This window comes from Zingiber officinale, chromosome 4A (assembly GCF_018446385.1).
Source record: "Zingiber officinale cultivar Zhangliang chromosome 4A, Zo_v1.1, whole genome shotgun sequence".
Classification (NCBI taxonomy): Eukaryota; Viridiplantae; Streptophyta; class Magnoliopsida; order Zingiberales; family Zingiberaceae; genus Zingiber; species Zingiber officinale.
Window position 1 is genome coordinate 84144961 of NC_055992.1, and position 72089 is coordinate 84217049.

Genomic DNA, 72089 nt, shown 5'->3' on the forward strand with positions numbered 1-72089 from the left:
AGAAGAAGCTTCTATCTCCGAAAGGGATGAAGGAGAAAGCTCATATCCACCCTCAACACTAGGTAACTCAAGCAATTTAATTTCTTGTAAATTACATATAATGTACTTTGAGTGTAGGGAATATGGACATTACAAAAGTAAGTGTCCAAGGAGGATTAGGAAGACTCCACCGGCGCCAAAGGTCAAGAAAGCCGGAGTCCCGATACGCAAGGGTAAGGAGCATGTGGTGTGCTTCCAATACAAGCAAAGGGGACACTATAGGAGTCAATGTCCGAGGGGGAGGCAATCTCACAAGGACAAGAGACCGAGCACGTCTATAGGGGGAGCTAAGGCAAACCCTAAGGTACCCTTTGAGGCACATTATTGCAATTCTAATAAGAAACATGTTAATAGTAGTTTTGTTGCAATTGTCAATAAAGATAGGCATGATAACTTTAGGAACCAATACATGAGCTTAGGAGCCAAACATGTTAACCTAGATAAGGATAATACTAGAAATGTCAACCCTAGAATTAACCCATCTAAGGCTAAGGAAAATCTAGGTAGAAATCCCAAATCATCTAGACATATGCCTAGGAATACCTCAAAGAAAAATGATAAATTAAAGCTTGAGGTATTAGAGAAAGAAAATCAAGTCTTGAGGTCAAGACTTGACTCTCTAGAAAAGGCTCTTGAGGATTTGACTCTAGAGTCTAGGGGTCAAAAACCCAAGTCCAAGGACAAGGAAGGTTTGGGTCACAAACCTAAGTCCCAAGTGGTCAAGCCCACTTACCATGATGTTCCATTCGATTATGGAACAAAACCTAGAACTAGGAAGACCATCACCAAGGTCACAAGGGGAGTTACCCCTAGAGTTGATCTTGATGAGTCCCAAATGACCAAGGCTTCAAAGCCTAGGAGGGTCATTAGGAGTGTTGCTAGGGAAGTCATTCCTAGTGAATATTTAGTGAACCCAATGAGCTCAAATAGGTATTGGATTCCTAGGAGCATGATTTCATCACGCTAGATGAGTTAGGGTGTGCCAACTTTACTTGAATAGGTAGTTAACCTAATCATGACAAAAGGTGGCACTTTAGGAATTTTCAAGGTGTAATCAAGCCTTGAAAATGAAATTAAAAGTTATTCCTAAGGTGATTAGGATGTGCCAATCATATTTGAGGAATTCTCTAGGGTCAATCTAATTGGTACATAGTGATCTAAAAATCTTTAGTATATGATTTTAGGTCTATTACACTTAGGAATATGGAATTTATGGCAAAATAATCAAAACTATCAAAAATGGCAACTAAGGCTAGAATTAGGTATTTTCTATACCTTTATATATTATTTGCCATGTATTGTTTGCCATATGGCATGTCATGACATCATATTTAACTTATTATCATTTGAAATGACATGATAATACTTAGGTTAGCTATATGTCATGCCTTATTTAAGTTTCATACTTTATGACATGACATCATGACATTGGCACATGTTTTCACTTATGATATTATTGTATGCCATGTCATCATCTCTTGCATTAATGATCAATTAAATTGATTTAAGGATAAAAACTCAATTTGATATGGAGATCAAATTGTTGTTTAGAAAATGCATGAGAACTTAGATTAAGATGACCTAAACCATATCTCACATCAAAATTGACTTGGATGTGTTTGATACACCTTAGATGTGTGTGAGATATTAGGATCATGAGTTAGGATCAAGGTGCATGGTTCTTGTACCTAGATGAGCCTAATTCAAAATGGAGGATCATAGGGAAAGCTTGTGTACAAGTCATGTACACTTAGCCATAAGATTGTGGTCCTAAATTAAATGGTTTAAAATCATTTCAAAGTTGATTTGAAAAACCTTGATGAAGCTTTTCTAGTGATAGCATTCATCATTGAGTAAGTTGATACAAAGATTGATTAACTTTGAGTTATTTCAAAATCTTTTGAACTTTGTATCAAGATTTGAAAATGGAAGTTATTTTCATAGAAAACTATTTTTTCTTGATAGTATATGTTATGATGAATGTATCCTCAAAGTTTTACAATTTTTTGAATTTTATGTAATTTTTGAGAGGTTTCTGAATTTCGGAAGTAGAAAAATCAGAAACTTCTGATATCAGAGTTGGGGACCGATCAGAGGGGATTCTGATCGGTCCAGGGCACTCTGGATTGGTCACTGATCGGTCAGGTGACCAATCAGCGCGTGCCAACTTGCTGATTTTCGACTGTTTTGTCTGAAATTTCAGCTGGGAGTTGGTGATTTGGATTTCTAAAGGCTTGAAACTCTCCAAGACATTGTTGGTGCAATGGTCAAGGGGGAGTTGACTTTTAGGGGAGTTGACTTTTAGGGGGAGTTTTTACTCCTAAAGACTTGAGTGATATAGGATTATCATTAAGTTAATTGTTGACCTTAGTATCAAGGAGGAAATTAAGGGTTTCAATGAAAGGTATGGGACCTTCATTAGGAAGAAACTCTTGACCTTGATTCATTCTGTTTGATGTGTGTCAAAAAAGGGGGAGAGTGTAGGTTTGGGGAGAATGTTCAAGGAAGAACATTAGAAAACCTAAGTTAGGTTATGGTTTTGTCAAACATCAAAAAGGGGGAGATTGTTGGTGAAACCTTGGTCAAGGTTGACCTGGTTGACCCTACTCGAGTTGACCTGACTCGAGTTGTATTTTGATGTTTGACGAGAACAGAAGAGTTGTATTTTGATGGGAGATTGTTGGTACAACCTTAGGTCAAGGTTGACTTGGTTGACCTGACTCGAGTTGACCTGACTCAAGTTGTATCTTGATGTTTGACAAGAATAGAAACTTGGGAGGTTGTGGGTGCAACCCTTGGTCAAGGTTGACCTGGTTGACCCGAGGTGAGTTGACTTGGCACGGAAAAGTCCAAGCAGGGAGCTTGGCACGGGAGAAAGTCCAAGTATGGAGACTTGGCACGGAGAAGTCCAAGTATGGAAGCTTGGCACATGGGAAGTCGGAGAGGGCTCGGTCGCTGGTTCTCCGGACTGTGGTCAGAGAGGGCTCGGGAGCTCGTTCTCTGGACTGGATGGAAGTCGGAGAGGGCTCGGTAGCTCGTTCCCGGCCGTGGTCGGTCGAGGGGCTCGGTGCTCATTCTGGATGTGGAAAGTCCCGGTGAGTGAAGTCGGGGGCCCTAGTGAGTGAAGCTAGGCGGATAAAACCTAGTGAGTGAAGCTAGGTGAAAGTCCCGTGAGTGAAGCCCGGTGGGAAAGTCCGGTGAGTGAAGCTTGGAAAGTCTGAGTGGGGTTTGAAGTCAGGTGTGAAAATCCTAGTGAGTGAAGCTAGGTGAAAGTCTTGGTGAGTGAAGCGGGGCAGGAAAATCCAGATGGATCAAGGGTGATCGGACATCCGGTGTTGAGAAGGTCAAGTAGGTCAAGGGAGTGACCGGACTTGACACGAAGAGAAAAGTCCAAGTGGGTCAAAGGATTGACCGGACACTTGGTGGGGAGTCTTAGCAAAGGGAGTGACCGGATGCTAAGCATGATGTACCAAGAGGTCAAGGTTGACCGGATATTGGTTTGAACTTGGTTTGGGCAAAACCAAGACCGGATCGATGCGGTGACCGATCCATCGATCTATGGTTTCTGATCGAGACCGATCGAAAACGATCGTGTGCCTCAGCTTATTGATCGTGCGGGCCGATCGTGATCGGTCCCGGGACCGATCGGAGGTATCAGAGAGTTGGGCAACTCTGCAGAAGATTCTGATCGGCCGGACCGATCAGTAAAGCCCGATCGGTCTCCATGACCGATCGGAAGAACTGACCGATCGGTGGGGCGATCGGTCGACTAGTCGTTGTGACTCAACGGCTGGGTTATTCGGTGTTCGCCTTTTTGCCTTGGGGTTCGCAGTTGACTCGGGATATCGAGGTTATAAAAGGATCGAGAGGCACTATAACCTCTCCTCCTTCTTCCACTTCTTCCTACTGACTGCTTTGTTGAGCTCTTCCGAAGCTTCGCGTGAGCTTCCTATACTTTTTCGACTGATTTCAGCTGCTGCTGTGATTCCGTGAAGTTGCTGCTTCATCCACGACAAGAAGGCAAGCTAGGGTTATTACATTTTGTATTGTACTTAGTTTCTTGCTGTATTCTTGTACTCTTGCTGTTGCAAGACATTGTGGCAAGGTTTCTCCACCCAGAAGGAGTGATTATTAGCCGGGTTTCCGGGGTCTCATCCACCGACGGATTGATAGGCTTCGTCCACCTTACGGACACGCCGAGGAGTAGGAGTTTCATCTCCGAACCTCGTTACATCGTCGAGTTCGAGTTTGAGGTTTGATCTTTCCTTTTTGCATTTCTATTTAGTTATTTCCGTTGCGCTAACCCTAATCGTAGGAAGAAACGTGAAGAATTTGGGGCGGCTATTCACACCCCCCCTCTCTAGCCGCGACCGTCGATCCTAACAGATCACACCAAAACTATCTTCGGGTTCCAACAAACATAACCCTACTTAAAGCCTCTAGGACAATAATAAATGAGTATAACCTACAAAAATACTTTTGGGTAGAAGCTGTTAGCACAACCTGCTATGTACAAAATCGAACCACAATAAATAAAACTAATAATATAATTTTATTTGAAATATATTATGACAAACAACCTAATATTAAATACTTTAAAGTATTTGGATGCCCAGCCTACATACTAAATACAAGAGAAGACTTAGGAAAATTTGCATCAAAAATAGAAAAAGGGATCTTTGTAGGATACTCATTAAACAGTAGAGGTTATAGAATCTATAATAAAATTACACTAAGAATTGAAGAAACCTCAAATGTAAAATTTGAAGAGTCCAACCAAAACTTAGAATAAACCTAGATTTAATCAATTGATTTTGTTTAAAGTAACACTAGTAAAGGGGGAGCCAATAAAAATCTAAGTCAAGAAGAAGAAGATCAACTTCAAATGAATGAACCTACTAAAATCATAAGAGTCAACCCAAATCATCCAATTGACCAAATAATTGGTGACCTAGACCTAAGAGTTTAGACTAGGTCATCCTTCAGAAACTTAAGTCAGATATCCCTAATCTCAAAAATTGAACTCAAAATAATAGATGAATCTTTACTTGACCCTGACTAGATCATAGCTATGCAAGAAGAGTTAGCCCAATTTGAAAGAAATGAAGTCTGGGACTTAATACCACCACCTAAAAATAAAAAGATAATAGAAACAAAATGGACATTCAGAAATAAATTAAGTGAAAATGGAGAGATTATTAGAAACAAGGCTAGATTAGTTGCTAAAGGGTTTAGTCAAGTAGAGGAACTTGACTATGATGAAACATATGCCCAATAACCAGACTAGAGTCTATTAGAATGCTACTTAGATATGCAACCCATAAAAGATTTAAACTTTATCAAATGGATGTAAAATCTACCTTTTTAAATGGGCTAATAAAAGAGAAAGTTTATGTAGGTTAACCACCTAGGTTTGAGAGTTTAGATCATCCTGACCATGTATTTAAACTTAAAAAAGCCTTATATGATCTTAAACAAGCACCTAGGGTATGATATAAAAGGTTAACCTTTTACCTAATTTCCAAAGGGTTCCATCAAGGACAAATTGACCCAACTCTATTTGTCAAATCAACCAACCAAGATATTTTTATACCTCAAGTATATATAGATGATATAATCTTTGGGTCAACCAATTTAGAATTTTTCCAAGAATTTATAACCCTAATGGAACAAGAATTTGAAATGAGCTTAGTAGGTAAACTAACTTACTTTTTAGGGTTACAAATTAAGCAAACAAATGAAGGTAATTTTGGAATGAAAAATACTAAAGAAATAAAGACACTTATGGCAACTAACACAACCTTAGATGATGACTCAAATGGAAAACCAATTGACCTAAAATACTATAGGAGTGTCATAGGTAGCCTTCTATACTTAACTGAAAGTTGACCTGATATTTTATTTATAGTTATTATATGTGTTAGATACCAAACTTGTGCTACAGAATCACATTTGACTAATGTCAAAAGAATTTTTAGATATCTCAAAGGAACATCAAATGTAGGAATCTAGTATCCTAGAACACCAAATTTTGAACTCATAGGCTACTCTGACTCAGACTATGCTGGCTGTAAATTGGACCGTAAAAGTACCAAGTGGTGGGTGTTAGCTGCTTGGCCCATCACTTGTCAGCTGGTTTAGTAGGAAGCAACATTTTGTTGCCTTATCTACTATTGAGGCAGAATATATAGCTATAGGAGAATGTGTTGACCAATTATTATGAATGCTGCACACTTTAAAAGACTTCAATTTAAACTTTACAAATATAAAAGTACTAATTGATCATGTCAATTCAATTAATTTAACCAAAAATCCTATGCATCATTCAAGAACTAAACACATCAAAATTAGACATCACTTTATCAGGGATCATGTCACTAACGGTGACATTGAACTCAAAAACATTGAGTCCAAGTCAATCCTAGCTGACATATTCACTAAACCCCTCCCTGAAAGTGAATTTAGTAACTTGCCTCGACAATTAGGAATGTACTTAATAGACTAGGACTCTTAATTTCAAAATTTCTTTCAAAAATTATTCTTTAAAATTCTAGGGTAAAATTCTTTATTGATTTTTCTCAAAACTTCCCTTATTTTTAGTATTTTCAAAATTATTTTTAGCCTTAGTTTAGATCAAACCCTTAGAAAGTATGCTCCTATAGATCTAGGACTCGAGCATCTCACCAACACACTAGGACAACCTTGTTTGTGTCTGCTAAACTTAGAAAGGAGTGAGATGCATAGGCAGATTGCCTGGACTTAAGATACTTATATCAGTGCATCAATACAAGTCTGGACGTTAAATACCAAACTAACAGTAATCAGGTTAAGTTTTTCAACTTAGTCTAATACTAACGGGATAAATTAACTTAACCTGACTAACCAAGTGAAAACTGCTATCTTCTGATAGTTAGTAAGTAACTAATGGTTAGACAGTTAAGGACATTTTTTAGTTGTCTATTTTGAAATAATGTCAGGTTCAGGGGGAGGATTAATAAGTATTTTTAAATGATAGCTTTGTAAATTAGTTTGACCACTAATTAAGTTTTTGAAATATTATTTTAAAAGATATTTCTAAAAAAAAATCAAATGTTTTCATAAGTTATCTTAAAAAACCTAGCTATTTTCAAAATATTTATTGTTTTTATTTTTGAAATCACTACAAGAAAAAAGACAAACAACAACGGTTTTAAACCGTTGTCGTAGGCCATTTTGAACTGTTGTTAAAGGCTGTGTTGTTAAAAGGGGTGGCCAACGACAACAGTTTTTAACCGTTGTCTTTGAAGGCAAAGACAACATTTTTACAACGGTGAAAAACTGTTGTCTTTTCCTACAAAGACAACAGTTTTTCACCGTTGTCTTTGAGCGTATGCCTAGGCTTTTCAACAATAGTTTTGAACTGTCTACGACAACGGCTAAAAAGCGTTGTCTTTTTTGCCAATGACATCGGTTTGATAACGGTTAAAAACCGTTGTCTTTTTAGGCAACGATGTTAAATAACATCAGTTTGTCACTATTGTCTTTTAACGCCATTGACAACAGTTTGACATATTTAAACTGATGTCTTTGGGTACAATATACAACATTTTGACAATAAATAAAAAACTTATTAATCTTTTCCTACTCAATGGTTTATAAAAAACATCCAGTGCAAATTTCATTGATAAAAAACCTACATAATCAATATTTACAATGCAAATTTCATTAAAGTACTAAACATCATCATCCAAACATCATTAAAGTACCAAACATCAACATTCAAACATCACAAAAGTTTACACAGCCAAAAGTTTATATATATCACACATATAGTCCAAAATATCATGTTTTGTTGGAGCACGTCTTCTCTACCTGTGCATCTTCTAAACAGCCTGTGCATCTTCTAAACTGCAGCCTTTTCTAGTTTCTCCTCCATCCTAGCTTCTCTTTTCTTCTCCTTTTACAGAAACGGGTCATTATCTTTTCCCTGAGGTAAATAGCATATGATTGCAAGTTAATTCATTTCCCAGGAGTAAATAGCATAAAAAATGGATCTCTTGGAAATTTCACACCTGACCTTATTACAGTTTTACAAAAACTCAGAGTAGTATGTCTTAAAAGACTAGCTATATGGCTTTACAAGTAACTCTTAAGTATCGTAAACCAAACCTATCAACTTTACATATACCAAAAAAAATTCTATCCAATTTGAAGTCTAGCGAAACTCCATCTACTATGGGTTCAACTGCTTTGTTAGCGAGATAATCCGCCAGCAATTTCTTTAGTAAATCAGCATAATTATTTAAATTAATCTAAAAATCGAAGACTTGCAAATCTACATATAACATTTGCTTAATTAATAGCAAATTCAGGAAAATCTACTTGCAGAAATGGCTTAGAGCAACAACCAGATTCTGGTTCTATCATCGAGCATCAAAAAAGCATTATAGAATCTAGCTAAATTAGACATGAAAAATCAAGTTCCAACTTATTTCCGGAGCATACAAAATCACAAATACAAACAAGGGCTGAAGCAACAAAGCAGCACACAGAGAATTAAGCAAACAAGCTTTACTAATTTAAATTCACAGAGCAAGCAAATTGATCAACCCACAATTATCATAAGGATCTACTCTCTTGATACTCAAATAGACTCAGTAAACGGCCTAACTTCTAGTAGGAATCAAAATTCCTAACTATATTAGCATTTTCCCCAATTCATATTCGAATAAAATTCTCCGACAATCATGCAAAAGCATAGAGATGGTTTATTTAGTTTTTACACGGAATAGAGAGTAGAAAAGAGCAATCCAAACTTCCAACAACATCATAGAGGATACCGCTAATTAGATCATGGAAATCACACAGATAGAACTAGTAAAGAACATAAAAGCCCAAGATTTAACGATGAGACTGAGGGATTTAACAAAGGACCTGCATCTAACCATGTATCAAACAAGAAATTAATATGATCTTCACCTAAACGCCATCTAATCTGCTCTTCTGCTACATTTCTCATCTGTAACGTCCTTTTCCAACAATGTGAAGCTTTGTTTTTGAGTAAAACCACCACAGGAGAGACTGACCCACAGTACATGCTAGACAGAAATTTCGACAAGTGTGTTCTCTACTCCCAATCCTCCTTCTAGCTTAGGTTTACAAATATCTTTCCAAGAGATCCAGTGAATCTTCCTATTGGAACTGATAGAACCCCAGAAAAAATTGACCATAATCATCTCAATTTGATGTAAAATACCCCCTTCGTCACTATTAATAATGGAGTCATCTAAAAAATGAAGATGCTGCAGTAACAAGATTATTACCCTTCTAAACAAAGACATCTACATTATAAAATTGAGAACCCCAAAAAGTTTGTTATGTAAACCAAAATACAGTATACATATTTGACAAAGGATTAAGGTTAATCAATTTTTATATTTGACAAAGGATTAAGTTATCGGTTTGTATTTGATGTTGGCACATCAAGTATGCAATTTAGTCATGCCGATTGGATTTGGTAAATGGACTCAGAGACAGATATCTCCAAATCAAGTGCAATCAAGTATAAGCAGCATGTATTCAATTTAACTGAATATTATTATTGTCAAATGCAATAAGATGAACTCATGTATATACCTATTCATAAATATGATCTTGTATGCATTCTGCTATCTCAGAGCGCACTTCATCAATTTCTTCTTGAGAGTACTTCGCTTTTGTGAACTGTGAATGAAAAAAATAATAACTAAATAACAATTCGTGAAGTGATACCAAAGATCATTTTGAGAAATTCGTCCTAGTTGATCTACTAAGATTACCCCAAAGAAGTCATCTGATATGATTCCCATGCTGTGAGCATAAGGTATTTTAGAATTGGTATCGACTTTTCCACCCGTGGATGGATTGCCAATCAAGTAACCCTGAAAGCCAAGGCTTTTTCTTTCATATAAACTATGACATAATTTAAAGATCAAAATTAGATTCTTTCCCTTTATTGCCAGTGGCCCATCAATTCAAGCAATTTACCTGGAGGTTAAGTAATGGTTCTTTCCCTTCATCAATACCTGAATTACAGTAAATGAAAATGGCATGTAAATTAACACCCTCATCAATAGTTTACATTAAAAGTAGAGTTACCATCCAATATTCTTTTGGCCACCATAGGTACAATTTTTCCAGCATATGAATCCCCAGCAATGTAGAGGGGATTGGAGATGAACTGTGGGTGCTCAACAAGCCACTGCAAAAGTGAAAGATTACATATTTAAGGCACTTACAGTAATTACATCAGGAATATATATGATCTTTCCCACCTGTAAAAGAAACTTAGAAGCCTGTTCGGACCAAATAGTATCGTTGGCATCATACCCTTCATATTTTCTTGAGTATGAGAATCCAGAACCCAACGGGGAATCTACAAAGATAATGTTGGCTACCTGCACGAATGTTTTCACGCAGACAGGACAAAAGCATGTATCATATTGCTTCCTCAATTACTGATCAAGAAGAAGAAGTTACCTTGGTCCAGGAATAAGGATGGTAGACCAAGCTTCCCTTATATGGTCCAGGAAACTTAAAGATATGGTCCAGGACTATTACATCTCATCATCTCAAGCAAACTTAGCATAGTCAGATATGAACCAGACTGAGTTAGGAGAACATCTTTCAAACTTGTATGACAGCAAGCTAACCAAGGAAACTTCAAAAAGACCGATATGCATCTTGCAATCTTCTACAATTTCCGCCCTACAAAGGTGGACTAAGACATGAGTCACAATCTTTATTAGTCTACATGATGAAATCTAATTGCTTGTAACTTCACCCAGATAGTATTTGTAACCAAGTCCAACTGGATATAACTTGCAAATTCAAATTCTCAGTCCTCATCCAGTTCTAAGCGCATTTCTTCGTCAAGATGAATAACTAAGTTGTAGGTTTGCATACTCACTTTGCCTTTTGAGATCACTTGCCTACTAGAAAAGTCTGCACAGGTCAAGATCGTCCCATCAGGATCAATGATAGTGCCAGAACCTATACCCATTATAGGCATAGGACCATATACATCTGAAAAGAAGTATTGGAAAAAACTCATCGTTCAAACGAATACACCTAAAAAATATCCACATATTGAGGAAATATGAAGACACAATAAAGTCCTTTCACCTTCAGTAAGACATATATTCACCACGGTAGAACCAGCTGCCGCGGCCGCTTTGACAATAGAGTTCCTTTTGAGGCATCCACTGCAGCATGCCACGTCCTTACTTGAATCTGGAGGTGGAAGAGGGCACGCGGTTGGAAAATGCCGTGCAAAAAACTCTACGAATCAGATTAAAAGATTATGCAACTCCAAATCGATGAAAGAAAACTTTAAGGATGATAGGTTAGGTTTAAACCTGGAGAAAAGACTGAGAATGGAAGCGTGAAATCTTGCGAGAAAATCGACGAAGTCGAAGACAGAAATTGCCGAAACGGATCGCATATCGAAATGGCGACATCTTTTACGAAGGGGAGCACATGCGTGAGAAAGAAGAGAAAATATTGAGAAAGGAGGTGAAGGGAAAAGGAAGAAAGGAGGGTTACTTGTGGGGAGGGAGGGGCTGTCGGAGGAACCGAGAGTGAAGGCGGTGAGAGCGAGGAAGCCAGTGGTGACGCCACGGCGGGGATGCTGCAACAGGAGACGCCGAAACATGATTCACCGTCGCCGATCGTAGACCAAGCTTCCCTTGGTCATGTAGGGAAGGGGGCCTTGGAATCCAGGTAAATAGGTGACCACAGAAGATGAGAGAGCAGAGGAAAAGAAGCAGAGAAAGATCAGTGAGACAATCAGGAGAGGGATTTCCATCTTCCTCCTCCTCCTTCCTTCTTCTTCCTTCTTGTGTTGGAACTGGCTGAAAGTCGAGGCGACGAGGAGGAGGCGGTGAAGATGGCTGAAAGTAGAGGTCGCGAGGAGGAGGTGGCGAGGCCGAAAGTTGAGGCGACGAAGAGGGCGGCGAGGAAGGAGGCAGCGAAGAGGGTGGTGAGGAGGGAGGCGGCGAAGAGGGCGGTGAGGAGGGAGGCGGCGAAGAAGGCGGTGAAGAGGGTGGTGAGGAGGGAGGCGACGAAGAGGGCGGTGAGGAGGAGACGGCGAAGAGTAGGGTTTTGGGAAAGAGACAGAAAAAAAACAAAGCGTAAAACAGACAAATGACGAAGGAGAAAAAGTGGCGAAAGAAAAAACAATCGCATTCAACAACACTTAATAGACAACGGTTTTTAAAAACTGTTGTCGTAATCCAAAAAAAGTGCACATAGACAACAGTTTTAAAAAACTGTTGTCGTTCCCTTTAAAAATCGTTGTCGTATCCTCAAAAAAACATAAATTGACAACAGTTTTTAAAAACCGTTGTCATAGGCCAAAAAAATTACTAAAAGACAACAGTTTTTGTTAAAACCGTTGTTAAAAGATAAAAAGACAACGGTTTGGTATAAAACCGTTGTCGTTTGAGTGTTGTTGAATGACATTTTTCTTGTAGTGAATTTCTAACCTTAAAGTTATTTTTGTAAAAACTTTTCTTTTGAACACCTTATGAACAATTAGTAGATTTTGAAAATAATTTCAAATTTTCTAATTTTTAAAGTTATTTTTTACAAAAACTTAGAATTATAAAATTTTTGTATCTTTCGGAAATCTTATATTTTGAAAACTGTGTAAATTTGGAAAATAATTTCACAATCACCTTATTTCTAAAAATCCTGACATAAAGTTTTTACTTTTGAAAATCACTTTAGAAGATATCTTTAAAATTTTTCTTCAAGTTAATTAACTTATTTGATAAGTTAACTCCCCAAGTAATCCTGAACATTTTCTATTGTCAAGATTTTTTGGTTAGTTTACTTAGTAAATTTTTCCATGAATTGTCTATTTCTATTTTTTTTATGAATGTGAAAGGGGGAGGGTTAGGTGAATTAAGTTAGCAAAATACCAAAGCATAACATTAAAATAAGACTAACTTAAAAACCATATCATTTTTGCATATTGTTTTTTTTCCTAACTTAACTCAAGTTGTCATTGCATAAAAAAAGGGGATATTGTTAGTGCATATTGCACTAACGGTCTAACTCAGGTTTTGATGAATGAGAAAGCAAATTAAGTTAGGTTTATTGTGATTTAACAAGTTAACTAAGTGTGCGGGAGAAGTTCAGATACGTCGACAGGTTGACCAGATATCTGGCAAGAAATCCAGCTAGGTCGACGGGCTGATCGGATAACTGGTAGGAAGTCCAGATAGGTCGACGGCCTGATAGGATATCTGGCACGAAGTCCAGCTAGGTTAATGAGTCGACCAGATAGATGGCAAGAAGTCCAGACAGGTCGACAGACTGACTGAATGTCTGGCAAAGTGATAAGTTAAGGTAAGTCACTAAAGGGGAGTGATTTGGTGAGGACGCGTTCCCCATTTGAGGGAACAGTAGGCATCGATCCAACTTAGATCCATTTTAGAAATCTAAGTTAAGATCTTGACTAGATTCTGGTCTCGAGAAGACAGAATCTAATTATTACTCTATTTGTTATATATTGTGCTAACTTTATTTTGCAGGCTAGTATAATTTTTATTTGCCTCGGATTAACTTTTTCTTACAGGAAAAGGTTTGCTGGAAAAGGTGGTTCAGGCTCCCGGAAGGGGTTCGGGCACCCGGAATTGGTCCAGGTACCCAGAATGACCAAGGATTATCTGCTTACCAGCTTGGAGCGCGCTGATTGGTTGGCCGACGTCACAGTCTAAGCGTCCAAAAGGGATCCAAGTGCCTGAAACTGCCTGTATAAGCAGCCTTCCACCAGGAGCACAAGAAGCAACTTTCTTCTACAATTGCCTTCTTCCGCGCTGTTCCAAAGATGCTCCTGCGACGCTGTGAAACTGCTTCGACAACCTGCGACTCTGATTTTTATTTCTCTTATTGTTGGTAACTTTATATTATAGTTCTTGTACTTATCGTGTAACCCTTTTTGCGAACTATTAGTTGATTGTCCAACGAAAGTACTCGACGAGTGTAGGCCTTGGAGTAGGAGTCGACAAAGACTCTGAACCAAGTAAAACTTAGTTTGTTAGCGTTGTTCTTATTTTTTTTTCTGCTGCGTACTCAATTTAATTCTCTATTTTCGACGATCGCTATTGACCCCCCTCTAGAGTTCTTTACGATCCAACAGATTAATTCTATATTTATATTATAATTTTAATTCTCAATCAATTAGTTTTTGTAAATATGAGGATGTGTTGATTTTCAGATCAATTATTGATAATCAAAATATGACAACACATATAAAGAAGATTTTCCATCTATAGCCGGTACTATCAAAGTTTTTATTTATGAAAATATAATGGTTGATTAAGAAAGTTACGTTAGTAATTGTCATTATTATTGTAGGGTTTAACAACATGCCTTAGGATGAATGAAAGTTTAACATCTTTCTTCTATCTATATTCTTCATTTTGATATTGCAATATCATCTTTGTTATTTTTATTCTTCAATGTGCTTACCAGTAAAAGGTTTCATTAACTAAATTATAGCTTGAGAATGGTGAATTAACTACTTTAAAATTTTCTCTAGATGAATTGGAGTTAATTGTTGGTGCAATTGCACTAATAATCAAGCTTAGATTTTAATATATGACAAAAGGTTAAAGTTAGGCTAAAAGCCTAGTTAGGTCTGAGGATCTAATAACTAGCACGAAGTCTAGATAGGTCAAGGTGTGACATGATATTTGGTAGGAAGTCTAGTTGGGTCTACTGGACCTGACAACTGACTAAAGTTCAATTGGGTCTGCAAACCTGACAACTAGCAGAAAGATCTAGTGGGTCAAGAGGCAAGTCAAGTGACTACAAATGGAAAGTGAAGGTAAGTCATTGGAGAAGAGTTATCGAGTGAGGATGAGTCCCAGTGGGACTATAGGTGTTGGTCCATCTTTGAGCCATTTTGGAAGTCTAAGCTAAAATTATAACTAGATCTTGGTCTTGGTAAGATAGAATCTAATTAATAATATCATTTAATATTATGATAACTTTTTTTTACAGGTTATACATGGTTGTGCTAACCTTGTGATGTAGGAAATCAATTGGCTGGAAAGGGTCTCTAGGTGCCTAGGTATGGTCTAGGCTCCTGGATTGGCCCAAACTCAGTTGCTTGCATAGTTGAAGTGGCATACTTTGATTGACTGGCATACGCTAGCTCTAGGTGCTCAGTGGTGGTCAAGGTGCCCGAGAGTGGATAGAGGGTACCGGATAGATCTTCACCAAGGTATGACCATGTCAGCAGTCCAGACGCCTGGACTGGGTCCAAGTGTCCGGAAGTAGATAATTTAGTGATAAAGAAGGATTGGATAGGTCTCGATCTAGGCACCTGGGGATAGTCCAGGCGCTTGGAAATATCTATTAAAGGAGCCTCAACCAGTAGCCTTCAATACAACACTTCTACATGATTCTTTCATCAGTCGACTGCTCCGACTATGTGCATATTGTTGTGTTGCTACTGTGCAACTACTTTTCTACATCCAACCGCTGCTGGCATACTAACACCAACACACGGGCACTTCAAATTCTACATCATCATGTTGGGTAACATTAATTTCAGTTATTTACTTTATTGCTTAAAGGAAGTGCAGGTTGTTACACTTACCTTATATTCTCTTTGTATTTGATTACTCTACTAGGAGTTTATCGATAGAGAATTTAGTGGATTGACCATCAATAGGTCCAAGGGACCTGAGTCTTAGAGTAGGAGTTGCTGAAGGCTCCGAACCAAGTAACCGACCGTGTTCATGTGTTTTTTTTTTTTTTTTCATTTCTGTTTTGTTTTATTCCATTGTGCACTCGCATTTGTTTTAAAAGTCAAAAATGAAACAAATTTTAATATCACATGATCCCCCTCTCTCATGTGCCAACGGTCCTACAAATGGTATAAGAGCAGAGTCACTCTGAATTGGTGAAACCATCATGCCTTTTTTTTATTTTACATTTTTATTTTTTTGCTATTAGTTAGAATTGATGCAATTACCTCTTCTGACAAATTTCTCATTATTTATTTTTTATTTTAAAATTTCTCAAAGTTGGTGCAACACCACTTGAGCTTTCTCTCCTTTCTTTTTTCTCTCCTCCTATACTACTTACCCCAAGACCTAGTCTTGAATTTCTTTTTTAAAAAAAATTTTGTTGTGCAAGAATAATGATGCACAAAGAGATATTGGGATGAAGCATCCATGAACCTCCACTATACAAATTAGACTACTTCAGAATATGGAAGCTTCAAATGTAAAGTTTCATTATGATGGATGACTTTGACTATGGTATAACATTGAAGAGATCTATCCAAAATTTGGAATCAAATAAAATGTTAATCAGGTTAATTTCAAATTTATTGCCTGACAAAATTGTTTACAAAATAGGAGAACACTAAAATGCCTATGAGCTCTGGACCAAATTAACCAAAGCTTCACAAGGAGCTATTGAAGCTGGAGAAATAAGTTAAAAGCAAATTCATACTCGAATCTAAATCAACAGAAAAGTCTACTAAATTTGGGGCTGCGATACTGGCAAGTCAAGTTATAGTTTACAAAAACACCCCTAGAATACATGATCACTTAGATAATTACGCTTGCAATAATTTAGATTTACATGTTAAGTTAGATATAAGAAATTCAAAGATAAATATAGATTTTGATCAAGTCAATCAAAACCTTGATTAAATCAACATTAACCTTGATTTCGTCAAACAAAATATTGACCAAATCAATCTAAAAGACTTAATTAATTCTGAAAATATGAATATCTACTCAAGTAATAAAAAAATCAAATTTAAATAATTCTAAAAATTCAAATAATTATGAAATTAATAAAACTCTAATTAATTCTAAAAATTCAAACTTAACTAAATAAGATAAATCTCAATTAACTAATTCATATCTTAATCATTTAATTGATAATAATAGTTTAAACAATTCAAACATTAAGATAAAATCGAATTCAAAACTTCAAAATGACGAAGTCAATATAAATCAAGATAAAATTAATAAATTTTTTGATAAAATATTTGATAATGTAACGATCCGACCCTTTGGCCTCTTGGGCGGCCCTTGCAGCGGCCCACTGGGGTCCCTTATGTCGTCGGCCCATTTGACGACCTCTAATGTCGTCGACGTAACGACCCGGCCCTTTGGATTCTTGGGCGGCCCTTGCGGCTGCCCACTGGCGGCCCTTATGTCGTCGGCCCATTTGGCGACCTCTAATGTCGTCGACCGATGACCCTTTGGCCGTGCTGTTACTCACTAGGACTTTCCACCCATGGCAGTGGATTTTTGCCTCCCCCAAGATTCGAACTCTAAACCTCCAGGCTTAAGTATTAGAGTTTATGAATCCTGGTAGCCAAGTGAGTAAAAAGGCGCCTTTTTATTGTAACGACCCGGCCCTTTTGCCAATCGTCGACTACTTCTATCTTAGCAGGATCCACTCAGATACCTTCTTTAGAAACGATGTGACCTAGAAACGCCACCTGATTTAACCAGAATTCACACATTGAGAATTTAGCATAAAGTTGTTTCTGCTGTAGGGTCTGCAGTACTATTCTCAAGTGCGTGTCATGCTCCTCTGGGGTCCTTGAATAGACTAGAATGTCATCGATGAATACGATGACAAATTTGTCAAGGTATTCTCTGAACACTCTGTTCATTAAGTCCATGAAGACCGCTGGTGCATTAGTCACACCAAAAGGCATGACTACCGTATCTGGTCCTGAAAGTCATTCTGGGTATATCCCTTTCTTTCACTTTCAGCTGATGGTACCCAGAGCACAGGTCTATCTTTGAGAATACTGTTGCCCCTCTCAACTGATCAAATAAGTCGTCGATCCTGGGAAGGGGGTACTTGTTCTTGATTGTCACTTGATTCAGAGCTCTATAATCTATGCACATCCGCATAGATCCGTCCTTCTTCTTGACAAACAACACAGGAGATCCCCAAGGTGAGTGACTAGGGCGGATGAAGCCTTTGTCATGTAGCTCCTGAAGTTTCTCTTGCAACTCTTTCAGCTTTGCTGGAGACATGCGATACGGAGCTTTTGAAATTGGACCGGTACCAGGAACCAATTCAATCTCATCTCCTGCTTGGGTCTTTCTTGTTCTTCTGTACTCACAATGTGCGCAAGAAAACCAGCACACCCTTTAGCTAACATCTGGTGAGCTACTAGAGAAGAGAGAAGTTTCTGGGTCTTCTTCCTTGGCACTCCCTTGAATTCAAAAGGTGGTTCACCCTCTGGACTGAAGATTACTTTCCTTCTGCGGCAGTCTACTGAAGCACTATACTTGCTGAGGAAATCCATACCCAAAATGATATCGAAATCTTGCATGGCGAGGACTACCAGGCTAACATATAGTTCTCGGTCTGCAATTCTGACCGGTACAGCTGGAAGCCACTGATTGGACTCCATGACTTCCCTAGAAGGTAGGGTCATCAAGAACTTGGAGTTCATACTCTCTGTAGGCACCTGTAGTTTACTGGCAAAGGGTACTGATACGAAAGAATGGGTCACCCCAGTATCAAATAGTACAGTAGCTAAATGTTGAAAAATAACTACTTGACCTGTTACAACCGTGGAGGCACTAGCAGCTTCCTCTTTAGTGAGGGAGAATACTCTGGCACTATCAAAGCTGCTTCCATGTGATATAACTGTGCAGGCTTGCCTCCATATTGCACTGGCTGTGGCTGAGGTGCTTTGAGCTTGTTAGGACATTCTTTAGCCATGTGTCCTTCCTAACCACAGGAATAACATCCAGTCTTACCCAAAAGATAGGCTCCTGGATGTGTTCTCCTACATTTGGGACAGGGAGGGAACTTGGTCTGCTTGTTTGCTGGTCCTCCCTTCTGGTTACTTCTTGAGTTCCACTGCTTTCTTTTACTACCCTTGCCTTTCCAGTTTTGTTTACTTGACTGGGATTTCTGGCTCCCCATTGTCTTGTCCTCTATCTTCACTAGCTTGTGCTGCACTCGTTGTGCTTTGATGTCGTTCAGGTAGTGCTCAGCAATTAATGCCCTACTGATCAACTCTTCACCAGTTTGGGGCTGGTGAGCTCCACTGCTCACATTCAGTGCTATCTGTGGTCTCAGCATTCTGAGCATCAGTCTGACTCGCTCCTTCTTTGTACTTACCAGCTCTAGGCAGAGACGAGCTAGTCTGTTGAACTTCTTGGCTGCTTCTTCCACTGACAGGTCACCTTGTTTGAACTCTATAAATTCCTCATAGTGCTTGTTGGTGATCTGTAGGTGGAAGAACTCTTCATAAAACTCTGTCTGAAAATCAGCCCAGCTCATCTGATTGGTTGCCCTCTTGGTCTTTATCCTCTCCCACCACATACGAGCATCTCCTGACAGGCAGAAAGAGGCGCACTTGACCTTCTCGACTTTTGACCAGTCAAGAAGCTCCATTGTGCTCTCCAGTGTTTTGAACCAAGCCCGGGCATCGAGGCTTAGTCGTGAAGCTCTCGTTTCACCTCATGAGGTAAGCTTCTTGTCTTTGAGGTACGTCTTCCAGGCGGCTGGTGGAACCTCGGTTACCATTGGAGTCTCCGCAGTGAAGGGAGGGGCAGGCTGTCGATTTACCATCAGATTGACAATTATTTGCTGCTGCTCTGCTACTTGTTTCTGGAGTTGAGCAACAACTTCAGAGAGATTGGGCTCAGTTGAGCCTGGGCCTTTGTTCTCCTGATCCTAGTCCTCAGTACGTGCGGTACGAGGGCACCCTCTTCTTGCCATCTAATTATGCAAAGAAAAAGGCTTGATATCTTCTCTATCCTTTCTAAACAAACATATGTATGAATAAAGAAAAACAAAACTTCTATCTTACTAAAGCGCATATAAGCAATTACTCTCTACTGCAAATAATAAAGAAAGCATAAAAGGAAAAACTTAAATACTTTCTTACTTGAAGACGGCAAGGTTGATGCTAATGTGTGTGTAATGCTGGAGAATGGGAACTGCTCTGATATCAACTGTAACGCCCACCCTTCTTACTACTCTCTAAAAGGGTGACCGTTACTTAACTATAACCTCTACTTAACTGGTTTTACTTATGCTAACAACATAAATTTTTAAAATTTCAGAAAAGAATTTAGAATATGCACTCTGGTAGCAGCTACTAAAGGAAATTTCAGATCTGATGCAAATCTCTCTTACTGACTTGGTTCTCAAGGTAAGCAACAACAGAACGTGTAGTTTAAACCTTTCTAACTGTAATCACATGCTATAGTTCATCATGAATGCTAAGAATAATCACATACCATGGTTTTCATAAATATCTGAATTTAGAGCAACTGAGGTAGATCCATTCACAAACACAGGCTATAATTCATCAAAGACTTCTCCAGTAAAAGAATTAATTCCAATACCGGAACTAGCATGCATGGCATACGTATTAGAGGAAGTTCTAGGAATGATTAAAAATCCCAGCTTATAGCAATTGTAATAACAGAACTCATCTTAGCATGCAATTAAAGCCACATGACACCAGTTATGGTAAGTGTATGTCCTACAAGGGCAGAGGAAAGCAGAATTCTGATAGAAACATTTCCAGGAATAACTAGAAGAAACCATTCAAGAAGAAATCTATATAAGAAATTCCAGCATCACCGAGATTATGTCAGCAACATCAAAAAGCAACAATTCATGTAACATAAGGTAAACCAAATCCAGCAACACAAGAAGGAATCTATTAACTATATCTCTACTAACAAGGAAAGGATCTAAATAACTTCTTAGCAAGCCCCAAGGCTTCCATGAATCCGACATCACACACCATCACTACCATCTTGTCGCCTTCCTCCTTATACTTTAACTTTTCCTTTATCTGCAGTAGGAGGAGAATAAATCTATAAGTGAAAATGCTTAGTAAGCACTAAACTATCTCACAAAAACTCGAAGGTGCATAAGATACAAAGGATGCTAAAACTGAAATGCTAAAAAGAAAAGCTACTCATGCTCCTCTAATAGTAAAGCACTAAAATAATCTGCATACTCATGATATACAAGAATAAATCTGCATGCTAGAAATAAAGCTAATCATGCTCGATAAACTCATAAGGAAAGCAAATGAAAACTAATACGGTATGCATAGAATTAAAAGAGCTAAACTTTGCTGGTTCTAAACATAGGTGATACTTGTCTCATTTACTTATAGCCTCATAGTTGAAATTAATATTTAACTTTCTTCTTCTCTTTCTTGGGCCCAGGCTTAGTACCAAATGCGCGCTCTCTAATAGAGACTGAGATAGCGAGCCTCCAGTCCTATGAGGGTAAAGACCTTGGTCTTACCAGGGTCAAGACCTTGGAATTGGCCACCTGGATTTGTTTAACGACAACCTTGGAAGTTGGGTACTAGCCTCTTACTTTAAATTACTTGTTATTTTTTCTAACTAGACCTTGGTCTTTTCTCTACTCATAACTTCTCATAATCCCCTAATAGAGCTTACTAGAACACTGTAAGTATATCTAACAAGTAGAGAATTGCAACTAACTGAGCATGTTATAAAAATAAAGCAAAGCCAATCAAACTACAAGATAAGCTTAATAGCTATTCATGTTCAAGAAAACCAAGAAACTAACACTACATACTTTAAATAAAGGCTGTTCTTGCCCTTTATGAGTAGCAAGGAAAATGCTAAACCCATTTTAACTAAATAACGGGTTGTTCTTGCCCTTTGAGTAGCAAGGAAAATGCTATTCATGCTTACGGTAGTGCAGGAAGATTACAAAACTGCAAGGAACTAAATACTGGGATGCTTGATAAGGTAGCAAGACAAACAAATCCCGAATCCTGGTAATATGGCTGTTCATGCTAACCAAAATAAGCAAAGAATTCAGAATTGTAATGCTGGAAAAATAGGGCTGTTCGTACTTGTTAAAATAGCAAGTAAAGGTCTAAAATCTGAGATGCTAAAATGAAAGCTTTTATGTTCAGTGGGAAACACTGCATGCTACGGTTTAACTAAACTTATATACAACTGAAACATGTTTTAAGCAATAGCAGGCTACGGATTCATATAATCAAGAATGAATTCTGCTATAAAGGAAACTAACCACAAATAGAAACTACGGTTTCATCATGGAACTTTCCAGCATAAAGAATCTAACATCACTAACAGGCAATTCATACAAATGGAATGGAAAGGAAAACCCTAGCACAACAATTCAGCATAGCAAACCTAACCTTAGCAATTCGGCTAGATAAACAAAGCATGGAAAGAAAAGCTCTAGCATATAATTCTACTCGGCACAGCAAAATCCGAAAGCAAGGAAACAAAAACCCTAAGTTCGGAGCAACTCCTACCACAGGTGAGTAGTACTTATAGCGGTTTGCTTGGACTTACAACTGAGAGAGAGATCTAGGGTTCGGATGAGTTCCCAACCTCGGCGTTTCCTCTGTGTTCGCGTGCCCTCCTCGACGGGATGACCTTGCTTCTTCGCTGCCGTCGCCCGAGAGGAGGAACCCTAGCCTTGGCTGCACTTTCACCCGAGAAGAATCGCTCGAAGAAGGGGAACAACGCCGTCGCGGGAGGAACAGCTCTACTTCCATTTCTTTCCTCTCACCTGCTTCTTGCCAGCAAATAGGTGATCTGCACTTCTTGCCATACAATGCCTCATATGGTGCCATCTTGATGGTGGCCTGATAGCTGTTGTTGTAGGCAAATTCAGCTAAGCACAGATACTTGCACCAACTTCCCTTGAAATCCAGTGCACCAGCCCTGAGCATATCTTCTAAGATCTGATTTACTCGCTTTGTCTGTCCGTCAGTCTGAGGATGGAAGGCTGTGCTGAACTTAAGTTTGGTGCCTAGTACAGTCTAAACACACTCCCAAAAGTGAGAGGTGAAGCACCCATCTCTATCAGAAACAATAGATTTAGGAACTCCATGAAGTTTGATCATTTCCTTGACGTACAGTTGTGCCAACTGCTCTATAGAATAGGACACCTTGATGGCTAGGAAATGGGCAGACTTGGTCATTTGTCCACTATTACCCATATTGCATCATATCCATTTGTAGTTCTTGGAAAACCTATTATAAAGTCCATGGATATGTCTTCCCACTTCCACTCTGGTATCGGAAGAGGTTGTAACATTCCTCCTGGTCTCTGGTGTTCTGCTTTGACTCTCTGGCATGTCGGGCAGGTACTGACATATCTAGCAATGTTTTTCTTGAGTCCAGACCACCAGAACCTCTGCTTCAAGTCTTGATACATCTTGGTGGAACCAGGATGCATGGAGTAAGGAGTACTATGAGCTTCCTCTAGGATTTTCTTTCTCAGTTCCTCATCATTGGGGACACAAAGGCGGTTCCCCTGCCTTTTTATTGTAATGACCCGACCCTATGGCCTCTTGGGCGGCCCTTGTGGTGGTCCAACTGGCGACCCTTATGTCATCGGCCCATTTGACGACCTCTAATGTCGTCGACCGACGACCCTTGGCCGTGCCGTTACTCACTAGGACTTTCCACCCCTGGCAACAAGTGAGCGCCGCTCACTTGGCTACCAGGATTCATAAACTCTATTACATAAGCCTGGAGGTCTAGAGTTCGAATCCTGGGGGAGGTAAAAATCCACTGCCAAGGGTGGAAAGTCCTAGTGAGTAACGACACGACCAAAGGGTCATCAGTCGACGACATGAGAGGTTGCCAAATGGGCCGACGACATAAGGGCCACCCAAGAGGCCAAAGGGCCGGGTCGTTACAATAAAATTTAAATATCATCTATTGAGCTCTGATATCACTTGTAGGATCATAAGAGTTTAGATATCTCCATATTTACATGATATTGTCGACTTTGGGCCTAGACCCTCATAACTTTGTTCTTGGGCTCTCCCCAAAAGGTCTCATAACTTTGTTCTTGGGCACTCACTTAGCTACCAGGATTCATAAACTCTAGTACTTAAGCCTGGAGGTCTAGAGTTCGAATCCTGGGGAAGGCAAAAATCCACTGCCAGGGGTGGAAAGTCCTAGTGAGTAACGGCACAGCCAAAGGGTCGTCGGTCGACGACATGAGAGGTCGCCAAATGGGCCGACGACATAAGGCCACTAGTTGGGCCGCCACAAGGGCCGCCCAAGAGGCCAAAGGGTCAGGTCGTTACAGATAATCTAGAAACTTCTATCAAGACAAAGATAATCTAATAAATTCAACTAAATCAAGTGATAATGTAAACTTAAAAGATAAAAAAAATATAAGGATAAAATTAAAACAAAATTTAACAAATTTAAAATTAAAAATTGCTAAAAATTTAAATATTAAAAATAATCTTTCAAATAAAGATAATTTAACAAATTCAACCGATTTAAAATTAAAGGAAAATATAAATCTTAAGTACACATTTTTAAATAAAGACAAATTAACTAACTTAATTAATTTAAAATTAAAAACTTAAATTGAACTTAAACTATAATAAATTAAATATAAATTAAACCTTAATTAAAACTTAATTAAGCTTAACAAAACAAAAATATATGATTCAGGGGAGACTCCAAATTAGTTGACATCTCACAATCAAAACTTACCCGCTTGGGTAATTAGGGCTAGATAAGAAACATAGTACTAGGGTAGGATGAGATGATAGTACATTAGAAAACTTAGTCTAGGAAGTCAAGTAAGGTAAGGCGTACCCAACTTGGTCTACTTAGCTAAGTGAAACTAACCGAAAGTACCTCGCCATATTCTAGACTAGTTAAACCAATATTTTTCAATAGGAAGGTTAAATATACAATTTCTTAAAAAGACTTTATTTAGAAGTGATCGTAGCTTGGAAGTCAATTTTTGGAATGAATATTTAATTAACTGACGATTAAGCCTGAATCTAACATAAGGTCAAACTATCTTCAAAATAAAAATATAACTTAACTCATCTCACAAATCTATAGGATTATCTTGGTTGAATAATCTAGATCGGATAAGATGAATAAAGAAAACTTAATTTAAATTTTTGATTGAATCTTTAATTAAAACATTAACCTTAACTAAGTCTGAATCAAACTCTAATTAAATCCTAATGTTTTAACGCTAAAACTTAAAATAAATGACTTCAATTAAGAATTTAATCAATTTTAATTAAAAACTTAATCAACTTTAATTAAAAATTTAATCAAATTTAATTGAAAATTTAATCAGCTTTAATTAAAATTTTAATAAACTCTAATTTAAAAAAATAATTGAAAATGTAATCAAATTTAATAGAAAATTTAATCAACTTTAATTGAAAATTTAATTAAGGGGAGGGAGTGTTGAACATTTTGAAAATGTTTTAAAAATTCTTTAAAAGAAGTGTTTTAAAATATCTTTGGTCCTTGAAAAATATTATTTTTCATTTCTTTAAAAATATTTATTATTTTTATTTGAATTAACCCCTAAGACATCTAAGAAGTTTTTCTTAGCTAACAAGGATTTCTTAAGAAAGTGTCAAGTTTAGGGGAGATTCCACTAAAAGACATATTTTGAAAATTCAAAAATTAAATTATTTTGAAAATATTATCTTCAAAAAGAGTTAACCCTTTAGCTTATGTTTCTCACAATCATACATTCAAAGATGTTTTTTAATACAAACACTTTTTGAAAAATTCCTTGAAATTATTTCAAAAACATCTTGAAAAACATTTGAAATTTCTTCACTGAAAAATCTTTAAAAATTAATTGAAAATATTTTGAAAAAATCTTTGAAAATGATTTAAGAAGTTTAACTTAGTTTCTCTTTTAATTTGGATCTATCCCTAAGATACATAGGAAGTTTACCTTGTAGTTAGCAAGGATTCAAAAGGGTGTGTCAGATTAAGGGAGAGTCCTAATTGAAAGATAAAAAATCCTTTGAAAACTTACTTTGAAACATACTTTGACAATATTCTTGAATTATTTTTTATATCTCTGAATATTACTATTGCTTTGAAAAATCCTTGAAGAATATGCTTGGAAAATTCTTGAAAATCTTTTGAAATACTTTAAAAAATTTACTTGGGTATATCTACTTTCAAAAATTCCTTTGGAATATTTTTATACAGATTCCTTCAAAAATGACTTTGGAAAATTCTTTGATTTACCTTTTCAATATATATATATATATATACTTGGAAAGTTTTTTGAATTTTTTTAGTCTTTTGATAAATCCTTGGAAATTTTCCCTAAAATATATAGATCCTAAACCAAACTTGTATTCACCATCTTTCTATCTAAAAATATTAAGTATAAGTTTGCTGTTATGAATGTTTGTTATTTGCTTATGTAATACATATTTTTTATCGATGACAAAGGGGGAGAGTAAAAGGGGTAAACTTATAAATTTTTAAAAACCCCAAAAATCAAACAAATGCTTTAGAGAATTATATCATTGCTACTAACTTTTCTCTTAATCATGCTATTACTGTTTTGCATATTTATTTTCTAACTTTATCCCAAGTTGTCTTTGTTGGTGCAGGAAGCATCCGATGATCGAACCTGAGTTTTGATATTGACAAAGGGTTCAAAATTAAGACTATTAATTTGTGGTCTAATAAGTTTGAATGAGATTGCAGGAAAGTCCTAAGGGTTCTTAGGCAAAAGCCCTAACTATGGTTAGGCAGGTGGGAAATCCTAGGGGGTGTAAAAACTCACCATTCTATCCTTACCTTACAAGGCAGACGCTACTCTTTTCATATCTAAATTTTGACATTCTTACTTATTATATACTGCTCAGTCCAGAGATCTACTCTAAACATGTTTCGACTGATAGGACGTGACTTGGAGCCAAGCAGAGCTGGAAAGGAGTCTAGAGCTTCGAGTGGGTCTGGGTCGTGTGGCCCTGACCGACCGTGTAGCCTTGCCCAAGAAAGAGCAAGACCTGGCCGTGTGGCGATGATCGGCCGTGTCACCTTGGCAGTGCATGACCGTGTGAGGATCACATGGTCGTGCCACCTTGGCCGAGAGGGATAGGTGCACGACCGTGTGAATCCACACGACCGTGTCACCTTGGCCAAGAGGAAGAGGTGCATAACCGTGTGAATCCACACGGTCGTGTCACCTTGGCCGGGAGGGAGAGGTGCACGACCGTGTGAATCCACATGGGTGTGTCACCTCGGCCTAGAGAGAGAGGTGCATGGCCGTGTGAATCCACACAGTCGTGTCACCTCGGCCGAGAGGGAGAGGTGCACGACCGTGTGAATCCACACGGTCGTGTCATGTAACACCCGAAAATTCTCAAATAAATATTAAAAATATTCTATTATTTTTTTGGAATTTTAGAATATTTTATGGAATTTTTGGAATAGCGGAAGTAGCAAAATTAAATAAAAACGTAAAATAACCTAAGCGGGAATTGATTCTGCGACCTATTAGACCCTACAACTTATAGCATGACTTTAGTAACCAGGTGGCCCCAGCAGGGGTGTGCTGAAAGAAGATGAGAGAAATTATATTTATGATTTAGTTGGGTCGTATTAATCACTTAATATAAATAGAGAATTTAAGTGGGATTTATTATTTTGATCGGCAACTATTCCTCACCCTCACCCACAATCGCCGCCCTCTCCCTCTTCCTCACCCTCTCGGCACACCAAGCCCCAAGAGACCTAGGCTTCCATCCCTAGGGTCGTAGGAGCACCTTCTGGCGACAACTCCGAAACGAGGACGCTCCTCTCCGCGAGGAGAATGCGTAGACGCAAGAAGATCGCCGAAGAGATCTTCTTCTCCGGAAATCTAGCGATCAGAATTGTAAGAAACCTAGCGCAGCAAGTAAGTAACCCCTCACCTGCAGTATAAGTCGTTAATCACACATTTTATGTTAGTTGTGCTATATGCAGATTTTTCGGTGCGTAGGGTGTGAATTAAAGCACACCAAGTGTTCGATAAAATGTATAGGACAGTTAAATGTTACAGTAGACATTTTAATAGCTCAGTTAAATGCCATAGAAGCATTTAGATAATATGCTTAGTCTTGCTTCGGCTTATATGGGACTACGGTCCAATGGGTGGGCTCCCATAGTCGCCTCTAGGTTCAGATAACCTAGCTCTAGATTCAGATAACCTAGTAAGAGCAAGATAAGATAAATTAGCTTATGAATCAGTATTTTACTTTATCAGTGGCACTGTACTGGACTCTTAGTTGTCCTTGGGTTGGGCTCCCATAGTCGTCCCTAAGTTTAGATAACCTAGTAAACCCTACTAGATTCGGGACTAGCTACCTCGGGTCTAGTTAGGGATGCGCGCATAGCAAGTATAGTTGCCAGACCCATCAACAACATGATTACTATTTTTATCTATTATAAAAATAGATTTCAAAGCTTCACAAATCAGTTATGTGAATACAGTTTAGATTCAACATTAGTTTAGCATCAATTTAGCTCAGTTTATGTATTAGTTCAGTATTTCAGTTTGATACAACTAGATAGTTTTATGATCAGTATGCGATTGCCATGATTTCATATTGGTATGCCATATATTTGCATTTTTAGCATAAATATCAGCATGTGTTTTAAATAGCATCTTTAAAAGCATGATTTTATCGTATGCATTTTTTGTGAGGTAGATGGTTCTTACTAAGCTCTCAAGCTTATAGATTCCTTTTTCCTTATGCTGCAGATAAAGGTAAAGGAAAGATGGATTAGCGGAGGTTGGAGGTCAATGTGTCAAGATGTGTGTGAGAAGGAACTTGGAATAAAGATTCTTGGAGACTAGCAAGTTTTAAAGAATTGGGTTTACAGATAGTTTTTATTTCTTCACATCTTTAGAATGTTTTAATATCATGAGGTGTGATGGTATGCCCTAGGTTATGCTTAGACCACTAGTTATCTTGATGTTAGTTAATAAACTATGAGTAATGACATGCCTAGAGATTTTATGAATGTTATTCAGTTGATATTTTAAGTTGTATATGAAATCAGTGCTGAAATACTGGGAAATCAGGACCACAATTGATCAGCCGATCGATTGGAGAGGCCCAATCGATCAACCGATCGATTGGGAAGTTATTCCCTGCGAACAGAGAGCTGTTGAATCGATCAGCCGATCGATTGGAGAGGCCCAATCGATCAGTCGATCGATTGGGAAGTTATTTCCTGCTAATAGAGAGTTCCTGAATCGATCATCTGATCGATTCGTCAGACTGGATCGATCGGCTGATCGATCCAGAATTTACCTCCGTGCACAGAAGCACGTTGAATCGATCAGTGGATCGATCAAACAACTTCAATCGATTGAGTTCCAATTTCAATCGATTGGAAAGTTTGATTTCGGCTGGAAACATCTGATTTCATCCCTTTGATTAAATGGGATGTTGGGATACTATTAGTAGCATGTTTAGTTTGTGTCAATGCTTAGCTTTATAAGGTATGAAGTTGATACAAAACCGTGGTTCCACTTATATGCTTAGAATTGTCAAAGTAAGCTAAAACATATTTAAATTTCAGATTTTACAGCAATTAGTATGAACTCTTAATTAGTGTAGCTTTCCGCACATTATACTAGAGTGGTAACCGCACAAAATAGTTTAGCAACCATAACCCCCGGCCTTACAGTTTAGTCAGTAGAAGGCGGGTCGTTATAGAGTGGTATCAGAGCAAGTTCCATACTTCCTCCACACACCAATCAGCATTTAATCTGCAGCTTCCAAGTAAGAATACCTTAACTTATTTATGTTTCCTGCTTCCATGTTTATAGATAACTAAAGCATGTTTATATATGATAGCATCTAACATGATAGTAGTAGTTATGTGAATATGATTGTAGTAGTTATGTATGCCCCTACTTCTCTAGGAAATGGTACGAGGACGCCCAGCTAGAAGGGTACCAGCTACTGAGCCCCAGCATGAGGCAGACAGCTCAGTGCCTCCCCCAGACCTTACAGAGGTAGTGGCTCAGTTACAGAAACAACTAGCTAAACAACAACAGGAGATAGCCACCCTAAGGATTAATCAGCAGAACACTCCCACTGCTACTCTGGAACCTAACAAGGCAACCCCAGTAGTTATAAAGGTTCCACCAGTCCAACCTACAACACCTGTGGCCCCAACAGCAGGGGCAAGGAGAGAAGCCTATCTGATCCAGTGGTAGAAAATCAAGCCAGAGAACTTCTCAGGCACCAATGAACCGTGGGATGCCCAAGCCTAGTTCAAAGCACTGGAGAGTACGATGGAGCTCCTGGACTGGCCAGAGCATGAAAAGGTGAAATGCGCCTCCTTCTGCCTGGCAGGAGACGCACGTATGTGGTGGGAAAGGATTAGAGCGAAGCGCCCAGTGAACCAGATGACATGGGCCGATTTCGAAAGGGAATTCTTTGAAGAGTTCTTTCACATGTGGGTCACAAACCGCCACTACGACGAGTTTACTGAATTTTGCCAGGGCAACCTTTCAGTTGAGGAGGCTGTGAAGAAATTCAACAGGTTGGCTCGTTTGTGCCCCGAACTAGTCAACACCGAAAGAGAACGAGTCCGACTGATGCTCAAAATGCTAAGGCCAGAAATAGCACTGAACGTGGCCAGCAGCGTCCGTAGGCCGTAAACCACTGAAGAACTGGTAAGTAGTGCTCTGATCACCGAGCATTACCAGAACAATATCAAGCAGCAGAAGCAAGCCCTCTCAGAGTCAAAAGGCCAAGGAGGCTCAAGTACTTAGAAATATCGTGGCCACAGCTCTAACTGGAAAGGGAACTCCAGTCACAAACGTAAACCAGGGAGTTACCCAAAAAGAGGACCAGCTAGTAAACAACCTAGCTATCCCAAGTGCTCCACTTATGGGAAATTCCACCCAGGAGTTTGTCACAAGGGCACCCGAGGATGCTTCGAATGTGTCCAGGAAGGCATATGGCCAAACAATGCCCGAACAAGACCAGCCTTTCCCCACCACAGCTGATTCAATACGGAGGTAACCCAGCACAGTTACACTAGATGCAGGCTACTTTAGATGGTCCACACATCAGCCAGGGCAGACTAGAAGCCCCCTCAGCCACGACAAACGTGAGAATCTACTCACTAACCAGAGAGGATGTAGTGAATGCCTCGACAGTTGTTACAGGTAAAATTAGTATTTTACAGCAAAGTGCAACTGTCTTATTCGATACTGGGGCAACCCATTCTTATATATCCAGGACATTCGCCGAAAAGTTGGCAATATCTCCAGAGGTACTCAGTGGTCAGTTTTTGACAACACTACCTTCAGGAGAAATCATGACATCCACGCACTGGCTCCGAGTAGTGCTAGTCATTATAGTGGGCAGAGAACTCTTTGGTGATCTTATAGTGCTAGCTATGGGTGACTATGATGTCATCTAGGGAATAGACTTCCTAATCAAGTACGGTGCCTCCATAGAGTGTCGTAAACAGAAGGTTGTATTCCAACCTGAAGCAAGAGTGCAGTTTGGGTACATTGGAGAACCAAAGAGAAAGGCCAAGAAGTTTCTCTCAGCTCTGAAAGCACAGAAACTACTGGATTCAGGATGTACAGGATTCCTAGCACATGTAGTCAGTACCAGTCAAGACGAGAACCAGAAGCTAGAAGAGGTCCGAGTTGTATGTGACTACCCAACAGTCTTCCCTGAGGAGTTACCGGGCCTAGCACCAGACAGAGAGATTGAATTTGAGATAAAACTCATCTCCGGTACCAATCCCATCTCCAAAGCACCCTACTGCATGGCTCCAGCAGAACTGAAGGAACTTCAGGAGCAACTACAGGAGCTGCACTACAAGGGCTTTATACGCTCTAGTCACTCACCATGGGGGAGCGCCTGTATTGTTCGTGAAGAAGAAGGACGGGAGCATGCGCTTGTGTATAGACTACTGGGCACTAAACTAGGTCACGATTAAGAACAGGTATCCTCTACCTAGGATAGATGACCTGTTTGATCAACTAAAGGGAGCAGCAGTGTTCTCTAAAATAGACCTCAGATCGGGATATCACTAGGTGAGAGTTAAAGAAGGTGATATACCCAAGACAGCTTTCAGGACCAGGTACGGACATTATGAGTTCGTAGTCATGTCCTTTGGCATGACGAATGCTCCAGCTACTTTCATGGACCTCATGAACAGAGTATTCAGAGAATACTTAGATAAGTTTGTTATCGTGTTCATCGACGACATTCTTATCTATTCCGGAACTCAGGAAGAACACGCAGAGCACCTAAAGATAGTACTGCAGACCCTTCAGTAGAACCAGCTGTACGCCAAGTTCATGAAATGTGAATTCTGGCTCAATCAAGTATCCTTCCTGAGTCACATTATCTCCAAGGATGGTATCATGGTAGACCCCAGTAAGATAGAAGCTGTGAGTAACTGGAATAGACCTAAGAACGCCAGTGAAATCAAAAGCTTTCTGGGACTAGCAGGCTATTATAGGAAATTTGTAGAGGATTTCTCCAGGATAGTCTCCCCACTGACAGCTCTCACCAGGAAGAACAGAAAATTTTAGTGGACAGAGGACTGTGAGAATAGCCTCCTCGAGCTCAAAAGAAGATTAACCAGTGCTCCCATTCTGACTCTGCCAGAAAACACAGACAGCTTTGATATTTACAGTGATGACTCTAAATTGGGACTAGGAGCAGTACTGATGCAAAATGGTAGGGTGATCGCCTATGCCTCCAGACAACTCAAGGACTATGAGAGGAACTACCCTACTCATGACCTTGAGCTTGCAGCAGTCGTATTCACCCTCAAAATTTGGAGACACACTATAAGAAAAAAACTTAACAACAACGGTTTTTCACCATTGTCGTAGCCCATTTTGAACTGTTGTTAAAGGCCGTGTTGTTAAAAGGGGTGCCCAAAGACAACAGTTTTTAACCGTTGTCTTTAAAGGCAAAGACAACATTTTTACAACAGTAAAAAACTATTGTCTTTTCCTTCAAAGATAACAGTTTTTCACTGTTGTCTTTGAGCGTCTACCTTTAATAACAGAGTCTTCAACAACAATTTTAAACTATCTACGATAACGGTGAAAAACCTGTAACGACCCAATTTTCCCTATTTCAAGTTCTAAAAGTCCATAAAAATATTTGGAAATACTTTTAAAATATTCTAGAGATTTTTAGGAATTTTTAGAGTATTTTTACGTAATTTTTGGAGGTCGTTTAGTAGGGTTACAAAAAGAAAGAAGTTTTGATAAAAAACGTTGAAGGTAAGACTCGAACCCGAGACCTTAACCCAAGCCGAACCTCAGCCGAACCCAGCCCAACCAACCGGTCTGTAGTTGTTTTGTTAATTATATATGGAATAAAATATATATAAGGTAGAAGTTAGTAATAGAGAATACTCGGAAAAAAAGGGGTTGCAGCGAGTTTTGAACCTGCGATCTGTGACCCATGCAAAACCAGCCCAACCAGCTGAGCTACACGGTTTTGTTAACCTTATATGGAGAGAATTAAATTTATAGCATAGTTTTGATTAAACCCGAATATAAGAAAGGGAATTAGGTTTTGGATTTTCGAAAAAATCAAAACATTTTCTCTCAAAATTCTTCTCCTCCTTCACGCAACGGCGCTCCTCTCGGGCAGAAACGCAGGGGCGGCAAGGGTTGGTTTTCCGGCGGTCGGCGAGCTCCCTTCTCCGTGGATTCTTCACAAGTTCGAGTTTCTCTCGGCAAGGAGAGCGCGCGGGCACAAAGAAGAGCCAAAACCTTCATCTCTCCACAAACCCTAGAAGCTGCCATCGGTTGTAAGTTAAGGAAAACCTAAGGTGAGTTGCTACTCACCTGCAGTAGGAGTAGTTCCGCGATTTTGCCTTCTTCATTTCCTTGCCGAGCATGAACAATCCTCTTTGTGGCATTGATTTAGAGTTTTCTCTTGTTTGTTTTTGGATTTCTGCCGTGAGGTTCAAAAGGGTACAAATGCCGTGAGTTTCATTAGGGAAATAAAAGGGGAATTGTTAGGTTTTGGAAAACTTTGACCTTGCAGTGGGGATCTAATTCTATAAAGAAGGAGGTTGAATTAAATGACAAAAAAAAATGATCACATATATATATATATATATATATATATAGTTGTATATAGATCCACATGCTATAATTTCGGTAGAGTATTAAGAAGGGTTGTGTAGATCTGGTAGTTAGAAGCATACATACCTATGCTTCCAGAGGATATGTTCTAGTATTTTTGTTCTATAACGAGAAGCACTGTACTTCACATTTTTTTGTTATAGAGTATTTGTTCTTTGGTATTTTAGTTCTTCGCTGTAGCATATTTGATTAACATGGGTTTTAGTTTCATTAAGGAAATTTTGCTTGCCTTCTTGCTGATCAGTTGATGGCAATTTATCCTATTAGCAGTACGTTGGTATCCTTTTGGTTGTCTGCTGTGGTTTTCATGAAGCAATTAAAACCTTGAATTGTTTTCCTTAGAAGATTAGAAACTTACCCATGTTAAACTCAACTTACAAAGCTAGTAAATATCAGATGCATGGGAGTATGTTTAATTTTTGTTTTAAGTGTTCGGAGTTCTTGATCATGAGGTTTTAAGTGTTGTACCATGTTTTTTTTAGGCACTTCAGTTTAGTATGGCATGCAGATTTTATTAAGTTATAATGCACTCTTTTAGTATATGCAGTAGACGTGAAAGTTATATGTAGCAGACTAGTTTTATTTTAGAGTAAGCTTAAAGAAATCAAATTCAGTTTTTCTTGATTCATATCTGTTGTAGCATGCATAGAGAGCTCAGTTTGCTTTCCTTTGATTTATGTTTATTGTAGCATGTTTAAAGAAGTTTGATTTATTTACTTTTGCTTGATTCTGTTGATACATGCTTAAAGAAACTTGTTGCTTTATAAAAACTCTAGGATCTACCTGTAGGTGGGTAGAATAAGAGTTTTAATAAATCCTTTAGGGATTTATAAGAAGTTATAAGAAAGAGAGACCAAGGTCTTAATAGGATCCCTAATTTTAAGAATTGGGATCAGTAGCATATCAAGTGCTCAAAGAAATGCCAAGGCATTTTATTATAAGAGAATTGAAGAATAACAAGTATAAGGAAGTAATAGTTAAAAAGAAAATAAGTATTTTCCTTTTTAATGGCATGTACCGGACATAAGGTCCAGGACACAAGGTCCATTGGGTGGGCTCCTAGATCGCCCCTAGGCACAAGATCGCCTAGAAGTACCTTAGTAGTTTCGGGATTAGCTACCTCGACTCTTATTAAGGATGCGCGTAAATTGGTACAATGCTGGGCTCAAAAGAAGTTTATTATTATTTTGAAGTATTAAAGTATAAGTTTTGAAACAAATGAAACAAGCTTCAAATATGTTTAGAATTAGAAAGTTTAGTTTCTTGTTATTTGAAGCATGCAGTAGTCGTTTTATTTGTTTCTTGCTATTAGATTATTCAGCATGTTTAGTTTTATTTGCTTTCAGCATGCAGTTATAGTTTTATTCTTATGAGCATGATTAGCTATACATGTTTAGTATTTCAGTTAGCATGATTCCTTTGCTATATATGAGCATGAGTAGTTTTATATGTTAGCATTCAGTTTTAGCATGTTTTTATTTATATACATGCATATCGAGTTTTTGTGAGTAGATAGCGCTCACTAAGCTTTATGCTTATAGTTTGCATTTCCTCCTACTGCGGATAAAGGGAAAGAAAAGATACAGTGAAGGAAGGCGACAAGGAGATGCAAGAGGAGTGTGTGATGTGTGGACTATGGAGGTCCTTGGGACTTAGCTAAGGAATTCATTTAGTTTAAGAATGTGATTAGTTTGATTTCTTATTAAGTTGATAAGGAAAGGATGTAGTAAGAAGTTATGTTTTCGATTTTACATTATCTGCATGATTTGAATTATTAAACTGCGTGGTTGTGGTTAGTTTTCATTTCTTATTAAACTGTGTAGTTGATTGAAATATATTTCCAGCTGCCTGTGGCTGAGTATATTATGCTTGTATTATGGAAAATGGTCACCGGTACAGGGGAGACTCTGTCGAAATTTTTCGGTCGGATTTTCCTAGAGATTTTTAATAAACCGGTTAAGTAGAGTTAGTAGATAAGTAACGGTCACTCTTAGAGAGTAGTAGTAGTAGTAAGAAGGGTGGTCGTTATATTTGTAATTCCATTCTCCAGCATCACACACACATCAGCATCATCCTTGCCGTCTCCAAGTAAGAAAGTATTTAAATTCTTTCTTTATTCTGCTTTCCTTATTAGTAATTGCAGTATAGAGTATTTGTTTTTGAATGCTTAAGTAAGATAGAAGATTTTGTTTTCCTTTTCTCTATTCATATATATAAGTATGATTAGAAGGATTGGAGAAGCTATCAAGACTTTTCCTCTGCATAATTAGATGTCAAGAAGAGGACGTTCCCTTACCGTTCATACTGAGGACCAAGTTCAGGAGAACGAAGAGCCCAAAACTCCTGGGCCTATTCTCTCTGAAGTTGTTGCTCAACTTCAGAGACAAGTAGCGAGCAGCAGCAAGTATTGCCAATCTAATGGCCAATCAGAAGCCAGCTCCTCCCACTCCCCCAACCATTAATGTGGAGACCCCAGTGGTGACTGAAGTCCCATCGGTTGTCCTAGAAGTCGCCACAACACCTAGAAGACAAGAAGCATACCTCATCCAGTGGCTGAAGCTGAAACCAGAAAGATTCTCAGGCACGATGGAGCCTTGGGATGCCCAGGCTTGGTTCAAGACATTTGAGAGCACAATGGAGCTTCTTGACTGGCCAGAAGTCGAGAAGGTTCATATCATTAAGTGTGCCTCTTTCTGCCTATCTGGAGATGCTTGTACGTAGTGGGAGCGAGTTAAGAGTAAGAGAGCAATCAACTAGATGAGCTGGGTTGACTTCGAGATAGAGTTTTACGAAGAATTCTTCCGTCAACGGATCACCAATAAGCATTATGAGGAGTTTATAGAATTTAGACCAGGTGACCTACCGGTAGAAGAAGCTGTTAAAAGATTTAACAGGCTAGCTCATCTTTGCCTACAGTTAGTAAGTACAGTGAAAGAACGAGTCAGACTAATACTCCTAATGCTAGGACCAGAAATAACACCTAATGTGAGTAGTGAAACTCACCGACCATAGAATGGTGAAGAGCTGGTCAGTAGGGTATTAGTGAGCACTATCTGAACGACATTAAAGCATATCAAACGCAACACAAGCCAGTCAAGATAGAAGACAAGATAGTGGGGGGGGGGGAACAGAGACCCCAGTCAAGTAATCAAAACTGGAAGGACAAAGATAACAAGAAAGACCCAAGCAGGAAGGTATTCGGGTAGTCTGTGAGTATCCAAAGGTATTTCCAGAAGGGCTACCTGGACTGCCTCCCAATAGAGAAGTGGAGTTGAGATTGAATTGGTCCCTGGTACCAGTTTAATTTCAAAAGCTCCATACCGCATGTCTCCAGCAGAGCTGAAAGAACTACAAAAACAACTTCAGGGGCTGCTTGACAAAGGTTTCATCCGCCCTAGTCATTCACCATGGGGAGCTCCTGTGTTGTTTGTCAAGAAGAAGGATGGATCTATGCGGATGTGCATAGATTATAGAGCTCTGAATCAAGTGACCATCAAGAACAAGTATCCACTGCCCAGAGTCGATGACTTATTTGATCAATTGAAAGGGGCAACAGTGTTCTCCAAGATAGACTTGCGCTCTGGGTACCATCAATTGAAAGTGAAGGAAAGTGATATACCCAGAACAGCTTTCAGGACTAGATACGGACACTATGAATTCGTAGTCATGCCTTTTGGTGTGACTAATGCACCTGCCGTCTTCATGGACTTGATGAATAGAGTGTTTAGAGAATACCTTGACAAGTTTGTCATTGTGTTCATCGACGACATTCTAGTATATTCCAGAACCCCAGAGGAGCATGACACACACTTGAGAATAGTCCTACAGACCCTACAGCAGAAACAGCTTTATGCTAAGTTCTCAAAGTGCGGATTCTGGTTAGATCAGGTGGCATTTCTAGGTCACATAATTTCTAAAGAAGGCATTCAAGTGGATCCAGCCAAAATAGAAGCAGTCAACAACTAGAGTAGACCCAAGAACGCCAGGGAGATCAGAAGTTTCCTTGGTTTAGCTAGGTACTACAGGAAATTCGTGGAAGACTTTTCAAGAATAGCCTCTCCACTTACAGCCCTCACCAGAAAGAACAAGAAGTTTGAATGGTCAGATAAATGTGAGCAGAGTTTCCAAGAGTTGAAGAAGAGACTGACCAGTACTCCCATTCTGACAGTTCTAGAGAGTGACAAGAGTTTTGACATCTACAGTGATGCTTCCAAGATGGGTCTAGGAGTTGTACTCATGCAAGAAGGAAAAGTTATAGCTTATGCTTCCAGAGAACTCAAAGACTACGAGAAGAACTACCCCACTCATGATCTTGAGCTGGCAGCTGTGGTCTTTGCACTGAAACTCTGGCGACATTACCTGTATGGAGTTCAGTAGGACTTAAACATGAGACAGCGTAGGTGACTGGAGTTGGTCAAAGATTACGACTGTGAAATCCTCTACCACCCAGGCAAAGCTAATAAAGTGGTAGATACACTAAGCAACAAATCCAGCGCATCTCTGATGTCTTTGTCATCATTAGCCCTACCACTGCAGAAGGAGTTGTCAGACTTTGGAATTGAAATTATTTATGGGCAACTCTCTGCATTGACTTTAGAGTCAACCCTACTTGAGGATATACAGAGAAAGCAAGGTGAAGATTCAGCTATCCAAAAGATCAAGCAAGGGATACAAGAAGAAGAAAATTCAGAGTTTCGAATATCAGACAGTGGAATTCTTTATCAGGGGAGCTGCCTTTGTGTCCCCAATGATGAAGAACTGAGAAAGAAAATTTTAGAAGAAGCTCATAGTACACCTTATTCCATGCATCCTGGTTCTACCAAGATTTATCAAGACGTGAAACAGAGATTCTGGTGGTCTGGACTCAAAAGAGATGTAGCTAAATATGTCAGTATCTGCCTGACATGTCAGAGGGTCAAAGCAGAACACCAGAGACCAGGAGGAGTTCTTCAGCCTCTTCCAATACCAGAATGGAAATGGGAAGATATATCCATGGACTTCATAACAGGTCTTCCAAGAACCACAAATGGATGTGATGCGATATGGGTGATAGTGAACAGATTGACCAAGTCTGCTCATTTTCTAGCCATCAAGGTGTCCCACTCTATAGAGCAGTTGACACAGTTGTATGTTAAAGAGGTGATCAGACTTCACGGAGTTCCTAAATCTATTGTTTCTGATAGAGATGGGCGCTTCACCTCTCACTTCTGGGAGTGTGTTCAGACTGCACTAGGCACCAAACTCAAGTTCAGCACAGCCTTCCATCCTCAGACTGATGGACAGACAGAGCGAGTAAATCAGATTCTAGAAGATATGCTCAGAGCTTGTGCACTAGATTTCAAAGGAAGTTAGTGCAAGTATCTATGCTTAGCTGAATCTGCCTACAACAACAGCTATCAGGCCACCATCAAGATGACTCCTTATGAGGCATTGTATGGCAGGAAGTGCAGATCACCCATTTGCTGGCAAGAAGCAGGTGAAAGAAGAGAGATGGAAGTGGAACTGGGCATTCAGACAGAGCTGATAGATGAGACTACTCAGGCTCAGAGTAGAAAGAAGAGTTATTCTGACACACGCCGTAGGCCACTTGAATTCCAAGTAGGGGATTCAGTTTTTCTCAAGGTCGCTCCTATGAGGGAGTGATGAGATTTGGCAAGAAGGGCAAATTAAGTCCTCGTTATGTAGGACCTTACCTGATCACAGAAAGGATTGGGAAAGTAGCTTACAAGCTGGATTTACCACAGGATATGTCAGCAATACATAATGTATTTCATGTCTCTCTACTAAAGAAGTGTCTCCACGACCCTAGCCAAGTGATTCAGCCTCAGCTAGTGCAGATCCAGGAGGATCTTAGTTATGAGAGCAGACCTACACAGATAGAGGACAGAGCAGTCAAGAGACTAAGAAATAAAGAAGTGCCACTAGTGAAGGTTATCTGGCAGAACCAGAAGCACGAGGAAGTCACTTGGGAGCGGGAGGACAGTATGAGAGAGAAATATCCAGAGCTATTCTAAGTTCGAGGACAAACTTTTTATAAGGTATGGGGAATTGTAACGACCCAATTTTCCCTATTTCAAGTTCTAAAAGTCTATAAAATTATTTAGAAATACTTTTAAAATATTCTAGAGATTTTTAAGAATTTTTAGAGTATTTTTACGTAATTTTTGGAGGTTGTTTAGTAGGGTTACAAAAAGAAAGAAGTTTTGATAAAAAACGTTGAAGGTGAGACTCGAACCCGAGACCTTGACCCGAGCCGAACCTCAGCCGAACCCAGCCCAACCAACCGGTCTGTAGTTGTTTTGTTAATTATATATGGAATAAAATATATATAAGGTAGAAGTTAGTAATAGAGAATACTCGGAAAAAAAGGGGTTGCAGCGAGTTTTGAACCTGTGATCTGTGACCCATGCAAAACCAGCCCAACCAGCTGAGCTACACAGTTTTGTTAACCTTATATGGAGAGAATTAAATTTATAGCATAGTTTTGATTAAACCCGAATATAAGAAAGGGAATTAGGTTTTGGATTTTCGGAAAAATCAAAACATTTTCTCTCAAAATTCTTCTCCTCCTTCACGCGACGGCGCTCCTCTCGGGCGGAAACGCAGCGGTGGCTAGGGTTGGTTTTCCGGCGGTCGGCGAGCTCCCTTCTCCGCGGATTCTTCACAAGTTCGAGTTTCTCTCGGCAAGGAGAGCGCGCGGGCACAAAGAAGAGCCAAAACCTTCATCTCTCCGCAAACCCTAGAAGCTGCCGTCGGTTGTAAGTCAAGGAAAACCTAAGGTGAGTTGCTACTCACCTGCAGTAGGAGTAGTTCCGCAATTTTGCCTTCTTCATTTCCTTGCCGAGCATGAACAATCCTCTTTGTGGCATTGATTTAGAGTTTTCTCTTGTTTGTTTTTGGATTTCTGCCGTGAGGTTCAAAAGGGTACAAATGCCGTGAGTTTCATTAGGGAAATAAAAGGGGAATTGTTAGGTTTTGGAAAACTTTGACCTTGCAGTGGGGATCTAATTCTATAAAGAAGGAGGTTGAATTAAATGACAAAAAAAAATGATCATATATATATATATATATATATATATATATATATATATATATATATATATATATAGTTGTATATAGTTCCACATGCTATAATTTCGGTAGAGTATTAAGAAGGGTTGTGTAGATCTGGTAGTTAGAAGCATACATGCCTATGCTTCCAGAGGATATGTTCTAGTATTTTTGTTCTATAACGAGAAGCACTATACTTCACATTTTTTTGTTCTAGAGTATTAGTTCTTTGGTATTTTAGTTCTTCGTTGTAGCATATTTGATTAACATGGGTTTTAGTTTCATTAAGGAAATTTTGCTTGCCTTCTTGCTGATCAGTTGATAGCAATTTATCCTATTAGCATCACGTTGGTATCCTTTTGGTTGTCTGCTGTGGTTTTCATGAAGCAATTAAAACCTTGAATTGTTTTCCTTAGAAGATTAGAAACTTACCCATGTTAAACTCAACTTACAAAGCTAGTAAATATCAGATGCATGGGAGTATGTTTAATTTCTGTTTTAAGTGTTCGGAGTTCTTGATCATGAGGTTGTACGTGTTGTACCATGTTTTTTTTAGGCACTTCAGTTTAGTATGGCATGCAGATTTTATTAAGTTATAATGCACTCTTTTAGTATATGCAGTAGACGTGAAAGTTATATGTAGCAGAATAGTTTTATTTTAGAGTAAGCTTAAAGAAATCAAATTCAGTTTTTCTTGATTCATATCTGTTGTAGCATGCTTAGAGAGCTCAGTTTGCTTTCCTTTGATTTATGTTTATTGTAGCATGTTTAAAGAAGTTTGATTTATTTTCTTTTGCTTGATTCTGTTGATACATGCTTAAAGAAACTTGTTGCTTTATAAAAACTCTAGGATCTACCTGTAGGTGGGTAGAATAAGAGTTTTATTAAATCCTTTAGGGATTTATAAGAAGTTATAAGAAAGAGAGACCAAGGTCTTAATTGGATCCCTAATTTTAAGAATTGGGATCAGTAGCATATCAAGTGCTCAAAGAAATGCCAAGGCATTTTATTATAAGAGAATTGAAGAATAACAAGTATAAGGAAGTAATAGTTAAAAAGAAAATAAGTATTTTACTTTTTAATGGCATGTACCGGACACAAGGTCCAGGACACAAGGTCCATTGGGTGGGCTCCTAGATCGCCCCTAGGCACAAGATCGCCTAGAAGTACCTTAGTAGTTTCGGGATTAGCTACCTCGACTCTTATTAAGGATGCGCGTAAATTGGTACAATGCCGGGCCCAAAAGAAGTTTATTATTATTTTAAAGTATTAAAGTATAAGTTTTGAAACAAATGAAATAAGCTTCAAATATGTTTAGAATTAGAAAGTTTAGTTTCTTGTTATTTGAAGCATGCAGTAGTAGTTTTATTTGTTTCTTGCTATTAGATTATTCAGCATGTTTAGTTTTATTTGCTTTCAGTTAGTTTGTTTTATTCTTATGAGCATGATTAGCTATACATGTTTAGTATTTCAGTTAGCATGATTCCTTTGCTATATATGAGCATGAGTAGTTTTATATGTTAGCATTCAGTTTTAGCATGTTTTTATTTATATTCATGCATATCGAGTTTTTGTGAGTAGATAGCGCTCACTAAGCTTTATGCTTATAGTTTGCATTTCCTCCTACTGCAGATAAAGGGAAAGAAAAGATACAGTGAAGGAAGGCGACAAGGAGATGCAAGAGGAGTGTGTGATGTGTGGACTATGGAGGTCCTTGGGACTTAGCTAAGGAATTCATTTAGTTTAAGAATGTGATTAGTTTGATTTCTTATTAAGTTGATAAGGAAAGGATGTAGTAAGAAGTTATGTTTTCGGTTTTTCATTATCTGCATGATTTGAATTATTAAACTGCGTGGTTGTGGTTAGTTTTCATTTCTTATTAAACTGCGTGGTTGATTGAAATATATTTCCAGCTGTCTGTGGCTGAGTATATTATGCTTGTATTATGGAAAATGGTCACCGGTACAGGGGAGACTCTGTCGAAATTTTTCGGTAGGGTTTTCCTAGAGATTTTTAATAAACCGGTTTAGTAGAGTTAGTAGATAAGTAATGGTCACTCTTAGAGAGTAGTAGTAGTAGTAAGAAGGGTGGTCGTTACAAAACCGTTGTCTTTTTTAGAAAAAAATAAAAAAAAATTAATACACAATTTTTCAATATTATAAATAATTCAAAATACTAAATTTCAAAATAGAATTTAATATACAATTTTCTAACATTCAAAAATAATATCTATAACATTCTGAAGAAATTTCATAAGCAACCAACAAAATTTCATAAGCAACCATCAAAATGATAACACTATTAAAACAAAGGTAGAACAATATAACACAAGATTTTCTACTTAGATGTCGGTGAAGAGGAGGGATTGCAGCTCCTAGTGCTCCTTAATTTGTTAAAGTCTCTTCATTTTTTTAGCTTTTCGGCATTCTTCCCAATACTCTTGAGGACACCTAAAAAGAGCAGAATGAAATTATGCAATCCTGTGCACAAGAACTATGTAATTCTAAGTGGTGGATCATGTCTGTCACAAGTTCGCCACTAATTTTTTTGACCATTATGCACAGATTGTAGACAAGCATGAAAATAAGCAGAACCATAAATATAAGCGAATAAAGGATACCTTTCAATTTTCTAAATCTTCTTTTCTGGTTGGCCCGTCTCCTTTTCCTCTCTTCTTTTGTTAACTCTGCGTCTTCTTTGATATTTCCTTTTCCATGAAAAATCTCCTCAGGGGCAAACATAGCCGCATCTGAGACGGCCAATGGAGCAACCTGCAAAACCATTGTATTTCAGTGACTCGAAACTGTTTTTACCATAAACTAAAAGACAACTCCAAAAGATATTTTTACCTCTTCCATTGCTAGAGCAGGTACATTGACTTGTATAGACATGTCCTCAATAACCTACATTATAACTTATGGTCAATCAAGAAATAAATACTAAAAGAATTAAACACTTGATAAGCTTTATTGCTAACCGGCTTTGGAGCAAAATGGAAGTGAGACAACGCATCCAACTTTAAGGGAATCTTTTTGAATAGCATTGCTGCCTGCAGGCATAAAAGAAAAAGTGTATGAGAAAAGCTGAGAAGCTACACAAGCAGCCAGATGTTATCGTAGATCAATACCATAGATCTAGTGGATCTGTATTATTAACAAATTCATATTGCAGATATCCCAATGTCAGTTTTTTTTGGCTATAAAGTAAAGTCATTATATGCATCAGTAAGAAAGACATCTATTGATAATATAATCTTCCATCAGGACTTCTGAGAAAGTTTCCCAGGCAAACAAATAGAAAGGAGGGAAAACCCAAAGAGCTTGAGAGGTTTCAATATAATTTCTCAATAGTGAGAATACAACAGTTGTAAGGAGCTTAAAGAAAATGCATCGATGAAGACTTATAAACTGACACCTAAGACATACAAATTCTCATTCTCATCAGCCATCAATCACTAAACTATGATTACTATCCTACCAGTAGCTGAAATTAGAAATTGAAAAAAATGCAGATAATTTTGGTAAAAATAGCTACTAATTGCCAGGGTTCAGTTTGAATTTTTATGACAAAATTTACCACATAGGAATAGTAAATAAGTGGACAAGTAAAATACCTCAATCTTTTATCAGAAGAGTCCTAAATTACAAAAAAAAAGGAGAGAGAGAGAGAGAAGTGAGCATAGTCTATGTATCACACATTAGCTGATTAATAAAAATGATTTGCATGAATGAAGCAGCGAACCTCATATATCTCGGCAAGACCCTTCTTACTCTTATTTTCATCCTGTTAAAAAGTCCATTATGACATTGTTCCCACTTAGAAGTGTTCAATTTATATATCTTAATGTTGCCAAATTTAGACAGAACAAGAAAATTACCATCTCTTTGGTCTCCTTAGGGGGTTTAGATGGCAAGATAGGTGCTCTTTCAACGTCATCAAAATGACCCTGGAAGTAATCATAAACTTGAATTAGATTGTCTGATGATGGCACAAAAATAGTATCCACAATCCTGGAACTGACACTGATTGACTAGACTTAAACTGAATCTTTTATTATTAATTTAAAAATAAAGATGAACGCTAAGACTAGGTATGCACAATGACCGGTTAGCCAGATTGGATAGTTCATCTGCTAAGAAAATTGCCATCAATAGAGGATAAATACTTTTGTAAACGAAAGTCCAAGAATAAAAGGTTGTAAAGATAATTACTTAACACTTCTGTTAGATAAAAAAATAGAAATTAATTCCATAAGTTTGCCTAAACATAATGCTAGAGCACCGAGAAATGCACTTCCTAAATGTTGTTAAATTGTAAAATGAGTGATTTCAGCAAATAAACCTACTCCCCACAAACTATATGTATTATCACACATTTTCAGTAAAAATCTTACACCAACTAGCACATTTAATTGCTCTGCTTGCACTATTGTACAGTCACAAAGAACATTCTTCATCAAGCTGAAATCTAACTTTAGAATATGTTAATCATTTTAGTAAGGACTGAAGAGTGAAGAGAATTAGTTGATCATTAAAGACAAGTGATAACAATTTCATTCTGCTCTTTTTTATGAATGACTATGCACATTGGTGGAAAACAAGTATCTAATTATGCTCTTTTTTTTTAGGCAATTATGCAATCCTGTGAACTGTAGGCATATAAAATTTTGGTTTTTCTTGTTGGCAGGAAGATGTGAAGTTGATGCATGACATGGGCCTGGATGCCTACAGATTCTCTGTCTCCTGGAGCAGAGTCATTCCTAGTCGGCATTCACCTTGCAATAATTTATTTTCCTGACCAAATAGTTTAAGCATTACATGATTCTAATTGGTGCCATGTTACAGATGGTAGAGGGCCAGTTAATCCAGAAGGGGTGCAGTATTATAATAACTTGATCAATGAACTCAAGAAATATGGTATAATTAAAATAGTGGTCATACCTTAACAATTTTCAGTCACAATTTTACCAAACTGTGTTTGGCCGGCAGGAATTGAACCTCATGTCACTCTTCTTCACTTTGACCTCCCCCCCCCCAATCTTTGGAAGATGAATATTCTGGACTCTTGAGCCCAAAGATTGTGTACATTTCTACTACAGCCCTTTCATTTGCATCTCCTCGAATAATGTCTAAGATAGTGTCCATTGTGATGCAGAGAGGACTTCACTGCTTATGCTGATGTGTGCTTTAGAGAGTTTGGGGATAGAGTGAAATACTGGATCACTGTCAATGAGCCAAACATTGAACCCATCCTTGGCCATGATCTGGGAATATTTCCACCAAATCACTGCTCTTCCTCCATGGCCTCTTCCCTTGGCCTCAATTGCAGCAAAGGGAATTCATCTGTTGAACCATATGTAGCTGATCATAACCTTCTGCTTTCCCATGCATCAGCAGTCTCCCTATACAGAAAGAAATATCAGGTTTCAGCATTAGAAATATCAGGTTTCAGAAAGAAATGTCGAGGTGGCGAGGAGGAGGCGCTGGTGAGAAGGAGGCAACAAAGATGGCCGAAAGTCGAGGCGACGAGGAGGAGGCGGTGAAGATGGCTGAAAGTAGAGGCCGCGAGGAAGAGGTGGCGAGGCCGAAAGTTGAGGCGACGAAGAGGGCGGCGAGGAAGGAGGCAGCGAAGAGGGTGGCGAGGAGGGAGGCGACGAAGAGGGAGGCGGCGAAGAGGGCGGTGAGGAGGGAGGCGGCGAAGAAGGTGGTGAAGAGGGTGGTGAGGAGGGAGGCGGCGAAGAGGGTGGTGAGGAGGGAGGCGGCGAAGAGGGTGGTGAGGAGGGAGGTGACGAAGGGGGCGGTGAGGAGGAGGCGGCGAAGAGTAGGGTTTTGGGAAAGAGACAGAAAAAAAACAAGGCGTAAACAACACTTAATAGACAGAAAAATGACGAAGGAGAAAAAGTGGCGAAAGAAAAAACAATCGCATTCAACAACACTTAATAGACAATGATTTTTAAAAACCGTTGTCGTAATCCCAAAAAAACGCACATAGACAACAGTTTTAAAAAACTGTTTTCATACCCTTTAAAAGCCGTTGTCGTATCCTCAAAAAAACATAAATAGACAACGGTTTTTAAAAACCGTTGTCATAGGCAAAAAAAAATTACTAAAAGACAACAGTTTTTGTTAAAACTGTTATTAAAAGGCAAAAAGACAACGGTTTGATATAAAACCGTTGTCGTTTAAGTGTTGTTGAATGACGTTTTTCTTGTAGTGACACTACTTGTATGGAGCTCAGTGCAGAGTATATACAGATCATCAAAGTCTGAAGTACTTCTTCACCCAGAAGGATCTGAATATGCGACAGCGCAGATGGCTCGAGCTGGTCAAAGACTATGACATAGACATCCTCTACCACCCAGGAAAAGCCAATAAGGTGGCAGACGCACTTAGTAGGAAGTCCAATGCCACCTTACTATCCCTATCAGCCATGTCACCGACCCTACAAAAGGAAATTACAGATTTTGATCTCGAACTCATAGATGGACAGCTCTCTACTATGACATTAGCATCTACCCTGCTTGGTGACATCCAGACAGCTCAGGGTCAGGACCCTGAAATTCAGAAAATCAAGCAAGGGTTAACAGAATCAGAAAGTAAAGAGTTCAGAGTATCTGATAGTGGGGTATTGTATTTTGGTGACAGACTATGCGTCCCGGATCAGGAGGAACTACGGAGGAAGATCCTAGACGAGGCTCACAAGACTCCCTATGCGATACATCCTGGTTCCACCAAGATGTACCAAGACCTAAAGAGACATTTTTGGTGGCCTGGGATGAAAAGAGACATCGCTAGATATGTCAGTACTTGTCTGACCTGCCAGAGGGTCAAGGCAGAACACCAGAGACCAGAAGGAGTTCTGCAGCCTATTCGGATCCTAGAATGGAAGTGGGAGGATATTTCCATGGATTTCATAGTGGGACTACCCAGAACTACGAATAGTTTTGATGCCGTCTGGGTAATAGTCGACAGATTGACTAAATCAGCCCACTTATTAGCTATCAGGATATCCTACTCCCTGGAGCAGCTAGCTTGTATCTCAAGGAGATTCTCAGACTGCATGGAGTTCCACGGACCATCATTTCAGACAGAGACAGTAGATTCACACCAGGTTAAAGTTTAGCACAACTTTCCATCCTCAGACATATGGTCAGACGGAGCAAGTAAATCAGGTACTCGAAGATATACTCCGAGCGTGTGCCCTAGACTTCAAGGGAAGTTGGTGAAAATATCTGTGTTTAGCAGAATTTGCATACAACAATAGCTATCAGTCCACTATCGGTATGGCACCCTACGAGGCTCTCTACGGGCGGAGGTGTAGATCTCCAATCTGCTGGTATGAAAGTGGTGAACAGAAAGAACTAGAACTTCAGACAGATCTAGTAGCAGATATCACAGTAGTTATACAGCAGATCCGCCAGAGGATAGAGACAACTCAGAGCCGCCAGAAAAGCTATGCTGATACACGACGTCGACCCTTAGAGTTTTCAGTGGGTGATACAGTATTCCTCCGAGTGGCTCCCATGAAAGGAGTAATGCGTTTTGGGAAGAAGGGCAAATTAAGTCCCAGATATGTGGGACCATACCTTATCACCAGAAGAGTTGGCAAGGTAGCATATGAGCTAGAGCTACCTCAGGGGATGTCAGCTATCCATAACATATTTCATGTCTCTGTGCTGAAGAAGCATAACCCAGATGCTACCCAGATGATTGAGCCCCAGTCGGTACAAGTCCGTGAAGACCTCAGCTATGACAGTCGGCCTATTCAGATAATAGACCGAGTAATTAAGAAATTACGGAACAAGGAGGTACCATTAGTAAAAGTCATTTGGCAAAATCACACCGCAGAAGAGGCAACTTGGGAGACAGAAGCTAGTATGAGACAGAAGTACCCAGAGTTATTTTAAATTCGAGGATGCACTTTTTATAAGGTATGGGGATTGTAACACCCGAAAATTCTCAAATAAATTTTAGAAATATTCTATTATTTTTTTAGAATTTTAGAATATTTTTATGAAATTTTTGGAATAGCGGAAGTAGAAAAATTAAATAAAAACACAAAATAGCCTAAGCGGGAATTGAACTCGCGACCTATTAGACCCTACAACTTATAGCATAACTTTAGTAACTAGGTGGTCCCAGCAGGGGTGTGCTAAAAGAAGAGGAGAGAAATTATATTTATGATTTAGTTGGGTCGCATTAATCACTTAATATAAATAGGGAATTTAAGTGGGGATTTATTATTTTGATCGGCAACTATTCCTCACCCTCACCCACAATTGCCGTCCTCTCCCTCTTCCTCACCCTCTCGGCACACCAAGCCCCAAGAGACCTAGGGTTCCATCCCTAGGGTCGTAGGAGCACCTTCCGACGACAACTCCGTAACGAGGACGCTCCTCTCCGCGAGGAGAATGCGTAGACGCAAGAAGATCGCCGAAGAGATCTTCTTCTCCGGAAATCTAGCGATCAGAATTGTAAGAAACCTAGCGCCGGAAGTAAGTAACCCCTCACCTGCAGTATAAGTCGTTAATCGCACGTTTTATGTTAGTTGTGCTATACGCAGATTTTTCGGTGCTTAGGGTGTGAATTAGAGCACACCAAGTGTTCGATAAAATGTCTAGGATAGTTAAATGTTACAGTAGGCATTTTAATAGCTCAGTTAAATGCAATAGAAGCATTTAGATAACATGCTTAGTCTTGCTTCAGCTTATATGGGACCACGGTCCAATGGGTGGGCTTCCATAGTCGTCTCTAGGTTCAGATAACCTAGCTCTAGGTTTAGATAACCTAGCTCTAGGTTCAGATAACTTAGTAAGAACAAGATAAGATAAATTAGCTTATGAATCAGTATTTTACTTTATCAGTGGCACTGTACTGGACTCTTAGTTGTCCTTAGGTTGGGCTCCCATAGTCGTCCCTAGGTTTAGATAACCTAGTAAACCCTACTAGATTCGGGACTAGCTACCTCGGGTCTAGTTAGGGATGCGCGCATAGCAAGTACAGTTTAAAAATAGTTTTCAAAGCTTCACAAATCAGTTATGTGAATACAGTTTAGATTCAGCGTTAGTTTAGCATCAATTTAGCTCAGCTTATGTATTAGTTCAGTATTTCAGTTTGATACAACTAGATAGTTTTATGATCAGTATGCGATTGCCATGATTTTCATATTGGTATGCCATGTATTTGCATTTTTAGCATAAATATCAGCATGTGTTTTAAATAGCATCTTTAAAAGCATGATTTTATCGTATGCATGTTTTGTGAGGTAGATGGTTCTTACTAAGCTCTCAAGCTTATAGATTCCTTTTTCCTTATGCTGCAGATAAAGATAAAGGAAAGATGGATTAGCGGAGGCTGGAGGTCAATGTGTCAAGATGTTTGTGAGAAGGAACTTGGAATAAAGATTCTTGGAGACTAGCAAGTTTTAAAAAATTGGGTTTACAGATAGTTTTTATTTCTTCACATCTTTAGAATGTTTTAATATCATGAGGTGTGATGGTATGCCCTAGGTTATGCTCAGACCACTAGTTATCTTGATGTTAGTTAATAAACTATGAGTAATGACATGCCTAGAGATTTTATGAATGTTATTCAGTTTATATTTTAAGTTGTATATGAAATCAGTGCTGAAATATTGGGAAATCAGGACCACAATCGATTAGCCGATCAATTGGAGAGGCCCAATTTATCAGCCGATCGATTGGGAAGTTATTCCCTGCGAACAGAGAGCTGTTGAATCGATCAGCTGATCGATTGGAGAGGCCCAATCGATCAACCGATCGATTGGAGAGGCCCAATCGATCAACCGATCGATTGAGAAGTTATTTCCTGCGAACAGAGAGTTCTTGAATCAATCATCTGATCGATTGGCCAGACTGGATCGATCGGCCGATCGATCCAGAATTTACCTCTGTGCGTAGAAGCACGTTGAATCGATCAGTGGATCGATCGAACGACTTCAATCGATTGAGTTCCAATTTCAATCGATTGGAAAGTCTGATTTCGGCTGGAAACATCTGATTTCAGCCCTTTGATCAAATGGTATGTTGGGATACTATTAGTAGCATGTTTAGTTTGTGTCAATGCTTAGCTTTATAAGGTATGAAGTTGATACAAAACCATGGTTCCACTTATATGCTTAGAATTGTCAAAGTAAGCTAAAACATATTTAAATTTCAGATTTTACAGCAATTAGTATGAACTCTTAATTAGTGTAGCTTTCCGCACATTATACTAGAGTGGTAGCCACACAAAATAGTTTAGCAACCGTAACCCCCGGCCTTACAGTTTATTCAGTAGAAGGCGGGTCGCTACATGTCACCTTGGCCGAGAGGGAGATGACTGAGGTCGTGTGAATCCACACGGCCGTGTCACGGACCGTGTGGGGGTCGCACCCTGCTCTACAAAAAGGGTTGTTCTCCCCTTTGTACTTATCTTTGCCACTCTAATTACTGCCAAACTGATAAATTCCTCCTAAGCAACTAGTGATAATATTTCATGTAGAGAGGAGAAAAGAAAATACTTTAGCATCAAGTTCTAACATATTCCAAATAATAACAAGTTCCCATATCTCCTTCCACTATTCCGTCACACGCACACAAAACACTGCTCCTGCTGCCTCTTCCTACTCGAGCTTTCCTTTACCTTTATCTACAGTATAAGGAAATGCAAATCTATAAGTGAATGCTTAGTAAGCACCATCTACTCACAAAACAAGCATAAAAGAAGGAACATGCTTTCAGAACTGCTTGGGGAAAACACAAAACTCGCACTTGACCATAATTCACGCTAAATGCATAATTAGGAAATCTGTACATGGCATGCATTTTTAAATAGGTTTATCATGCAAAACATTAACTTAAAATCATTCTAGCAATGTAAACATGCAATGGAAACATAAATCTTTCCTTACTATAGAGTGCATCCATGCTACACTTCATAACTCCAGTTCTTAAACTTAAGAAGGCTTCTACTAAGACAATAAACGAAGTTTGAAAACTTAATATTACATAACTAGTGAAAATAATAATAAATTTGCTTGGGTCTGACATTGTACCACTTTGCGCGCATCCTTAATAAGATCCGATGTAGCTAATCCCGAACCTATTAAGGTACTACTAGGTGATCTAGGGGCCTAGGGATGATCTAGGAGCCCACCCATGGACCTTATGTCCAGTACATGCCACTTTAAAGTAAAATACTTTCTTTTATATATTCCTTTCTTATACTTGCACTTACTTGTCATTTAAACAAGCACCTTATGTGCGCTTAATCCCCCACACTTATAGGGAAGAACTTTAGGGCACTTGAATATGCTTCTTAGCCCTAAAACTAAATGGGAAGCAATTCAAAATACTCTAAACATGCCCTTAATCTCAAAACTTCAGAGGGCATCTTATATATCATAACATGTATCTTCTTAACATGCATAAAAACATATCAACAACTTGTATCTTCTTTAATATGCATAAAAACATTTCACAACATGTATCAGCGAAGCAACTCATACTGCAGGTGAGTAGTACTTACATCCTTTCGCTAGATCTTACTATTATAGGGTGTAGGGAAGACAATCCTCTCTTGTACGCCATAATCTCCAAGTTACCCATCCTGCGCGTACTAATCCTTGTGAAAACTCTCCTCTTAAATTCTCCTCTTGAAGAACTTAGAACCTCGGAACCCTAGGGTTCTTGGCCGAAAATTAAGAAGAGGGAAGAGGAGATTTCGATTAGGGAGGAGAAGATGAAATGAAAAGTTAGGTTTTCTTCTCTTCCCTTCCCCTTTTATACTAAGTGGAAGTTGAAGCATCTCTTCACCCATAATCAACATATAATAAATAGTTTCCTATTTCCAATGTGATTCTTTACCACCACCCTAATGACTACTTAAACAAATCTTAAATCAAGGGTCTAGGGTTCAAATCCCAACCCGAGTCAAATATATATATATATATATATATATATTACTCTTTTGGAGGAAAGAAAATTTATGGGTGTTGCAGGGGGTGGTAACCCTAGGTAGAAAGTCTTGGCGGGTCGAAGGTTTCGGGCAAAAATCCTATAGTCGGGGACTCTAGGTTGAAATCCTGGTATCGCGAACCGGGTGGAAGTCTGAACAGGTCGTGGAGCAGACGTCCAGCATGAAGACTAGAAGCTTCGGAAGCTGAGCAAAAGTCCAGTCGATCTGGAGGATCGGTCTGGCAACATGTAAACTCTCTTGAGAGAAGTAGGTGAGGACGCATTCTCCAGTGAGGGAACAATAGGCATCGATTCGACCTAGGGTTTCTGGAGGGAAATCCGTAGTCAGAATCGGATAGTTCGATGATTTTCAAATACTTGTATTTGCCTTATTTTATTGTGCTAGCTTTGTTTTGCAGGGTATACTTTGTTTGTGAACTAATATGCCTTGCAAGAAGGGAGTTACGCAAGAGAAGCCACGGATGAACAGTACCCGAGGCACATTCCATGGAGCTTGGAGGCGCCTCGGGTGCCTTGGATGAAAGCCTCGCAGTAAGGAGTGAAGGCGCCTTCCAAGGAGATAGGAGGAGCCTCAAACCCTGGATGGAGGGCACCCTCCATGGAGCTTGGAGGTGCCTTCGGATGGATAAGCAGCGCAGGTAATAGAGCTTATCGGCACCGCAGAAAAGGGGATAGCTCTTGGGTTGAAGGTACCTCCTATGGAGGTTGGAGGCGTCCTCAATGGCATATATAAGGCTTGTCTGAGCAGATGTCAAAGAACAACTCATACTCGCAATACTTCTTCCATGTGCTCCTAACAAAATGATTCGAAGAAGTTGTAGCACTGTTCTGACAACCTGAAGTCTTGATTTTCTCATTCTTAGTTGTTGGTATATGTTTTCTGCACTTAAATTATATATTTGTAATTAATCTTGTAAAGATTCTCTAGCTTATAGTGTTTGCCCATCGAAGTAGTTAACAATCGTAGGCCTTGGAGTAGGAGTCGACATAAGCTCCGAACCAAGTAACCAAAAGTGTTAGCATTGCTTCCGTATCTTTACTTTTTCGCTGCGTATTTACTTAAAGTTTTATGAAACGAACGAATTAGCCATGAGCTCTATTCAACCCCCCTCTAGCACTTTTTCAATCCTACAATTGGTATCAGAGCCAGACCACTCTAAATTTGTGAAACTACCAATCGAGAAAAGGGTTTTTTTTTTTTTGAAAATTAACAGTTTTTAATCAACTTTTTTATTGAATTACTAGTTTTACTTTTCTACCACAATACTAATCCAAGACCAAGTCTTGGAACATTTGTTATTTTTCTTTTTGTGTGCGAGATTCTTATTTTAATGGCCCACCAAGAAGCCTACATCACAGCTCGCTCGCCTCTTTTCTCCGGCGAAGATTTTGGCTACTGGAAGGGCTGAATGGAGTACTACCTCCAAACTCAACTCAAGATGTGGATAATCATCAAAACTAGCATCTCACTCCCACTCGATGGCACTGGAAAACCAGTATCATGTGAGAACTGGAATGCAAGTCTGATAAAGAAGGTTGAGCCCAATGCTAAAGCGACACGTACTCTTCAATGTGATTTAACAAAGGAGGAGCTAAATCGAATAGGCCCGTTCTCAAGCACCAAAGACTTGTGGGAGAAGCTAATTGAGCTGCATGAAGGGACCTTCGATACTAAGGTAAGTAAAAGAGATTTGATTTTAAATAAGTTGTATAACATAAAAATGCAGGATGGCGAATCTGCGAGTCAACTACATGCACGCATCCAAGACCTTCTCAACAGTCTCCACGCAATCAGACAGAAGGTGAAAAAGCGTGACATCATTAGGTATGCATTAAATACATTTCCTAGGAATGCCTTGTGGGCATCAATGGTAGATGCTTACAAGGTCTCTAAGGACCTTTTCTCCATTAGATTAGATGAATTATTCTCAAAGTTTGAATTACATGAACAAACTAATACACCTGTGACCGAGAAAGGTATTGCTTTGATTACAGGTATGAGCAGAATGAGGGAAGCAAAAGCAAAGCATAGAACTGAACCTGAGTTCAAAGAAAAACTGGACTCAGATGACGATGACGATGAAATCACAGCCAAGCTAGTGAATTTGGTACGAAAACTCTACAAGAAAAAGAAAGGATTCACCAAGAAGGACATTAAGAAGGTGATTCAGCCCAAGATGGTGCAAGCAAGTCCAAAAATGAAGTCCGAGGTAACCTGTTACAACTGCAACAAGAAGGGACACATCAAAGCCAACTGTCCAAACCAAAAGGAAACAAAGAAGCAAAGGAAGAAGAAAGCACTGTAGGCAATGTGGGATGAGTCTTCTTCAGAAGACTCTGATGAAGAGCTCGAACAGACTAGCTTCCTCGTGTTTACAGTCCAGGAACAAATCGATGAATCAGAAACCAAGAGAAAATTAGAAACAGAATCCGAGAGAAGCCATGGATCCGTATCCGTTTCCGAAGGGCCTAACCCCATTGTATGAACCTCTCAATTAAATAAATTATATAATTTAGTTAATTATCTCATGCGTAAATTAGCCAAATCCAACCTTCGAGTCAAGTCACTCCAAAAGGAGGTAATAATCCTTAAGGAGGAGACTAAACTAAGTCCTTTGACTGAGTCGGTTTAAATTGGAAGTTCAACTCAAGTCTAACAACTTGAGGAAGAAAATTTCAATTTGAAAACTCAAGTTAAAGAACTTAAAGACACGTTAGAATAGTTCACCTTGGGTTACAAGAATCTTGATCTGATTCTTGGAAAATAAAGAGTCGTTTACAACCGATCCGAACTTAGATTTAAGGCTAAACAAAAATACAAATCTTACTTATCGCTTGCAAGTAGAACAAATAGAAAATTAATCCAAGCATGAGTCCCCAAGTCAAACTTGATTAATCAAGTTGGACTTGGTCAATATTGGGTCCCCAAGGATAAATCCATTACTTTGATAGACCTTATCGACGCTATGATCTAGGAGGAGTCAATAGAAAAACCAATTTTATCAATAAATAGATTTGTTTGATGCTTGAGTTACTGCTTTCATTATGCATGCTTAGACTAGAATAGATAAGGACCAAGGCGTGATTTACACTTGACTAGTTAGACATAGGGGTTTCAAAAAGGAAATTAAATATCTAATTTCTTTGAAAGGTTTTATCTAGAAGTGGTGGATGATCACATACCCAAGAAGGCCTAGTGTCTCGCCACAGTCGGGAAGCCAATCTTTGAAATGAATATTTAATTGATTGATTGTAAAACCTGAGTCTAACTCAAATGTAAATCAATCCTTAGATGATAATCTAAATCAAAGATAAAATTAACCATCTCACAAAAACCTATAAGGTTCATTGATTGATAATTTAGAAAAGGGTGAGATGGACTTAGATAAAATTTAGAATTAATATTAATCAATTAATAAATCTTAACTAATCAATTAATAAATCTTAATTATTCAATTAATAAATTAATAAATCAATAAATCTTAATTAATCAATCAATAAATACCAAATTCAAATTAATCAAATTAAGTTATCCATGCTTAGTCAAACTAATTGGAACACTTACTTAATTTGACTAACCAAGTGAAAGCTACTACCTTATGGTAAACAACTAGTAGCTAAAGATTAGACATTTGTTTAAAAGTAGATGTTTAAGTTTGAAAATATGTTGTTACACATTCTTGGACTCTTGGATGCTCAAAATATTTTTTATGACATTAATCAAGGGGGAATGAAGGGAGTCGAGTTAGGTTATTTTTTGAAAAATTAAAGTATTCTATTTTTCAAAATTTCAGAGTTAAACTTTTCTTTTTGCTCTTTGAAAAGTTAAAATTTTTTTAATTTAATTTTCCTGGTTACACTTTTAGATAGTTAAATATGTTGTTACACATGTTAAAGTTAACCATTTTTTAAGCTAAGTACTTAACTAAGTTGTGATCATTTTTTTTAAAAAAACTAAGTTTATATCAAAAATTTTTACAAGAAATTCATTTTAAAGTTAAATGTTTTATCAAAATCCGTTTAAGCCTAAGTTTTTATCAAAGTGTTTTCAAATCTAAGTACATGACAAAGTTTTTTTTTGAAAAAAAAACTAAGTATTTTCGAACCCATTTCTAATTTAGCTAACTATTTTTCAAAACAATAATTTTCAAAACTTAAGTTTATCTAAGTTTTTTGAAAAGCTAAGTCATTTTTAAAGCTTAAATCTAACTAAGTTTTTGGTAAATCCCAAATCACTTTCAAAGCTTATAAATTTGCTAAGTTCTTAAATTTAAGTCTACTTTCAAAACTACGAACTTGCCAATATTTTTTTCAAGTAAGAGCTACCTTTCAGGGGTAGCTAAGAATTTCCTATCTTTACATCCTTCTCTTTGTTTGTTATTTTTTGATATATGGCAAAGGGGGAGAGAAAAATGAAAGTTAAGTAATTAAAAAGTGAATAAGTGATTAAGGGGGAGCTATAATAAGTTGTTCTAAATATTGCATCTTTTTAACTTGTACGCATTTATGTTCTTATAATCAAGTTATGTTTTACTTAACTTTAAATTTTGTTACCATAATCAAAAAGGGGGAGATTGTTGGTGCGGGAAGCATCCGACGATCAAACCTGAATTTTGATAATGGCAAAGGGTTCAAAGTTAAGATTATTTGTGTCTAATAAGTTTGAATGAGATTACAGGAATGTCCTAAGGGTTCTTAGGAAAAAGCCCTAGCTACGGTTAGGCAGATGGAAAACCCTAGGGGGAGGTAACCCTATGTTCTAAGGGGTGGTAACCTTAAGTGAAAAGTCTTGGCGAGTCGAACGCTTCGGGCAAAAATCCTAGAGTCGAGGACTCTTGGTTGAAATCCTGGTGTCACAAACCAGGTGAAAGTCTGGGCGGGTCGTGGAGCGGACGTCCAACATGAAGACTAGAAGCTTTGGAAGCTTAGCAAAAGTCTAGTCGGTCTGGAGGATCGGTCTGGCAATAGGTAAACTCTCTTGAGAGGAGTAGGTGAGGACGCGTTCTCCGGTGAGGGAACAATAGACGTCGATTTGACCTAGGGTTTCTGGAGAAAAATCCGTAGTCAGAATCGGATAGTTCGGTGACTGTCAAATACTTGTATTTATCTTATTTTATTGTGCTAACTTTGTTTTGTAGGGTATACTTTATTTGTGAACTAATATGCCTTGCAAGAAGGAAGTTACACAAGAGAAGCCTCGGATGAACAATACCCGAGGCACCCTCCATGGAGCTTGGAGGCGCCTCGGGTGCCTTGGACGAAAGCCTCATAGTAAGGAGTGAAGGCACCTTCCAAGGAGATGGGAGGTACCTCAAATGCTGGATGGAGGATGCCCTCCATGGAGCTTGGAGGCACCTTCGGGTGGATAAGCAACGCAGGCAACAGCGCTTATCGACACTGCGGAAAAGGGGATAACTCTTGGGTTGAAAGCGCCTCCTATGGAGGTTGGAGGCACTCTCAATGGCCTATATAAGGCTTGTTTGAGCAGACGCCAAAGAACAACTCATACTCGCAATACTTCTTTCGTGTGCTGCTAACAAAACGATCTGAAGAAGCCGTAGCACTGCTCCGACAACCTGAAGTCTTGATTTTCTCATTCTTAGTTACTGGTATATGTTTTCTGCACTTAAATTATATATTTTTAATTAATCTTGTAAAGATTCTCGAGCTTATAGTGATTGCCCACTGAAAGCGATCAACGATCATGGGCCTTAGAGTAGGAGTCGACATAGGCTCCGAACCATGTAACCAAAAGTGTTAGCATTGCTTCCGTGCCTTTACTTTTCCACTACGTATTTACTTAAAGTTTTTTGAAACGAATGAATTAGCCATGAGTGCTATTCACCCCCCCCCCCCTCTAGTACTTTTTCGATCCTATAGTCATTACCCCAAAAAAGAGGAGATTGTTGGTATAATTTTCACTAATATTCAAACTCGAATTTTGATATATAACAAAAGATTAAAGTTAGGTGTTATGTTTGTCTATCCTTTTTACCGAGTGTGCATGAATTGACGAGTCTAGAGGACCTGATCAGGATGAAGACTAATTAGGTCTGAGGATCTGATAACTAGTATGAAGTTTAGATAGGTCGAGTTGTGACCTGATATTTGGCAAGAAATCCAATTGGGTCTGTTGGACTTGACAACTGGTTGAAGTTCAGTTGGGTCTGTTGACCCGACAGCTGGCAGGAAGACCTGGTGGGTTAAGAGGTAAGTCAAGTGACTGCAAATGTTTAAGTAAAGGTAAGTCACTAAAGGAGGGTTTTCTAGTGAGTATGAGTCCCAGTGGGACTATAGACACTGGTCTAGCTTAGAACCATTTTAGAAGTCAAAGGCGAGACCATAACTAGATCCTAATTTTAATAAGATAGGATCTAATTATTAATATCATTTAATATTATGATAACTCTATTTTACAAGTTATACTTGGTTGTGCTAACCTTGTGATATAAGAAATCAATTGGCAGGAAAAAGGGTCTATAGGCGCTCGAGTAGGTCCAAGTGCCTGAAGGTTTGGGCTCCTGAACGAGGTCCAAGCCCCCGGATTGGCCCAAACTCAATCATTTGTGCATATGAGGTGGTGTACTCTGATTGGCCAACATATGTCAGTGTTAAGGTGCCCAGGATTGGTCTAGGTTCCTGGAAGTGGATAGAGGCTACCGGATAGAGCTTCACTAAGGTGCAGTCACGTCAGCAGTCTAGGCACCGGATTGGGTCAAGGTGCCCGGAGGTGGATAATTCAGTGATGAAGCAGATTAGATAGGTCTCAATCTAGGTGCCCAGGGTGGTCTAGGCGCCCAAAAATACCTATAAAAGGAACCTCAACCAGTAGCCTCAATACAACACTTCTGTGTGATTCTTTCATCATTCGACTACTCCGACTACGTGCATATTGTTGTACTACTACTGCACAGCTACTCGTCTACATTCAACCACTGCTGGTAGACCGACACCAACACACAGGTGCATCAACTTCTACATCATTGTGTTGGGTAACATTAATTTTAGTTATTTACTTTATTTCTTAAAGGAAGTGTAGGTTGTTACACTTAACTTATATTATCTTTGTATTCGATTACTCTACTGGGAATTTACTAGTAGAGAATTTAGTGAATTTTCCATTGATAGGTCCAATAGACCTGGGTCTTGGAGTAAGAGTCGCTGAAGGTTCCGAATCAAGTAACCGACTGTGTTCTTGTGTGTGTTTTTTATTTTTGTTTCATTTTATTCCGCTGTGCACTCACACTTGTTTTAAAAGTTGAAAATGAAACAAATTTTAAAATCACGTGATTCACCCCCCCTCCCCCCTTTTATGTGCCAACATCCTACATTAATATCTTATAAAGATTTAGAATACTGATGAGAAAGAGGCCCTACAGTTGCTTGTTGTTATATCTTGTTCACCAGTCACAGTATTAGATTTCAACCATATACTTAAACTATTTTACATTCCATTTAATAATAAAAATTTATTGCTAGTTATATTTCACAAATTGAAATATATTATGATTTTTCCTATATGCTATCTATCCTGAATCTAGGTTTGTTTCAGTTAGATAGGATTGCTAACTTATTCTGTTCATGTAAAAATAGAACATTCTCATGTTTTATGATTACACATAGAAAACTAAGTCTTTTACTAGTTAAGTAATAGATTGGTTTAAGGCTTTTATGAATCTATTTTAGTATATCCGAATGCAAATATTTCTAGTCTAATAAAGGATATAGACTTTGAAAATTCATTCTGATATGAAGAATGAATTTAGAAAATCATTTTATATAAACCATGTATTATTTCATGGTTATTGCAATTTTCTTATATTGATTGCATCACATATAGGTTTATATACGAGGACTGAACATGCCCCATACCCCTACCAAGTTGAAGTTCTCTTAGTATTGGGATTAGGAGTGCTTCCTTAATCTATAACTCCGTGAGACATTTCATTTGGCTTGTTTAGCCTACGTGTAGAAAATTTTCCTATGTGAACTAGAATTTGTGAAACTAGAATTTTTAATTCTTGGATGATACTTTATATCTGTCATATTTTTAACAAAAGCTTATAATTTTTTATGAAACTCATTTCTGCGTGTGAATTCTACCAATACAAACGGTGAAATGATACCATTAGATAGAAGCCATTGATGATATCATTCATAAAATGCTCACTAGCAATTGAAACATGATATTGACTTTGAAGAACCCAAGAGGCAGTGTTGTGCTAGTTTTGCAAGATCAGCACCACATTGGTTCTGGTTTTACAATATCAGCACCAACGCCCATGCCACCTGACATATAGTCATAGATTCTTATGTGAGTCTCAGAATCATGGTTGGCGGACATATATACATTCTATACACGTACCCCTTCCATCCCATACCAAAATTTCATAAATCTAAGGCTATTAAGTCAATCAATGAGTTTTGGTCAAATCTCATTGATAGACCTAGAGGACCCCAATTAGACTCATTCCAAGTCTTATTTGTTCACATGGCTCACAGGAGTTCAAATTTGACCTCACTTACTCTTTTTAAGCCTTCCTAGTGTTGGTTCAAATGTTTTGAATCTTTTTGTATATTATGGTACTGGTATGAGAAGATTAGCACCACGTTGGTGCTGATCTTCAGAAACCAGCACCAATCCTAGTGATGATAAGACAAGGGCATGTTGGTGCTACTTTTATAAGACTGACACCAACATGGTCATACTTTTACAAGACCAGCACCAACGTGGTGCTGCTTTTGCAAGATCAACATCATGTTGGTACTGGTTTTATAAGATCAGCACCAACGTCCGTACCACTTGGCACATATCCATAGATTTTTGTATGAGTGTCAAAACAATAGTTGGAGTGCATATATACATTCTATACACTCACCCTTTCCATCCCATACCATAATTTCAGAAATCCAAGACCCCTAGGTCAATCAATGGATTTTGATCAAAACCCATTGATCAACCTAAAGGACCCCAATCAGACCCATTCCAAGTCCTATGGGTTCACATGGCTTACAAGAGTTCAAATATGACTTCATTTACTCTTTTTAGGCCTTTCTAGCATTGGTCCAAATGCTTTGAATCTTTTTGTACATTATGGTACTAGTCTGAGAAGATCAGTACCACGTTGGTGTTGATCTTCGGAAAATAACACCAAGCCTGCGCTAAGATGCCAAGGGCACATTGGTGCCGCTTTTGCTAGACCAACACCAACGTGGTGCTTCTTTTACAAGACCAAAACCACGTCGGTGCTGCTTTTGCAAGATCAGCACCAATGTCTGTACTACTTGGCACGTAGCCATAGATTCTTGTGTGAGTCTCAGAACTATGGTTGGAGGGCATATATGCATTTTATACACTCACCTCTTCCATCCCATAAAAAAATTTCATAAATCTAAGGTCCCTAGGTCAATCAATGTGTTTCGGTCAAAATCCATTGATGGACCTAAAGGATCTAGATCAGACTCATTCCAAGTCTTATGGGTACACATGGATTACAAGAGTCCAAATATATCCTAATTTACTCTTTCTATACCTTCCCAGCATTGTTCCAAATGATTTGATCTTTATGTGGCAAAAGGCGATTCGCTCGCCCCCAACGCCCCCGTGAACTCGTCTCTAGGCCAACACGGAGGAGGTAAATCACGGGTGGCTACTAGCCATTAGTGCAAATGGCCAAGACATGGGGGAGGTTATGCTCGGTCACGCCGAGTTTCAACCCCAAGACCTCATGTGGCAACACCCCATGCCTTAACCATCGTACCGCCCCGAGGAGACCAAATGATTTGATCTTTATGTATATTATGGCGCTAGTGTGAGAAGATCATAATCATCTTGGTGTTGATCTTCAGAAACCAACGCCAAGCTTGGTGTTCAGAGGTCAAAGCCACGTTAGTACTGCTTTTACAAGGCCAACACCAATATGATGTTACTTTTACCATATCAACACCCATGTCCGTTATCTTCTCTATCGGTAGCCTCATCCACCAGGAACATCTATCGAAGCTTATTGATCCTATCATATCCTTGATTTTTCCATTATCCTCCAACGGTATAAGCCAACCTCCTTGAAATCAAATAAGGTTTATATATAATATCATGGAGTGCATGCACTTAAATGCCACCTAATTGGATATCAGGTGTAAGAATTACAACACATAGATCTTAAAATTCAGATTATGAGTGAATAAACTCGGATAGAAAATTACAAGCGAAGCCAATTAATAAATATTGACTTGTTAATTAGTATGATTTTTTAGTCTTAGGAAAACCGTACCAGCTTCATTGTATAAAAATTTTGTACAAGTGTCGAACCTTTTCTTAAATAACCTATTGTGTTCTTTAGAAATTAAATTAGGAATCGCAGAAGAAACTTAACATCATTGATTCCAAATTTAACTTATCTGTTCTTGATGGTTTAGATTTGGATCACACGCGGAACTTAACACTATTGATTCAAATCCACCTATGTTATTAATTCCATTAAATATTAATTTTCAAAATTGGCTTCCAGGACTACATGGCGAGGCACATGGCCTTCTTGGATATGGGAGCAACCACCACCGCCTAGACAAAGTCTTTTAAGGAAAGCTAATATTTAATTTCATTAAATAACTCTAGGTTAACCAAAAAGAACAATCGAATCACAAATTCGACAAATAAAAGAAAAGAAACACAACTTCGAAACAAATCCGAAACTCTAGAATCATATTCCTCCTATGTTTGTTATTTCCAAAAATAACTATACAAAGAAAACTAGTATGATGCGGGAAACAATTACTAGTTATATCTTTCTTTGTAAGCAAATAATCTCTTGATCTTCTACCGTATTTCTCTTCTTATCCCGGACATTGTGTGGGCAACGATCTATCGAGATGAGAACCACCCAAGCCCTTCTTCTTCCTTCCTAGTTTCGGCCACCAAAAGCTCCTCCAAAGATGAAGAGGTTCGACCACCACCAAGCTCCAAGGGATGCTAGAAATATTGCCTCCTTTTCTCTCCTTCTCCAAGCAAGATCCAGCCACCACAAGGACTCCAAGGATGAGATGAGGTTCGGCCACAAGGTGGAGAGAAGAGAAAAGAGAAGGAGATGATGGTCGGCCACACCAAGGAAGAGAGGGGACGAAAATAGAATAGAGTTGTTAGCCACGAAGGCACCTCTACTCTCTCTTTTATAATCCTTGGTCTTGGCAAATAAAGAAATTTAAATAAAACTTCCTTAATTCTTTTGCCATAAAAAGGTAAAATTTAATTAATTAAAAATCCTTTTCTCACATAACATGGCCGGCCACCTTAATCTTCAAAACAAGGAGAGTTTTAATTAATACAAGAATTAAAACTTCCTAATTTGTTTCCGGAAATTTATAAAAAATTTCTTCAATAATTTTTCCCTTCATGGTGGTTTGTAAAAATGAAATTTTATAAATTAAAATATTTCTTTTAAACATGTGGATGATTTCCAAAAGGAAAGTTATCTCTAAAAATTAAAATCTCTTTCAATCTACAAATAAGGAAAGATATCAAATCTTTTCTTAATCTTTTGTAGAAACTTATAAAAGAAATATTTAATTTTTAAACTCTCTTTTAAATCATGAACATGGTTAAAAAAGGAAAGTTTTCTCAAAATTAAAATATACCTTTCAATCTACAAATAAGGAAAGATTTCAAATCTTTTCTTAATTCTTTGTAGAAAGTTATAAAAGGAAAGATTTAAATTTTAAACTCTCTTTTAAAACCATGGAATCCACATAAGAAAAAAATTTATAAATAAAATCCTTTTTAATATGATGTGGCCAGCCACATCATGCTTGGACTCCAAGCATTGGTCGACCACCAACTTGGCTCAACTTTTGGGTCTTGGCCGGCCCTAGCTTGGGTTCCAAGCTATTTTGGTCGGCCACCAAAGAGTGGGTAAGAAGGTGGGTATGTGGTGGGTATAAATCTCTATATACAAGAGGCTACGATAGGAACCGAGAGGAGGAATTGATTTTGGTCTCCCGATGAAATTAAGCTTCCCGTGTTCGCCCTGAACACACAACTTAATTTCATCAATAATAATTCATACCACTAAAGAATTATTATTGAACTACCGCACCAATCCCAAATTACATTTTGGGCTCCATCTTATTATGAGTGTGTTAGTCTCCCTGTGTTTAAGATAATGAATGCCCACTAATTAAATGAGTTACTGACAACTCATTTAATTAAAATCTTAGTCCAAGAGTAGTACCACTCAACTTTATCATCATGTCGGACTAAGTCCACCTGCAGAGTTTAACATGACAATCCTTATAAGCTCCTCTTAGGGTCATTCTCAACCTAAATTACTAGACATAGTTTCCTTCTATAATCAACAACACACACTATAAGTAATATCATTTCCCAACTTATCGGGTTTATTGATTTATCGAGCTAAATCTCACTCATTGATAAGTCAAAGAAATAAATACTAAATATATGTGTTTGTTATTATATTAGGATTAAGAGTACACACTTCCATAATAACTAAGGTCTAGTTCTTTTATAAAGTCAGTACAAAAAGAACTTACCTAAAATAGTCCTACTCAATACACTCTAAGTCTACTAGTGTAATTATATAGTTAAGATAAAATAATATAAAATTACACTACGACCTTCCAATGGTTTGTTCCTTTTCATCTTGGTCGTGAGCTACTGTTTATAATTTATAAGGTACTGATAACATGATCCTCTGTGTGTGACACCATACACCATGTTATCTACAATATAAATTAATTGAACAACTACATTTATCATAAATATAGACATTCGACCAATGTGATTTTTATTTCTAGATAAATGTTTATACCGAAAGCTAGGCTTTTAGTATACACTCCAACAATCTCCCACTTATACTAAAAGACTATGTTGCCATACATCTGATTTCCAACCCTTCAATATGTCCATTAAAAGCTCTTGCCTTAAGGACCTTAGTGAAAAGATCTACACGTTATCACCTGATGCAATCTAGGCGGCAACAACTTCTCCTCGTTTATATGATGTCTCGTATTAGGTGGTACTTGCGCTCTATTGTGTTTAATTGCATTGTGTTTAATTGCCTTATAGACTTATGGTTTCTTCGAGTTTGCTACTGCACCAAATTATTTTGGGCAAACCAGAAATCATATCTAAGTCTATCTTGAGGTATCTGAGCCATACAACTTTTATGGCTACCTCAGAGGCTGCCATATACTCAGCTTCTATGGTGGAGTCCGAAAAAGCACTAATGCTTATCACTCTTCCATAGTTATAACTTCACCTCCTAAAGTAAACACAAAACCCCAAGGTCGACTTACTATTGCCCCTATTCGATTGGATATCAAAATCCATGCAACCCACAGGGAACAAATTATCTGTCTTGTAAGCTAGCATATAATCTCTAGTGCCTCTAAGGTACTTCAATATATGCCTTACCGCAGACCAATGTCCTTGTCCAGGGTTACTTTAATATCTGCTAACCATGCCCATAGCAAAACAAATATCCAGTCTCGTACACAGCATTGCATACATTACTGCCTTCATGTCCTTTATCTCCTTTGATATCTTCAGAGACATCTCTTTAGATAAAGCTACTTCATGCCTAAAAGGTAAGAAACCTTTCTTGGAGTTCTGCATGCTAAATGAGCAAGGATTGTTTCGATATATGAAGCTTGGGATAATTAAAATATATTCTTTTCTTGCGATCCCTTTGATCCCAAGAATATATGCATTCTCCCAAGTCCTTCATATCGAATTGTTTGGACAACCACCTTACTTCTGACAATACTTTGATATTGTTTCCAACTACCAAAAATGTTATCTACGTATAGTACAAGAAATACCACCACGTTTCCATCACACTTCTTATATACACAAAACTCATTCGGTTATAAAATAAATCCATAGGTCTTGATTACTTTATTAAACCGGATGTTCCAAGACCTTGAAGCTTTACATCAGTCCGTAGACTGATTGAGCTTACACACAAGATGCTCTTTGCTCTTTGCAATGAACCCTTCTGGTTGCTATATATGGATGTTTTCTTCAAGACTTCCATTAAGGAAAGTTGTCTTGACATCCACTTGCTAAATAGATAAAAGAATCTGGATAGACTTAAGCATGCCTACCCGTGAAAAAGTTTCCTTTTTCAACAAGCCTTGCTTTGATAGTTTCTACCTTTTCGTCTATCCCTCTTTTTCTATTGTGGACCTCTTTACACCTAATGGCTTTTACACCATCTGGTGGTTTTATAAGCTCCCAGACTCTATTAGAATACATATATTCTAATTCTGTATTTATTACTCTTTGCAAAGATGCTGCATCTTTATCTTGGAGTGCTTCGTCATATGTCCGGGGATCAGGTTCATATCCACCATGGATCAAGTCCAAAGACTCTCCCAAAACATGAATCTTTTAGGTTGCCTAACAACCCTCCCACTACAATGAGGTACTTTTTGTAATTATGTATCATTTGTGATACGTGTTGCAGTTTCTTGTGATATTTCATCTTGTACAGTTGGTACTAGATTAGACGTGTCATTTCTTTAAGAACAATTTTACTTATGAGCTTGTGGTTCATTGTATAGTCCTTTTCTGAAATCGAGCATTGATGCTAACAATGACCTTCCGATTTTGAGGACTATAAATCTCTTTTCGTTTCTCTAGGATAACTCACAAACAAATGAACTCCTGCCCAACTTATCAGTGTCTCTCATGTGTTAGACCACCCAAACCCGAATATGCTTTAGACTAGGCTTACGCCCATTCTGCAATTCTATGGGAGTAGAGAGTTCTGACTTAGAAAGTACTATGTTCACTTCCGTTTCCAGTGTATATCCTTAAAACGAATTTGATAATTTTCTGAATAACTCATCATCGATCTAATTATTCCATAAGAGCCTCATACCTTCTTTCCACTACACCAGTCTATTGGGGTGTACCAGGTGCACTTCTGATAAGTGACCTAAATTCTCCCAAGAGGTACTCACCACTACAATATTACCATAGTGACTTGATACTTTTACTTTGACGTTTCTCCGCATCAACCTTATACTCTTTGAACTAATCAAACACTTAGTCTTATGGTGCATCAAGTAAATGTATCTATATCTCAAATAGTTGTCTATAAAAGACAAAATATTCAAACCTACCTCTTGTTTGGATAGTCATAGGACCACATAAATCGAATGAACCAATTCCACACATCCTCCTCTATCCCTTAAACTTTAAAACTTCTTGATTATTTTTCCTTCCAAGTAAGAAGAGATTGGAAGATTTACCACTACCAATGAACCTAAGTTGTTTTTTTATTGAATCCTACTCAAGTTAATATAATGATGTAATAGATTGCATGATGTGATTGGTTCATTTCAAGGTTCCTTTCTCTTTAGAAGATGTGTTACTAATTTCCATTTATTGCATTGTGGGAGTTATTGGATTTATAAATTGTCAACCAACGTATATCTTTCCTATTTTCTTGATAACAAGTTTGTTATCAAAATAGATAGAATATCTATTCTTTGATATTTTAGAAACCGATCAAATTCTTTCTAAACTTGGTACGTAAAGATAATTTATTAAAATTCATATTTTATTAAAGCATCTCCCGCAATAACTACCACCCAGTGGCCATCAGTAAGCGGTGACTTCCCTTCATATAGTTATCGGTTTCCGGAACCTCGAAATGAAATTACGGATGATTAGATTGGCTCCTATATCTACACACTGGTACCCAATAACACCACCACTAATCATATATTAACTAATGAATGAAATACACCTATTTTGTTCTTAGTTCTAAGAGGACAATCTATCTAAATGTCCAAGTCCTATTTCCAATCATTACAATTGGGACTACTAAGTCTATTCTATAGTATAACAACTAGGGATTGACAAACATTTTAAATCCTAAGAATCACAAAAATATTTGGTCAAAACCAACACCTTAAAATCCTGAATTTTGTATGCCACGATAGTGTGGATATCAAAATCAAAGAGATTTTATTCATTAATTTTATTATCTCTTCATCCTAACATGACAAATAAAATTAATAGTTGGTCTATCAAATATTTGGTCAAAACTTTGAATTTGAAATAATATTGATTCCTTAAAACAATATCATTTAAATTCACCAACACCTCAAACACCGTGAATTTTTGCATGACGATAGTGTGTGCGATACAAATTCAAACATTTGTAAGAGGAGAGTTTTACCCATTAATTATCTTGTCAATAAGTCTTTATGACAAATAAAATTACCTTAAACACCGTAAATTTTGTATGTCACGATAGTGTGGACGTACAAAACCAAACATTTGTAAGAGGAGTTTTTCCATTAATTTTATTTTCTTGTCATCACAAATAAAATTACCTCATACACCGTGAATTTTGTATGCCATGATAGTGTGGACGTATACATTTGTAATAGGGTTTTAATTTTATTATCTTGTCAACTTATCTTTTGACAAATTAATAGTTGGTTTTCCTTTGGTCACACAATATAATAGATGACTAATGGGGAGGATACTATTAGACGTGCCTAAGTGTATACCATTACTTGACACTAAGTCCATTAATAAGATTATGCCCCTTCCGATGGGGAAGATCAAACACTCTTAATTAATTTCCTATAGTCATCCTAAATGGAAGTTTGATCTAGTGATCCGCAAACAAACTCATCCGATATGGAGGAAGGCACTCAGAGCCAACGCGCAAGTTTGTTTGCATCACCTACAAACCAGTAATGAAGACCGTGGAATTTATTAAAATAAATCCCTCTCCCACTTAGTTATTTAAAGTGAGGAATTTTAAGTTATCCTAGCATACATCACATGCATACACACACATCACAGTAAATAAAAGCAATAAATATGGAAATTATTTTCCTACTATTATGGCCTTTTTCTGTCACTGTTCTCTACGTGCTCCAACCCTAGCTGCTGCCTTCTTTAGCCACCGCCACCGGGTCGAGCCGTCGCATCTATCTTGCATGTTATTCCGCTGCGCCTCTGGTGCTCCAAAAGTACCACACCTCGCAAGAATCTGATCCATGACAACAATAGAATTTTATATATATCGATCCTATATTCCACGAGGGAATGTACATGTAATCTAGATCGAAAATAAAATTCTAAAATCCTAGGGCTAATACAGCTCCTACTGTATTAGTTACACAAAATAATGCCCTTGACATGTCCAAGGGTCTAATCACACACAACATCTATAAGCCATAATAGTTGGAGCCTGCAACCACAAAGTTAGCACATCCTACTATTATCCTGCCTAAATTATGTATGACATGTGAATAACCTAATTTGAAAACCAAACACACAGAGGCAAACCCTAGCTCTGATACCAATTGTTGGTTAGTCCTAGGAAAACCGTACCAGCTCCACTGTACAAAAATTTTGTACAAGTGTCGAACCTTTCCTTAAGTAACCTATTGTGTTCTTTAGAAGTTAAATTAGGAATCGCAGATGAAACTTAACATCATTGATTCCAAATTTAACTTATCTGTTCTTGATGGTTTAGATTTGGATCGCAAGCGGAACTTAACGCTATTGATCTAAACCCACCTATGTTATTAATTCCATTAAATATTAACTTCCAAAATTGGCTTCCAGTACTGCATGGCGAGACACATGACCTTCTTGGATATGGGAGCAACCACCACCGCCTAGACAAAGCCTTTTAAGGAAAGCTAATATTTAATTTCTTTAAATAACTCTAGGTTAACCAAAAAAAATAATCGAATCACAAATTCGACAAATAAAAGAAAAGAAACACAACTTCGAAACAAATCCAAAAACTCTAGAATCATATGCCTCCACAAGGACCACCCAAGCCCTTCTTCTTCCTTCCTAGTTTCGGCCACCAAAAGCTCCTTCAAAGACGAAGAGGTTCGGCCACCACCAAGCTCCAAGGGATGCTAGAAATATTGCCTCCTTTTCTCTCCTTCTTCTCCAAGCAAGATCCGGCCACCACAAGGACTCCAAGGATGAGATGAGGTTCGGCCACAAGGTGGAGAGAAGAGAAAAGAGAAGGAGATGATGGCCGGCCACACCAAGGAAGAGAGGGGAGGAAAATAGAATAGAGTTGTTAGCCACGAAGGCACCTCTACCCTCTCTTTTATAATCCATGGTCTTGGCAAATAAGGAAATTTAAATAAATATTTTTTAAATTCTTTTACCATGAAAAGGTAAAATTTAATTAATTAAAAATCCTTTTCTCACATAACATGGCCGGCCACCTTAATATCCAAAACAAGGCGAGTTTTAATTAACACAAGAATTAAAACTTCCAAATTTGTTTCCGGAAATTTATAAAAAATTTCTCCAATAATTTTTCCCTTCATGGTGGTTTGTAAAAAGGAAATTTTATAAATTAAAATATTTCTTTTAAACATGTGGATGATTTCCAAAAGGAAAGTTATCTCTAAAAAATTAAAATCTCTTTCAATCTACAAATAAGAAAAGATATCAAATCTTTTCTTAATCTTTTGTAGAAACTTATAAAAGCAATATTTAATTTTTAAACTCTCTTTTAAATCATGAATATGGTTAAAAAAGGAAAGTTTTCTCAAAATTAAAATCTATCTTTCAATTTACAAATAAGGAAAGATTTCAAATCTTCTTTGAAAGCTATAAAAGAAAGATTTAAATTTTAAACTCTCTTTAAAACCATGGAATCACATAAGAAAAAATTTATAAATAAAATCCTTTTAATATGATGTTGCCACATCATGCTTGGACTCAGTGGCCGACCACACCATTGGCTCAACCTTTGGTCTTGGCCGACCCTAGCTGGGTTCCAAGCTTAGTTGGCTTGGTACCAAAGAGTGTAAGAAGTATGTGGTGGTGGTATAAATCTCTATATACAAGAGGCTACGATAGGGACCAGAGGAGGAATTGGTTTTGGTCTCCATGATAGAAATACAACTTAATTTCCCTAAATACAACTTAATTTCATCAATAATAATTCATACAACTAAAGAATTATTATTGAACTACCGCACCAATCCCAAATTACATTTTGGACTCCTTCTTATTATG

General features: G+C 38.1%; 1 protein-coding gene and 2 long non-coding RNA genes across 3 annotated transcripts; 1 reads left to right on the plus strand and 2 right to left on the minus strand.

Moving 5' to 3' along the window:
- Positions 1 to 10000: 10000 nt before the first annotated feature.
- LOC121972470 (serine carboxypeptidase-like 19) lies at positions 10001 to 11110 on the minus strand. The gene is made up of 4 exons (XM_042524135.1): positions 10967 to 11110; positions 10332 to 10454; positions 10156 to 10258; positions 10001 to 10082 (listed from the first exon to the last, which is right to left on the minus strand). The coding sequence occupies exons 1-4, from the start codon at positions 11108 to 11110 to the stop codon at positions 10027 to 10029; spliced, it is 426 nt and encodes a 141-aa protein (XP_042380069.1). The 3' UTR covers positions 10001 to 10026.
- Positions 11111 to 11224: 114 nt separating this feature from the next.
- LOC121973402 lies at positions 11225 to 11619 on the minus strand. The gene is made up of 3 exons (XR_006109583.1): positions 11602 to 11619; positions 11415 to 11516; positions 11225 to 11337 (listed from the first exon to the last, which is right to left on the minus strand). It is a non-coding gene; the product is annotated as an uncharacterized LOC121973402 (long non-coding RNA).
- A 34131-nt stretch (positions 11620 to 45750) lies between these two features.
- LOC121973403 lies at positions 45751 to 46101 on the plus strand. The gene is made up of 3 exons (XR_006109584.1): positions 45751 to 45829; positions 45912 to 45983; positions 46056 to 46101. It is a non-coding gene; the product is annotated as an uncharacterized LOC121973403 (long non-coding RNA).
- Positions 46102 to 72089: the final 25988 nt, after the last annotated feature.

Bases quoted from the DNA above. Each gene is read 5' to 3' on its own strand.
- LOC121972470 (XM_042524135.1), bottom strand. From the start codon at position 11,110: ATGAGTTTTTTCCAATACTTCTTTTCAGATGTATATGGTCCTATGCCT. The intron at 10,259-10,331 runs GTGGGAAAGATC...TCACTTTTGCAG, and splicing joins CTTCTAAGTTTCTTTTACAG to TGGCTTGTTGAGCACCCACA. The intron at 10,083-10,155 runs GTAACTCTACTT...ACTGTAATTCAG, and splicing joins GGCCAAAAGAATATTGGATG to GTATTGATGAAGGGAAAGAA.